This window comes from Trichomycterus rosablanca, chromosome 1, assembly GCF_030014385.1.
Source record: "Trichomycterus rosablanca isolate fTriRos1 chromosome 1, fTriRos1.hap1, whole genome shotgun sequence".
In the NCBI taxonomy this organism is placed as follows: domain Eukaryota; kingdom Metazoa; phylum Chordata; class Actinopteri; order Siluriformes; family Trichomycteridae; genus Trichomycterus; species Trichomycterus rosablanca.
In genome coordinates this window covers 23,415,942-23,479,686 of record NC_085988.1, presented here as the reverse complement: position 1 = coordinate 23,479,686, position 63,745 = coordinate 23,415,942, and the positions used below count along the sequence as shown (strand labels likewise).

Sequence of the window (63,745 nt, the reverse complement as noted above, 5' to 3'; positions counted from 1 at the left end):
ATACCTCAACGTGAAAATTCCCTGGAAGGAACTGCTGGAAGTGTGTCCATTTCTTTTTAACTCTAGTACAAAAATATCACCAGAAGACCATAACAGAGAGTAGATTTCAGGGTGAGTTTTAGCACATTTTCATAATAGCTATAATTATGACAACAATTGATTTTCTGCTTGCAATGTTCCACTGTCTCTGTTGCCTGGAAACATGATTTATTCATTTATAACCAGCAATAATTAGGCTGATAAAATGCACAGCGATTAAAATTAATTGAAATGTCCAAGATGGTAAGTAATTCAACAGATAAAATGTCAAACAATTCAATTAAAGACATTTTTATTCTACAGAATCAGATGCTTATAGTGCTTGTATTAGAAACAAACCCTTAAGATACACTACATGGCCAAAACAAGGTGGAACCTCATATACAGTGTATCACAAAAGTGAGTACACCCCTCACATTTCTGCAGATATTTAAGTATATCTTTTCATGGGACAACACTGACAAAATGACACTTTGACACAATGAAAAGTAGTCTGTGTGCAGCTTATATAACAGTGTAAATTTATTCTTCCCTCAAAATAACTCAATATACAGCCATTAATGTCTAAACCACCGGCAACAAAAGTGAGTACACCCCTTAGTGAAAGTTCCTGAAGTGTCAATATTTTGTGTGGCCACCATTATTTCCCAGAACTGCCTTAACTCTCCTGGGCATGGAGTTTACCAGAGCTTCACAGGTTGCCACTGGAATGCTTTTCCACTCCTCCATGACGACATCACAGAGCTGGCGGATATTCGAGACTTTGCGCTCCTCCACCTTCCGCTTGAGGATGCCCCAAAGATGTTCTATTGGGTTTAGGTCTGGAGACATGCTTGGCCAGTCCATCACCTTTACCCTCAGCCTCTTCAATAAAGCAGTGGTCATCTTAGAGGTGTGTTTGGGGTCATTATCATGCTGGAACACTGCCCTGCGACCCAGTTTCCGGAGGGAGGGGATCATGCTCTGCTCAGTATTTCACAGTACATATTGGAGTTCATGTGTCCCTCAATGAAATGTAACTCCCCAACACCTGCTGCACTCATGCAGCCCCAGACCATGGCATTCCCACCACCATGCTTGACTGTAGGCATGACACACTTATCTTTGTACTCCTCACCTGATTGCCGCCACACATGCTTGAGACCATCTGAACCAAACAAATGAATCTTGGTCTCATCAGACCATAGGACATGGTTCCAGTAATCCATGTCCTTTGTTGACATGTCTTCAGCAAACTGTTTGCGGGCTTTCTTGTGTAGAGACTTCAGAAGAGGCTTCCTTCTGGAGTGACAGCCATGCAGACCAATTTGATGTAGTGTGCGGCGTATGGTCTGAGCACTGACAGGCTGACCCCCCACCTTTTCAATCTCTGCAGCAATGCTGAAAGCACTCCTGCGCCTATCTTTCAAAGACAGCAGTTGGATGTGACGCTGAGCACGTGCACTCAGCTTCTTTGGACGACCAACGCGAGGTCTGTTCTGAGTGGACCCTGCTCTTTTAAAACGCTGGATGATCTTGGCCACTGTGCTGCAGCTCAGTTTCAGGGTGTTGGCAATCTTCTTGTAGCCTTGGCCATCTTCATGTAGCGCAACAATTCGTCTTTTAAGATCCTCAGAGAGTTCTTTGCCATGAGGTGCCATGTTGGAACTTTCAGTGACCATTATGAGAGAGTGTGAGAGCTGTACTACTAAATTGAACACACCTGCTCCCTATGCACACCTGAGACCTAGTAACACTAACAAATCACATGACATTTTGGAGGGAAAATGACAAGCAGTGCTCAATTTGGACATTTATGGGTGTAGTCTCTTAGCGGTGTACTCACTTTTGTTGCCGGTGGTTTAGACATTAATGGCTGTATATTGAGTTATTTTGAGGGAAGAATAAATTTACACTGTTATATAAGCTGCACACAGACTACTTTTCATTGTGTCAAAGTGTCATTTTGTCAGTGTTGTCCCATGAAAAGATATACTTAAATATCTGCAGAAATGTGAGGGGTGTACTCACTTTTGTGATACACTGTACATTCATATGTGCTCGTAGAACATCACATCCAAAACCATAAACATTATTATAAGGTTTTTCTACATTTGCTGCAATAATAGCATTTATTTTTTTCATCTTTTCTATATTGGTCAGTGTCCTGGTGTACCCAATGCCACCCAGGAACACGGTGCAGGAAAAACATCCAACCTGGACAAGGCACAGTCCTCAGACAGGAGGTAGGCAGAAATGTTCTCACAGACATGCATCTCACAGACAGTGACAGATAAAGATTGATCCCAGGTCCCCATTACCCATGGTGTGTTGCTGCAACCACATTACTAGCTGTGCTGCTATACTGTTGAAAGCCTTTGGAGCATTAGTAAATTAGTCAAATTGAGTACTCATAATTGGCAAAGAAAAGCCTTGTCTTCCAGTCTACATCCCAAATGATGTCAAAGGTACCAGATATATTTAAGTTGTGTGCTGGCTCAGCAATAAAAACCCAATCTACTAAACTTCTGATCACCATTTTGCCCTGACATTTCTAGATGTTTCTAGAGTTTGAAACTCAGTAGTACGTTATAGCCAAGAACAGTCTCTTTACTTTGCATCTAAGCATTGATGCTCCTAGACATTTGTTACACCATAACAAGGTGGGAACGTGAACGTGGGAGCTTTAGATAGAAAGAAACTGACCGAAATAGCTTGTTGAAAAGGTGGCTTCCTATGAGAAGGCCTTGCTAAAATATGCAAACCCACACTTAATAGCATGTGGATTAATTTAAAAGTAATTATAAAGAAAAATAAGCATGCAAATGTTTGTATGTTTTACCTACAAGTATCATTGTAAACCAAAACCATCTGCTGACCTACACAGACAGCATTTTGCAGGAACTTAATTTAAAATTTTAGAAAATTGTATAATAATGTAAATTAATGCTGTAAGAATGCAGCACAAGCTATCAGAATGGGGAACTTCTGAAGCCACCCTAAGGTTCATTTATTTGACAGTCAAGTGACCCCAATTAAACCAGGATTCAATTAAAACAGAGACCTGAATAATTAAATAAATTATATTTATTTAGCATTAGTGACTGCAGAATTTCTGGTCAGGAGAAACTGTGGAAACGTTCTTACTCTGCTTAATCGAGGCACAGTGATGTCAGTGATTCAGTTTTACTGCTTTTAATAAATACAGACATTAAATGTTTACCATTCAGTTATAACAAGGATGTAGCTTTTGCTCCTTTTCTTATTCATTTTAACTCCTCAGTATAAATTGTTCAAAAAAAGAATGTCTCTCTAAAATAATGACAGTGTTGTAGGGGAATTCACCTCAGAGCAAACTGAATAGGTGCTTTAGATATCAGTGGATACTTGATAGCAGGACATTTACATAAATTGATTTGAGGCCCATCACAATTTATTATTTATGATATATTACTGTAATGTTGGCTATATGTGTATAAGCACTACAAATCTAAGTCATGCTTTATAATTCTCTTATTTTATTATAACTGTATTATGATGTCTTTGTAAGTCATTGATTTATCATCAGTATTATTAGTGTATTAGTATATAATTGATTTATTCATCCATAATGTTGTTATAAGGTCAGAGCCTACCTGAAAGCAAAACATGAAGACAATCTGCAATCTTCTACTCATACCTCTTGTAAATTTAGAGCAGCCGATTCATCTACTAGTGTGTTTTACGTAGATAAAAGGAAACTACTGTTGAGTAAACTAATGCAAACACAGGGCTGACATCCAATTTAGGCTATTTAGGTTCCCAGGACCCTAGTGCTGTGGGGCACCCACATGATCTGCTATACTATAGTTTAAGCTGAAAGGCTTTTTTTTTTTTACTTCATTACGTAATATCACAAAATACAGTACCACAAAATGCAACATTTTGCAATTATTTTGAGTTTAAGCCCTTATTTATTTATCTGTAAACATTAATGTATTCTGGTAAGGGCCATGGAGGGTCCAGAGTCTAGTCCAGAAACACTGGGTGCAAGGTTAGTAGTCCAATGCACTGTTTTATTGGTGTTTTTATTTTCATTCATTTACACCAGAAATACTTTATAGTAGCTAATCCACATAAACACATAAACTAATGGTAGCATTAAGTATTCTTTTACCATCAGGATATAACGTACTTAAACCTCAAAGCAAGTTAGAAAGATGCAGTAGATCTCTATGGCCACAAGAGGGCAGAAGAGCCACAGTAATTTAAGTGGGGTCACTGACAATTCACATACACATTTAAACAATCATCCTTGCATACAGAAAAGTACTAAAAAAAACAAGAAAAAGATTTCCAATGTTTTCACTGTCTAACCTAATGTGATTACAAACAAATTTAGAACTTATTCCTGCAACACAATCAAAAAAGTTATAGGTGTTGATACTGTGTTACATCATTTTATGATATTAATTACACCTTTTATTTGTGTAAGTTGTGCAAGTGGAATTCTTCCCATTCTTGCTGTGTACAAGACTTGAGCTGCTCAATAGTCTATGGGTGCCGTTATCTGATTCTCCTCTTTATAATGTACCATATATTTTTTTTATAGGAAACAGATCTAGACTGCAGACAGAATTGAAGAATTGTCATGCTGAAATTTACTTCCCACTGACTTGCCGGGATTTTAATAATTTTAATACAATTTTATGTATAATAAACATACTAAATTAATTTAATTTAGTAATTTAAAGCAACCACTACACATATTAAAAGAGGTAGACAAACGCTAAAGTAAAAAAAAAAAAAAACACAGGAGCAAAATACTGGAAAAAAATTAGAACACAGGTTCCCATGACCCCGATGATGCGTGTCATCCAGACCACCAGCTCTGCCACTTTGCAGGACTAACTCTGTTAAACTCACTATTAAATAGTTTGACATTTCTTTTAATTATAAAGATATTATATGACTCTAGCTGAGTCATTATTGGATGTACAACTGTCTTACATTAAAGTGCTAGTAAATCTGTGATGTAAAAGTAAGGATATGTGTTACTGTTATTACAATGTCCTTATGCTTATGCACACATTATGCTATCATATTTTGTAATGGTCTATAGGCACATGGCACCAGGATGCACTATGGGAAGAAGGCAAGCTGGTGGAGGCAGTGTGATGCTTTGGGCAATGTTCTGCTGGGAAACCTTGGGTCCTGCCATCCATGTGGATGTTACTTTGACACGAACCACCTACCTAGCAATTCTTGCAGATCATGTACATCCTCTCATGGAAACGCTATTCCCTGATGGCTGTGGCCTCTTTCAGCAGGATAATGCACCCTGCCACAAAGCAAAAATGGTTCAGGAATGGTTTGAGGAGCACAACGAGTTTGAGGTGTTGACTTGGTCTCCAAATTCCCCAGATCTCAATCCACTCGAGTATCTGTGTGATGTGCTGGACAAACAAGTCCAATCCATGGAGGCCCCCACCTCACAACTTATGGGAGTTCAAGGATCTGCTGCTAACATCTTGGTGCCAGATACCACAGCACACATTCAAAGGTCTAGTGGAGTCCATGCCTCGATGGGTCAGGGCTGTTTTGGCAGCAAAAGGGGGACCGACACAGTATTAGGAAGGTGGTCATAATGTTATGCCTAATTGGTGTATATTGTGTATTCAACTATCACAGCATTGACAGGTCATTTTATGTAGAATGATTTAATATAACACAAGGATAACAACACAATAGCAGTTATACTTGTTTTAATAATCAATATTTAGCAGACACTTCTAGACTGAGAATCAGGTAATACATTATGTAAGAATAAGCACTAATAAGCGAATAATTTGCCAATATCTGCTGCATTCATCACTTAAATACACACTATAATGCATTAAATAAATAACCCATATTCTCAAGTGCTATCACTTAATATCAAATCCTTTAAGTTTAAGAAACAACCTGAGGAATTATTGTTCTTTTTTATTATTAATGATTAGTTACAGGGCTGTTGTGGGCCTGGTGTGTACCCAGAAACACTGTAGACAAAGAAAAAAGAATATGTCCTGGACAAGACACCATTCCATCAAGAAGTATGGCACAATTATGTATTTACTTATGTACTCACAACAAGTGGCAATTAAGTTGCTAATTTACCTTCTGCAATTTACATCCAGCCAATTGCAGCTTAGCAGTTAAGGTACTGGACAAGTAATCAGAGGGTCGCTGGTTCAAGCCCCACCACTGCCAGGTTGGTGCTGTTGGACCCTTGATTGCTCTCCCACAATTGTTCAGATTGTATACTGTCACACTACTGTAAGTTGCTTTGGATAAAGGTGTCTGCTAAATGCCAAAAATGTAAATGTAAACGTACCTTCTGCAATTTACCTTCGGTCAGTTGCAGCCTAGCGGTTAAGGTACTGGACAAGTAATCCGAGGGTCGCTGGTTCAAGCCCCACTGCCAGATTGCTGCTGTTGGACCTATGAGCAAGGCCCTTAACCCTCAATTGCTCAGACTGTGTACTGCCACACTACTGTAAGTCGCTTTGGATAAAGGTGTCTGCTAAATGCCGAAAATGTAACACACAGGGATAGAACCCAGGTCCTTAGGAATCTGGTGCTGTGCAGCATAAAAAAGTTATTTGCAAATGTTCTGGGTTAGGTTTTATACTGAATTACTCATTATACTATGTAAAAAGAAGGAATTAGTTGAAGGGAATTAGATCACTGGCTTATTAATACTTATTCAGAAGAATTAGCGTACACATCAGGCTTTTAATGATGACAAATTCATGTAGTGTTGATGGCAGCTGCGCACTGCTGCAGTATTATGATGAGCAAAGGGGTTCATACTGCAAAAACATCACACTGTAATTACAATGTACAAAACTTCAGTGTCACCTTCAACAATCGACACTTTCTTATATGTACACACACACACACACACACACACGTTCACACTCTGAAGCCTTTCTCCCGTGTCCTTTTTGCTTAACACAGGAGTCCTGAGTTTGGGACCAAAAAAAACAAACAGCAGTTTATTTTGTAAGTCAATGCATCATTTAGGAGGAAAACATCATGTGACTTCTTGTATCACGGTCCACTGTAATTAAAGTGTCTGTCGAGTGAGAAAATTCAATGCTAATTCCTGCTCACAGGATGCCACATTCCTAGTTTAAATGGGTCAGAAAGGGCTGAACCACACACACCCCATAGGGGTTTCACTTAACCGCTGTAGAGAGGCGTTTCATTTAAAAAACCCAGCAGATTTAAGGATTTATAAAGGAGAAATCCACCAAGAAATAAATCCAACTTCTTCGCCAAGCTTCCACTTCACTGCAGTCGACTTCCTCACCCGTATTAACGTAGTAGTTTATGCCACTGAGTGGAGCTGGTGACTTTCCTTCTCAAACGAGGCCGGTATAGGGTTCAGTGCTACCTGGTGTTCAGGAGTTCATCTCTGAGCCATGAGGGAAGTGGCTGTCCCATTCTGTACAGGAGCTTAGAAAGTTCAATGTTATGATCTCTGTAGAAATCTCTCAAAAAGAGCTGCGACTGAAAGAGAGACAATAATGTGATAGTAAATAAATAAATAAATAAATAAAAACAGCATATTTACAATTAAACTATTTTAGCAATCCAGTAGTGAAGCAGCTTAATGAAAGTTATATATTTATTTTGAGTAATTTTTCGAATCCATTTCCAGCCAAAGAAGCTGGTTCATCCTTGAACAAGAACCAAAAAATTCCACTTACTTGGCAAGCGTTAAATTTATAAAGTGGAAGGTGTTTAACAACCGTGTACAGTATTGTGTGTGTGTGTGTGTCCGCCCTGCGATGGACTGGTGCCCCGTCCAGGGTGTTACTGTGTGCTTTGTGCCCATTGAAAAGCTGGGACAGGCTCCAGCACCCCCCCTCCCCGACCCAAATTGATAAGCGGTTAAGACAGTGAGTGAGTGAGTGTTTAACAACCTTCTATTCGTCACCTAATGATGGATTTTTTTTTTATAAAATGCTGTTGTTCAGTTTAAAACTCAGCAAGTACGCAGAAATTCTGTGCTATCCGTGGGCAAATGTCATGACAAATCGAGATGCCACTGCACCAACATTGGAAACCACTAGAGTAGCCAATCCACCTACTAGTGGAAACGTGCCAAATTTCACACAGATCGTAATGCAGGCGAGAATCAAACCCAGGACTCTGAATGTGTGCTAAACCAACACTACCTGCAGCCCACAAAGTTTATTTGACTGAAAACAAAGAATTTGAAGTGGGAACTTTTTTCATTGTTAAAGTATTTAAACAATCAAGTTTACATCATAAAATATCATTTATTTAACTGATACAATATATGGCCAGAAGGATGTGGGCATGTAGACATTTGGAGTTAGCACCATATTTGCATCTATAAAGGCCTTCACTCTGCTGGGACGATTTTCTACAAGATTTTGGAGTGTGTCTGTGTAGATTTTTGCCCATTTAGTTAAAAGAGCATTTGTAAAGTAAGGAAGTGATGTTGGGTGATAAGGCTTGACTAGCAGCTGACATTCCAATTAAGACAAAAAATGTGTAGTAGGGCTGGGGTTTGGGGTCTGTGCAGGCTAGCTGTGAGTTCCTAAACAGTAAACTCCTCCTTTATCTTAACAGTTATGCTAAAGAGTTAAAAGAATGTAAGTACAATTGAATTTTTTTTCACTGGTTTTATGCAATAGATGTGGCTTATACACCCAAGCTCAACAGTTTGGTGAGGAAGGGGGGTGTCCAAATATTTTTGCAGAGTATGCAAATAGCATGAACCTGGTATTCACTCACCCAAACAAATCATTGAATTCAGGTGTTCCAATCACTTCCATGGCCACAGGTGTATAAAACCAAGCACCTAGGCATGCAGACTCCTTCTACAAACATTAGTGAAAGAATGGGTCGCGCTCAGGAGCTCAGTGAATTCCAGCGTGGTACCGTGATAGGATGCCACCTGTGCAACAAGTCCAGTCGTAAAATGTTCTCGCTACTAAATATTCCACAGTCGACTGTCAGTAGTATTATAACAAAGTGGAAGTGATTGGGAACGACAGCAACTCAGCCACAAACCGGAAGGCCACGTAAAATGACAGATAATCAAATGTCAGCGGATGCTGAGGCGCATAGTGCGCAGAGGGTTACAGTCAATCGCTACAGAGAGAGAGCGTAGAGTGCTTCATGGAATGGGAAAGCACACCGCCACTGGACTCTAGAGCCGTAGAGACTTGTTCTCTGGACTGACGAATCACGCTTCTCCGTCTGGCTTTCTGATGGATGAGTCTGGGTTTGTGGTTGCCAGGAGAACGGTACTTGTAAAGTTTGGTGGAGGGGGGATTATGGTGTGGGGTTGTTTTTCAGGAGTTGGGCTCAGCCCCTTAGTTCCAGTGAAAGGAACTCTTAATGCTTCAGGATACCAAGAGATTTTGGACAATTTCATGCTCCCAACTTTGTGGGAACAGTTTGGGGATGGCTTCTTCCTGTTCCAACATGACTGCGCACCAGTGCACAAAACAAGGTCCATAAAGACATGGATGAGCAAGTTTGGTGTGAAAGAACTTGACTGGCCTGCACAGAGTCCTGACCTCAACCCAATAGAACACCTTTGGGATGAATTAGAGCGGAGACTGCTAGAAAGGCCTTCTCGTCCAACATCAGTGTCTGACCTCACAAATGCGCTTCTGGAAGAATGGTCAAAAATTCCCATAAACACACTCCTAAACCTTGTGGAAAGCCTTCCCAGAAGAGTTGAAGCTGTTATAGCTGCAAAGGGTGGGCCGACATCATATTAAACCCTATAGATTAAGAATTTAATGTTACTCAAGTTCATATGCGTGTGAAGGCAGACAAGTGAATACTTTTGGCAATATAGTGTACATACATATGCATAAATACTAAACACTTAAAGTAAAAGTTTTAAATGCTTTACAAAATATAAGCTCAAAACAAAATTACTCTAAATACTCTTCACTAATTTGCTCCACAAAAGAAACATTCAGGAAAGAATAGAAAAAAAAGAATAAAAACCTCAGGAACATTCAGTACCTCCGATTTCATATCCGAGTATCTTTTTCCTTTACTCTTTCCCAAACAGTTCGTCTTTCCTCCCTCCAGGAGCTGGCACCAGAACCCTTTTTTAGGATCAAATCTGCAAAGATCACCACAGGTCGGTCACTTATTCAATTTTTAGCTCCTTTCTACAAATGTCAAAACCACATCCCTATATTTTAGTAGTATTAAGTACAGTAAGTACATCATTATTCAAGATTTAATATAATTACAACCCCTGCCATTTAGATTCCAGCCATGATGATAAGCATGCTACGAATTAAATTATAAAACTATATAACCTATAGACATGCTGTAATAATTATTATTGGAAAAAAGTAAAGTGAAATTCAACTTTGACATATAGTACATATACGTATAATGTGTATACACTGTTAATAACTTCCACCAAACCATAAATTCAACACCACAGAAAAACAAAAAAACACAGTGTAAACTTACGCCAGGATCTTATGGTAATTGACAGTGTTCACCAGTCCCAGAAACTTCTGTACTTTATCCATTACTGTTGCTGGTGCAGTCTTTAGCATCTGGCCATCCATAACCATAATCTACACAAAACATTATATCACATTTTTATCATATTACAATCACATTACATCTCACATTTGAAAAACTTACAACAGTTAAAGGGAGGTTTATCAGTGGCACCTTGGTGGAGATGGGCTTGAACCAGCAACCTTCTGATCACTCGTCCAGTAACTTAATGTACTATATTACCTACATTATATTTTTGCCCGTCAATCATCTCTCACTAATGCTGATCCCTGCTCCTGATTGGGGAGGACGAGGCTGCTCCACGCCCCCTCCGACACGTGCACAGCAATCGAACATCTTATCACCTACACTTGACGAGTGCAGTACAGTACAGCGCTGTGTACGGAGAGCCACACCCACTACCGCACTCCTTTTCCATCTCCGTGCAGGCGCCACCAACCAGCCAGCAAAGGTCGTAATCGCACTAGTCTGAGAGAGAGTCCCCATCCGGCTTAATCCCACCCCTTATCTGAACAACAGGCCAATCGTTGTTCATGTGGCCGCTCTGCCTCAGCCGGCAAGGCAGAGCCGAGATTCGATACGATGTATTCCAGATCTCAGCTCTGGTGAACAGCGTGTGTTTTACCGCTGCGCCACCTGAGCGGCACAAACCCATTTTTAAGAAAAGCTAAAAAAACTAAAAATTGTAATTTGTTGAATCACTTAAACTTTTATTTAACTCAAATAAAAAAATTAAAAAAATGCAACAGAGGCAAAATAAGACTAAGGGTTTACAGTAATACTGTTCTGTAGAGTTCCACAGTAGCAGTTTAACTGGTAACAGGTGAGGTTATCAAGACTGAGTATAAAAGGAGCACCAAAGGCTTAGTCTTGATAAGTTGAAAATGATAAGTTGTGGTTCACCAGTTTGTACCACTGAGAGAACTGTCAATCAGTTAAAGGAAAGTTTTTACATTTGAAAATAACTCTGTTCGTTGCCCCACATCGTCCGCCATGTTTGTTTGTTTTTTTTGTCAGAAAAGTCATTCCACATTGAATGCTGGGATTGCCTTCGCTGCTAAGGCAGCATCAGATGCTCACTTGTTCCTACAGGCAACATACCATTGAAATTTTAAGATATCTTACTAGACAGCATATTAAGGCATCTAGGGTTTTGAACAGACTACTTCTCGTGGGCACGCATAGAATGACGTTAAATGCTGTCTATGTAGAGAGCACACTAGGTTTTTGAACACAGCCTTAGTGTGCTTGACTGGCCTGCCTGCAGTCCAAATCTGCCTCTTTTTGAAAAGATCATGAATCATGAAGAGGAGAATCAGACAACGGCGACCACGGTATGGTGAGTGGCTAATGTACTGTATAGAGCAAGAATGGGCAAAAATTATTATCTACAATTCCGAATATATAATTCGTAGGAAACACAAACTTTTAATCCTTATTACACAAACATTTGCATGTAAACATCACATACCTGACTGGAATGGTATAGTGTCAGCCAACGTTCCAGATGAATTGTGTATAGTCCCGGTCCCAAACAGCGGCTCTGTAACACACGTAACTTCAGAGGAGCATCACGGGGTGCAGTGATAACGTCATGGAAAGAATATTTCAGAGCCACAGAGTCATCATGAGCTCTCTGGTGCTGAGGAAAAAAAACATACAATGATTTATTTCTGATTACTGTACTTTAAATTACAAAATGAAAATTTGTGACCAGGGCAGAATTCATGATTCAGGGCACATTCGTTACACACCATTCTAGAGAAAATGATCTGCTTAATTGAATACTTCTATCTAAAGCAAATCATCTAATAGGTAAACACTGAACAGCTCCGCATTCCAGGTCAGATAAAATAAATATTTCTTTAATTATTAGGATTTTAACGTCATGTTTTACACTTTGGTTACATTCATGACAGGAACGGTAGTTACTCATTACACGAGATTCATCAGTTCAAGTTTAATGTAAAACACAGTCATGGACAATTTTGTATCTCCAATTCACCTCACTTGCACGTCTTTGGACTGTGGGAGGAAACCGGAGCTCCTGGAGGAAACCCACGCAGACAAAGAGAGAACATGCCAACTCCACACAGAAAGAACCCGGACCGCTCCACCTGGGAATCAAACCCAGGACCTTCTTGCTGTGAGGTGACAGTGCTACCCACCGAGCCACTGTGCTCTCCCTATATAGAAATAATTATCCAAAATAAACCATATGCTTCTGTTCACTGTTCCAGCGTGACTGTTGGCACACTGTGTGGTCCATAAGGATAAGTTTTGCCAAGACTGGTGTGGAGAAACTTCAGTGGCCTGCAAAGACCCCTTTACCTCAACCACACTAAACACCTATGGGACTAATTACTAAGCCAGGCCTTGTCTTCCATTGTGGATCTGAGCTCACATTCCTATAGACACACTCCAAAACCTTGTGTAAAAACTTGTGGATTAACTGTCTGTATATATCTGGACCACACACCTTTAAAACCATTTATAAAGCTGTAGCATCATCTTCGTTACATGACTGAGTGCAGGACACTTTTACAGTTCAAAACTTTTTCTAAACTAAAATGACTTCATAAACGATCTACTCTGTCAGCTAACCCCGGCACAAAATAGCAGAGGCACGACTGCACGTTCTCCTGAGGCCTACGATTCACAAGCATTCTACTGTGTGAATCTCTTCTGTCTCTGCAGTGACAGCTTAAGCTTTGTGGTAAAGACTTTTCAGGCTCTGGCTAGGCTCAGTGTCTGCTTTTAAATAGACCCAATTGTCCACAATTCTCAGTAGAACCAGTCCAATCTTATTGCTGTTAAGATACCAGTACACTTCTGAGCTTTTCAGTTTATTCATAGCCTCTTTACTGTTGCTAATGACTCCACCAATAAGTAAATCAGTCCTGTATGTGACTCTTGGTGACGTCTACATATATTCTTTCCAGGCTTTTTTGGTAGAAGGATGTGGTAAGACAATATGATTTCTGCTGGAACCTTTTTTATGCTTCCACACTTTTGTTGTTAATGAGTGCACCAGAAATACTGCCCATATTTTGTGTAGTGCATCATATGGCTTTTCTTTATAGAAACTGAACTGAATTGTGGAGGGATTACATTTTACCTAGGTCAGAAGAGCAAAAGATGCCTGCTGATGGCATCACATGGCAGGTACTTGTCATACTTGGATGGCTTTAAGCCCTAATGTACTGAAAATACTTAAAGCCTGGAAGTACTGGATGTACTGGATGCATTTCTGGATAAGAGCGTCTGCTAAATGCCGAAAATGTAAATGTAAATGGATAAGAGATACAAGAATGACACCTGGTACCAAGCGTAGGCTCTCTCAGCAGGATTGATAAGCACTGTGATGATTTTAGCTTTAGGTAAAAGAGCTGCTGCTCTGCTCGGAGCTACTTCAAAATTGAAATAGTTAGCACTCTTTTCAAAGTAGAAATCTGAACATTTTACCCTCTAAGTTGATGTGTTAGAAGCAGGAAAAATGGACAAGCGTAAGGATTTGAGCGAGTTTGACAAGGGCAAAATTGTGATGGCTAGACGAATGAGTCAGAGCATCTCCAAAACTACAGCTCTTGTGGGGTGTTCCCGGTCTGCAGTGGTCAGTATCTATCAAAAGTGGTCCAAGGAAAAAACATATTCTTTCCAGGCTTTTTTGGTAGAAGTATGAGGTAAGAATATAATTCCCACTTCAACCGTTTTTATGTTTTTACACTTTTGTTAATAAGTGCACCAGAAATACTGCCCATATTTTGTGCAAGGCATCATAGGGCTCTCCTCTATAGAAACTGAGTTGAATTGTGGAGGGATTACATTTTACCTAGGTCAAAAGAGCAAAAGATGCCTGCTGATGGCATCACATGGCAGGTACTTGTCATACTTGGATGGCTTTAAGCCCTATTGCACTGAAAATACTTAAAGCCTGGAAGTACTGGATGTACTGGAAGCACTTCTGTAAGTCGCTCTGGATAAGAGCATCAGCTAAATGCCGAAAATGTAAATGTATAAGAAGTACAAGAATGATACCTGGTACCAGGCGTAGGCTCTCTCAGCAGGATTGATAAGCACTGTGATGATTTTAGCTTTAGGTAGAAGAGCTGCTGCTCTGCTCGGAGCTACTTCAGAGTCGAAGTAGTTAGCGCTCTTCTCAAAGTAGAAATCTGAACTGGTGTTGGATGGAAAAGGAAAAAACTCCATATACCTGTAACAAGAGCAAATAGAACATTCAGAAATGAGGTGCAAGTAGTAAAGAGTGGTTTTAAGGGCTGACATGGTCAAAACAATGAATAATTACAACCAGCTAATAGATCTAAGATATGATCTCAAATTACAAAGCAGCACTTATCATTAACCTCCACAAAGTAGACAACAATAACTGTATAATGAATACCACCACTACAACAAAAATAATAATGTGTTATTTTGTTATTATTATAATAATAATTATTATTTATTCTGAATCCTGGTCACCATACTGATAGTGCTTCACATAGTGTGTCTTTAGGCTTGTTAATGCCCTCATTGTTTATTAATGGCATTAAGGTTCACCAGGTTCTCCATCACAGGGCTTCAATTGCACCCCCACCATTCCCCAGACATAGCCAATCGTGTCTGTGACTCCCAACTTGCCCATATCACAGCTGAGATTTGAACCCGGATCTCAGAGGTGGTGGGTTGTGTAATTTGACTGCTGCGTAACCTGAATATGTTGCTTTAATAATTTAAGACTGGTTTTTCAAATAAATAAGGTAGATCATTCAGCAGGATCAATGCTTGTAAAGCTCCTGGTCCTGACAACATTCCTGGTCGTGTGCTGAGGGACTGTGCGGGGGAACTCACAGATGTCTTCACAGACATCTTTAACATCTCGCTGAGTCAGGCTGTTGTTCCCACATGCTTTAAAGCCACCACCATAATCCCTGTCCCGAAGAAGGCGTCACCCTCCTGTTTTAATGACTACCGTCTAGTTGCACTCGCCCCCATCCTCATGAAGTGTTTCGAACAGCTAGTCGTGCAACACATCAAATCTGTCCTTCCTCCCTCCCTGGACCCCTTCCAGTTTGCATATCGGTCCAATCAATCTACCGATGATGCTATTTCATTTGAGCAAATTTCCTGATTTATTCAATGAATTAATTCACTTATTTATTTTGCTTATAACTACCTTATTTAGATCTTGTACTCTATTTTGTATGCTTTTAAAGGTGGGTTGAAACCTACCTGGAGAAAACCAACACGGACACAGCAAACCACCTCACAGACAGACCAAGGACAAACAACAATGTATGAATAAAGCCTAGAGAATTTCTTACCAGTCTATTCCTCGGTGGTAGTTGTGCCCATTAAAGAACTGGATCTCCTCAAATGTCTCTTTGCTGGGATAGTTGCCTGTTAGGTCAGGGTGCATGCCCAGGAACAGGTACAGAGCTGTTGTTCCTGTCATGACAAAAAACGTATTAAAAATATTTGTAGAAAATAAGATGGTTTAATAAAAAAAATCTGATATGTCAATAGACTTATAGCAACCGCTATTTATTATTTAAAATATTATTTTCCAAATAAACAGCTAAATCTAGATAAACAGATTCGTTTAATGACTAAGAAAATAATATATAAGAGACTCTTGTAATGCCAAACCATTCATATAAACATTTGACAAATGTAAGCTAATGTATTTGTCTTTGATTCACTGGTCTTGATGCAATACACAAATACAGTTAGTGAAGGAATGGAAAGGAGCAGGGACTCTGCCCTGCCAGTTTGCCTTTACCAATATATACAGTGCCTTGCAAAAGTATTCAGCCCCCTTGAACTTTTCAACCTTTTGCCACATTTCAGGCTTCAAACATAACGATATGAAATTGTAATTTTTTGTGAAGAATCAACAACAAGTGGGACACAATCGTGAAGTGGAACGAAATTTATTGGATATTTTAAACTTTTTTTAGAAATAAAAAACTAAAAAGTGGGGCGTGCAATATTATTCAGCCCCTTTACTTTCAGTGCAGCAAACTCACTCCAGAAGTTCAGTGAGGATCTCTGAATGATCCAATGTTGACCTAAATGACTGATGGTGATAAATAGAATCCACCTGTGTGTAATCAAGTCTCCGTATAAATGCACCTGCTCTGTGACAGTCTCAGAGTTCTGTTTAAAGCGCAGAGAGCATCATGAAGACCAAGGAACACACCAGGCAGGTCCGAGATACTGTTGTGGAGAAGTTTAAAGCCGGATTTGGATACAAAAAGATTTCCCAAGCTTTAAACATCTCAAGGAGCACTGTGCAAGCGATCATATTGAAATGGAAGGAGTATCAGACCACTGCAAATCTACCAAGACCCGGCCGTCCCTCTAAACTTTCAGCTCAAACAAGGAGAAGACTGATCAGAGATGCAGCCAAGAGGCCCATGATCACTCTGAATGAACTGCAGAGATCTACAGCTGAGGTGGGAGACTCTGTCCATAGGACACAATCAGTCGTACACTGCACAAATCTGGCCTTTATAGAAGAGTGGCAAGAAGAAAGCCATTTCTCAAAGATATCTATAAAAAGTCACCTGGGAGACACACCAAACATGTGGAAGAAGGTGCTCTGGTCAGATGAAACCAAAATCGAACTTTTTGGCCACAATGCAAAACGTTATGTTTGGCGTAAAAGCAACACAGCTCATCACCCTGAACACACCATCCCCACTGTCAAACATGGTGGTGGCAGCATCATGGTTTGGGCCTGCTTTTCTTCAGCAGGGACAGGGAAGATGGTTAAAATTGATGGGAAGATGGATGGAGCCAAATACAGGACCATTCTGGAAGAAAACCTGTTGCAGTCTGCAAAAGACCTGAGACTGGGACGGAGATTTATCTTCCAACAAGACAATGATCCAAAACATAAAGCAAAATCTACAATGGAATGGTTCACAAATAAACGTATCCAGGTGTTAGAATGGCCAAGTCAAAGTCCAGACCTGAATCCCATCGAGAATCTGTGGAAAGAGCTGAAAACTGCTGTTCACAAACGCTCTCCATCCAACCTCACTGAGCTCGAGCTGTTTTGCAAGGAAGAATGGGCAAAAATTTCTGTCTCTCGATGTGCAAAACTGATAGAGACATACCCCAAGCGACTTGCAGCTGTAATCGCAGCAAAAGGTGGCGCTACAAAGTATTAACGCAAGGGGGCTGAATAATATTGCACGCCCCACTTTTCAGTTTTTTATTTCTAAAAAAAGTTTAAAATATCCAATAAATTTCGTTCCACTTCACGATTGTGTCCCACTTGTTGTTGATTCTTCACAAAAAAATTACAATTTCATATCGTTATGTTTGAAGCCTGAAATGTGGCAAAAGGTTGAAAAGTTCAAGAGGGCTGAATACTTTTGCAAGGCACTGTACATACATGCACACACAACCTCAAATCAGAAAAGAAGTGCATTTTACATATTAGGACAGTATGGAAAGTGCATGGCTGCAGAATTTGAGGGCACAAGTACTAGGACTGGCCTGTCCTCAGTCCTGTTTGTTTGTTTATTAGGATTTTAACGCCATGTTTTACACTTGTCATGTTACATTCATGACAGGACCGGTACTTACGCATTACACAAGATTCATCAGTTCACAAGGTTATATCGAACACAGTCATGGACAATTTAGTGTCTCCAAGTCACCTCACCTACATGTCTTTGGACTGTGGGAGGAAACCGGAGCACCCGGAGGAAACCCACATGGACACGGGAGAACATGCAAACTCCACACAGAAAGGACCCAGGCCGTCCCACCTGGGGATCGAACCTAGGACCTTCTTGCTGTGAGGTGACAGTGCCGCCCATCTGCAGTCCTGACCTGTCCCCTATAGAGAATGTGTGGAGAATTTTGAAAGGAAAATCTTGACAATAACAAGCCCATACTGTTGCACACCTTAAGACGTGTTTGCAGGAAGAATGGGATAAAATAACAAAACATGAAATATATTGGGTTCATACAGTCTGCAAGAAATAAAATGTAAATTGTAGGAAACTGCAGGTATTTTTTTTAATTGTATGTTCATACTGTACCAACTTTTTCATGATCTGTGGTTATACGAGGGTTCTTCAAAAGGTTTCCGCACTTTTTAAACTCTATTTATTTATTTTATTTATTTATTTTTTTAATTTATATTTTCCCCCTCTTTTTTCCCCAATTTTTATCACCAGTCTAGTCGTGTCCAATTAGCCTGATTGCATCCTCTATACTGCTTTGACCCTTCACCGCTGACTGAGGACGCCTCTTGATGGGCACTGTGTACAGAGGGCCACACCCCCATCAGCATTATTCCTCAGCCCTGTGCAGGCGCCATCAGTCAGCCAGCAGGGGCCGCAGTCGCACCAGTTATGAGGACCTATGATCCGACTTTCTTACCCCCTAACCCTGAACAACAGTCAATCGTTGTTCATGCAGCCGCCCAGCCCAGTCGGAAAGGCAGAGCTGAGATTCGATACGATGTATTCGAAACCCCAACTCTGGTGAGCTAGCGTACTTTACCGCTGCGCCACCTGAGTGGCCTTAAACCACTATCTATTTATTAAGAATTTCAAAAACAAATGACATAACTTTTCTACATAGTCACTTTCCGAATGCATTTTTCCCAGCGTCATACCAACTTTTTAATACCATCAGCAAAAAAAATGTTTTTGGTTGAGCGCGTAGCCACTGATGCATCACTGCTTTCACATCATCACATGAAAATCTTCTTCCCCTTAAAGCTCCTTTGAGCGTCCAAAAAGGTGGAAATCAGATGACGCTAAATACGGACTATAAGCTCTCTCTCAGTCTCTCAGACACGACCAATTACTACTCCTCCCTCCCTCACCGTTTTCAACCAAAATATAAAAGTGCGGAAACTTTTTGAAGATCCCTCGTATGAACTGAAAAGTCCAGTACATGGAGGCGCTTACCTGTTTTCTGTGGCCCAATTACTAGAAGTTTAGGGAAGCGATCACATGTTTTCTCTTTAGACCAGATATCCTTGTGTCTCTTATCCTCACAGGGGTTCTAAAAATTTAATTTGATATTGAGCATTTTAATGGAAAATACTATAAACAAAACAACAGTTAGTATTTTAATAAAAAAAAGTTGGAAGATTATCTTCATGATACATCCCTCAAAACAGAAACTCACAACTTGCATAACCATACATTTATTGGTCAAAATCAGAGTGAGCATAGTGGACAGTAACCATTACTTTTCTTTTCTTTATAAATGCGATTTACAGTTTGGTGTTATTAACTCTTAATGTACTCTTTATTAATAATTGCTACCCATAAAATGGTTTAATATACAGTTGTTATGCAACAATACATACAGACAAAAATGAGCCATCCATGTTTTTCTGAGAAGCACTTATGTATACAGTACATTTAAATCACAGGTCAGGATTAGGTTCAGTCTGATAAACCTACAGTGGATATACTGTATAATACTATATTATTATATAATAATAATACTTGATTAATTAATATAATTATTTTTCTTCAGGTGACACAGTGCTAAATTATTCTAGCCCACTACTGCAGGCACCCAGGTTTTAAACCCCCAGCAGTGCTATTGGCCGGTTGTGTGCGCTCTGTCTAGGGTGTGATTCCAGGGAAACCAGACTTACCGCAACCCTGACTAGGACAAAACATTGTTGTAGTTGCTGGTGCTGTTATTTAAACCATTAATTATGTTGTAAAACATTTAAACTTAATTAAATCTGGCTAAGGGTGAAATGTATGCAGACACACACGAACACAGAAAGACTCCACAGCTAATGGGACAAAGTTTTAACACATACGATCAGAGAAGAAAGAAGAATGAGTTTAAACTGCACACAAGCAGAACATTCAGAGATCAGAAGCTCAGCTCAGCACAGTGAGAACCAGAGAACAATGATCATGAAAAACAAACGCATGATTCTCTGATGAAGAGCTGCTGACCGCAGTGCCTGATACTGCACTGTACACTTACACTACCTTACTGTACACTTCTGTTCCTCTCTTACACACACACACACACACACACTTCCCCTTCTCCTCATTCAACAAGCCCTCTTTCAACTTCTCAGCCTTCACATGACCTCAAGTCCCACATACTATCATCACAATACAACTCAACAAAATACTCAACAAATCACACACACACAGCCAACTACAATTTATACAGCCTACACACACAATACACAACCTACACATCATACTCACATTATAGACAGACAGACAGACAGACAGACAGACAGACAGACAGACAGATAGATAGATACTTTATTAATCCCAAAGGAAATTAAGGCCTCAGTAGCAAGTTACATAAATCAAAAAGTCAAAAGTAATAGTACACACTACAGAGATTCACATTGTACAAACAAGTATCTGTATAACCACAACAACACTCAGACAACACACAACACCAAACAGGACCTGAGGATGCAGATGGAAATGTTATTTCGGTTAACACTACAAGGCTGGTATATATTAAAAATTATTACATAACCTACACACAATACACAACCTACACACACTGTGCACAACCTACACAATACACAACCTAAAATACTTAACAACTTACACACACACTGCAAACTAAAAACACAATTTATACATTCTACATACCCAACATACACACAATACACAACCTACACACACTGAACTTACACACACTGCAAACTAAAAACATAATTTATACAGCCTACCCACAATACACAGCCTACACAGTCACACAACCCACACACAACACAACCTACACACCCTAAAATACTCAAAAACTCTAGAAAATCAAACTAAAAACACAATTTATACAGCCTACACACACAACACAACCTACACACTCTAAATATGCTAAAGAACTTACACACACTAAATACACATTCTACACACTGCATCACCCACACATTCTAAATATAGTAAACACACACAACACAACCTACACATGCACTAAATACACTCTAAATATCCTAAAGAACTTGCACACACTCTACACATTTACACATACTCCACATAAACAACCTACACACAGACAGACACAATACAGTCTATATCTCTATATATTACACAACCTACACAAACTCCACATCCCACACACACTCTACACCACCTAAACACACACTGTACAACCCACACACTGTACACAATGTACATACACGAATGAGACACTCTCCACATCCTACACACTGTCCACATCCAACACATGCACTAAATACACATTCTAAATATCCTAAAGAACTTGCACCCACTCTACACATCTACATACACTCTACATGATAACAACCCAGCCTACAGACACAATACAGCCTACAGACACTCTACACATCTCTATACATTACACAACCTACACAAACTCCACATCTCACACACTCTACACCACCTAAACACACACTGTACAACCCACACACTGTACACAAAGTACATACACGAATGAGACACTCTCCACATCCTACACACTGTCCACATCCAACACAACCTACACACATTCTTCTCAAAGGTGATTCTGGGAACATTTCTGAAGAGCTGTGAACTCATGAAAATGTGTGAAGACTCAGCTCACCAAGGCTTTGATAATTGATAGACTCAAGTGAGTAACAGCAGAGAAAGTGGTGAAATGTAGATGAAAAGGAGCTAAATGCACTCCAGAGCTCATATCTAAAAATTCTTATGATTTCTACAATGCAAAGTCTGAGAAATAAAAACTGATGCTGGCTATAAACTTGAAAATGAACAGAATTTTGAGACTTTTTTCATCAAATGCAATGCCTGGGAGGGTTTATGTCAAATTCACATCCTAAAAGTATGTTTACAAATTTGGAAAAGTTTGTCTGAGGGGAGGAATGAACAGTCTAACCATTGGAAGATGCGCTTATCAGTGTGTTCTGAGTGCTGGTCCCAAGCCCAGATAATAAATAAAAGGGTTATTTCAGGTTCTGTTGCTCTGGCCATTCATGTAAACAACAGGTCATTTATAGTTAATAGTTAACTTACATATAGAAGCACTTTGTAGTTCTACAATTACTGACTTTAGTCCATCTATTTCTCTGCATACCTTTTTAGCCTGCTTTCACCCTGTTCTTTAATGGTCAGGACCACTACAGAGCAGGTGATATTTAGGTGGTGGATCATTCTCAGCACTGCAGTGACAATGACATGGTGGTGGTGTGTTAGTGTGTGTTGTGCTGGTATAAGTGGATCAGACACAGCAGTGCTGCTGGAATTTTTAAATACCGTGTCCACTCACTGTCCACTCTATTAGACACTCCAACCATGTTGGTCCACCTTGTAGATGTAAAGTAAGAGACGATCGCTCATCTATTGCTGCTGTTTGAGTTGGTCATCTTCTAGACCTTCATCAGTGGTCACAGGACGCTGCCCACAGGGCGCTGTTGGCTGGATATTTTTGGTTGGTGGACTATTCTCAGTCCAGCAGTGACAGTGACGTGTTTAAAAACTCCATCAGCATTGCTGTGTCTTATCCACTCATACCAGCACAACACACACTAACACACCACCACCATGTCAGTGTCACTGCAGTGCTGAGAATGATCCACCACCCAAGTAATACCTACTCTGTAGTGGTCCTGTGGGGATCCTGACCATTGAAGAACAGCATGAAAGGGGGCTAACAAAGCATGTAGAGAAACAGATGGACTACACTCAGTAATTGTAGAGCTAGAAAGTGCTTCTATATGGTAAGTGGAGCTGATAAAATGGACAGTGAGTGTAGAAACAAGGAGGTGGTTTTAATGTTATGGCTGATCGGTAAACTAAAGTAGGGAAATGTTTACTGTGGAAGAACTTCTGTAAATCGTTCTGGATAAGAGCGTCTGCTAAATGTCAAAAATGTAAAATCTAATGTTGAAAGTTGTACATTGCATATTATTTTGTCTGTATACTGTACTGTCTGTATATTGTAGAGAGACAGAAACAAATTCCGTGTGTGCAAACATACCTGGCAAATAAAGCTGATTCTGATTCATTCTCCATTAAAAAAATTGCTTTTCCACTAGCATGCTAATGCCAGCTTTATAAACGATGGACTTGGCCCATTATTGTAGTTGCAGACGAAGAACCTCAGATCACAAAGTAACTCTTCGGTCGTGAGTCAAAAACAATGGTGTTAAAATGAATATACTGACTAGTTCACCAGCAGTCAATTTAGTGCTGTTATCAGGAAGAAAGTTCTGACATTACCAGAAATTTTCATCAGTGTGAGCACTAGTGTTGAAACCACCAACAGCAAAACAGCACAGGGTGGCGCAGGTTACTTTTGGATCACATGATAATTTACTGACTTATCTGCAGCTCAATTTACACAGTGCTTACTCTAAAACTCAGGGCACTTGAACAACATGTTTAACACGTATGCCTCATTTAATGACAAGACAGGTATTATGTGTCTGTCTGCTTATTTTATCTTGTCTATATTTTGGGGCTATTTTATATTTTCATTTTTAGTTTTATGGCTGCAAGGTAGATTAAAACTGTTCTTGTGCTATGCCATGGCTTTTAATGGCAATATATTTAATGGCATATGTTTACTTCTCACCATGGCATCATAACCGTTCTGTTTTAATTTACAGTGGTACCTCGGTAGTCATTGTTAATTGGTTTCAGGAGGTGCAACGAGTACCAAAAACAATAAGTACCAAACAAATGTTTCCCATTAGGAATAATGTAAATAAATGTAATGCATTCAAAAACCAAAGACAATGCACACAAGGTCGCTTTACAGGAGAGAGGGAACAAAAATACTGTTCGAAGAGATAAGTCTTCAGCAGGGACTTAAAATAAAAAATAAGAGAGCAATCTCGCAGGGACTGAGGCAGAATGTTCTAGAGCTTAGGAGCAACAGCACTAAAAGATCTGCCACCCATTGAGAACAGATATCATTACTTTACATGAGAAATACAAAAGCACAAAATACACAAAATGACCACAGAAGCACAGGGCAAGGTTACGTGTGACCTTTTGTTTCGGCTGGAAAGGGTAGCAAGTCACAAGGTAACTAACACCGACAAGTTCTAGCTTGCGAGTCGTGTACCAAACAACGAGTACAGAACAGTTTTTGTGTCAAAACATGTCAAGTACCAAATTTTATGAGTTTCAAACAAAGCAGTGGAGTATATGATTCCACAGTATGACTGTATTATGAATATGTTAAATAAATAAATAAATGTCTTTAAAAAGAGATAAATTCAAAGAAACAATATATAGATGGATGGAATGGGTGTTTGGGTGGATGGATGGCTGGATGGATGGAATGGGTGTTTGGGTGGATGGATGGATGGATGGAATGGGTGTTTGGGTGGATGGATGGATGGATGGAATGGGTGTTTGGGTGGATGGATGGATGGATGGATGGAATGGGTGTTTGGGTGGATGGATAGATGGATGGAATGGGTGTTTGGGTGGATGGATAGATGGATGGAATGGGTGTTTGGGTGGATGGATGGATGGATGGATGGAATGGGTGTTTGGGTGGATGGATGGATGGATGGATGGATGGAATGGGTGTTTGGGTGGATGGATGGATGGATGGAATGGGTGTTTGGGTGGATGGATGGAATGGGTGTTTGGGTGGATGGATAGATGGATGGAATGGGTGTTTGGGTGGATGGATGGATGGATGGAATGGGTGTTTGGGTGGATGGATAGATGGATGGAATGGGTGTTTGGGTGGATGGATGGATGGATGGATGGATGGAATGGGTGTTTGGGTGGATGGACGGATGGATGGAATGGGTGTTTGGGTGGATGGATAGATGGATGGAATGGGTGTTTGGGTGGATGGATGGATGGATGGATGGAATGGGTGTTTGGGTGGATGGATGGATGGATGGAATGGGTGTTTGGGTGGATGGATAGATGGATGGAATGGGTGTTTGGGTGGATGGATGGATGGATGGAATGGGTGTTTGGGTGGATGGATAGATGGATGGAATGGGTGTTTGGGTGGATGGATGGATGGATGGAATGGGTGTTTGGGTGGATGGATAGATGGATGGAATGGGTGTTTGGGTGGATGGATGGATGGATGGATGGATGGAATGGGTGTTTGGGTGGATGGACGGATGGATGGAATGGGTGTTTGGGTGGATGGATAGATGGATGGAATGGGTGTTTGGGTGGATGGATGGATGGATGGATGGAATGGGTGTTTGGGTGGATGGATGGATGGATGGAATGGGTGTTTGGGTGGATGGATAGATGGATGGAATGGGTGTTTGGGTGGATGGATAGATGGATGGAATGGGTGTTTGGGTGGATGGACGGATGGGTGGATGAAATGGGTGTTTGGGTGGATGGATGGATGGATGAATAGATAGATACTTTGTTAATCCAAAATTAAAATAAGGATAAGGCATTATTAATTTCCCAAAAAAAATTAATATAAGGCATTACACGCACCTGCCAGAGTGGCTCTCTGTCATTAGGGAAAAGGCTGAAATATTTGTGTGCCAGCTGGAGAGGGGGCAGCGTCTGCAGCTTAAGGTGCGTCCACATTTGTATGAAACGCAGCAGCTTATTGAAGGTATAAAGCCCCAAACAGTCATTGCCGTAATTAGAAAGATGAGTCATAAAAATACTGATCTACAAGAATGAAAAGGAGAGAAAACAGAAAATATTATTAAAAAATATTTATTATATTTATAAAAGTATTTGGATTTTTAGCCAATGAACACATGAGCCAGAGTTTGAGAGCTTGCATTTAAAACTTAAATATACACCGATCAGCCATAACATTAAAACCACCTCCTTGTTTCTACACTTACTGTTCATTTTATCAGCTCCACTTACCATATAGAAGCACTTTGTAGTTCTACAATTACTGACTGTAGTCCATCTGTTTCTCTACATACTTTATTAGACTGCTTTCACCCTGTTCTTCAATAATCAGGACCCCAAAGGACCACTACAGAGCAGGTATTATTTGGGTGGTGGATCATTCTCAGCACTGCAGTGACACTGACATGGTGGTGGTGTGTTAGTGTGTGTTGTGCTGGTATGAGTGGATCAGACACAGCAGCGCTGCTGGAGTTTTTAAATACCCTGTCCACTCACTGTCCACTCTATTAGACACTCCTACCTAGTTGGTCCACCTTGTAGATGTAAAATCAGAGATGATCGCTCATCTATTGCTGCTGTTTGAGTTGGTCATCTTCTAGACCTTCATCAGTGGTCACAGGACACTGCCCATGGGGCGCTGTTGGCTGAATATTTTTGGTTGGTGGACTATTCTCTGTCCAGCACGGACAGTGAGGTGTTTAAAAACTCCATCAGCGCTGCTGTGTCTTATCCACTCATACCAGCACAACACACACTAACACACCACCACCATGTCAGTGTCACTGCAGTGCTGAGAATGATCCACCACCCAAATAATACCTACTGTGTAGTGGTCCTGGGAGAGTCCTGACCATTGAAGAACAGCATGAAAGGGGGCTAACAAAGCATGCAGAGAAACAGATGGACTACAGTCAGTGATTGTAGAACTACAAAGTGCTCCTACATGGTAAGTGGAGCTGATAAAATGGACAGTGAGTGTAGAAACAAGGAGGTGGTTTTAATGTTATGGTTGATCGGTGTATATTCGTCATCCTATTCAGTTTGTCAATTTGTTGTTGCAGAATTAACGACCAATGCTTGTAGTGATAGCGTGACTGCATCGTGTGTGAAAACCCACTAATTAGGTGTATTCTATCAGTCTATGTCTTCTACACATGGCTAAAAATTCATGTGACCCCACAGTGTAGGTTTAAATGTATCCACATCCAATTAACAAGAAAATGAACCAACTGAACAGATTAACACTAATCCCAATTGGCAACCCTAATATCTGCCATCATGGAATATGCTTCAAATGTAAATATATAAGGGCTAACTCATATGCTGTGAAAGTTGGGGGAGGTGAGGGATGAGTACTCACTGGGTTGAGTAGAACAGTAAGGAAGAGTTCCCCTCCATCGATCAGCTTGTCCAGCTCCTGAGGGCCCCCTGGGTAATCCTTATAGAAGATCGTGTGAGTGAATAAACCACACGTCTGTCTGGGCAGCACCTGACAGAGAAATAGCCAATAGGTTATCTTACACACATGCAAATCATGTTATTTCAAGCTCACCCACCCAACACACACACACACACACACACACACACACACACACACACACACACACACAGAACGTGCTATGAATGCTTTTTTTTTTAATAGCTACTTGAAACTAACACCTCAGGTCAACCTCCCTCCATAACAATCTTGCACTGAGGGAAATGATGAGCATCTCTCTGCTCTGAATAACTAGAGCGAGGCTTAATGCAATATTCATACTCTATCTCAGAGCATTCATAAACAGCGCGAGTGTATAAAAATCAATCAGATCGAGAACCCACATCTGAATATAAAATGCTCTAGGTAATCAGCTAACTGCTCTCTCGTCCTTCTCCCATCTCTGCCTCAAGGACAATCACACCGGGGGTCAGGCAAGATGATATGAAGCATGTAGGAAAACAGATGGACGGAATAACCCGAATGAGACATTTGGAATGAAGAACAGGTCATTTGAGACCAGGCTTAGATGAAACCCCTGATTTATTGTAGTTATTAGAAATGTACAGGTTAAAGGTTTAACAAGGAGGAAAATTTCAGCATTAATGCATATGAACTGGGAACTAATCTTCATCCAATGTATGACAAATTGAGAAATTAATACAAAAATATATGTTTTAATTGAACAAATCAATTACTTAAATTATTGTACTCTTGTGTTAATAACTATTAACTATAAAAACTGGTAATTTTTGCATCTCTATCCAAATTATCCCACAGCATCTTAACTGGGTTATAACCTGATTATCCCAAAACACACTCTATATACTGTATATCTATATCTATATCTATATATATCTATATATATATATATATATAGTGTTTATGCATTTTCTCCCTTTTTTAGCGCGTCCAATTGCCCAATTGCGTCATGCTTCCTCTCCACCAATGCTGATCCCTGCTTTGATTGAGGAGAACGAAGCTTACCCACGCCCCCTCCGACACGTGGGCAGCATGCCGTATGCATCTCATCACCTACACTTTGACGAGTGCAGTGCAGCTCAGTGTTGTGTACGGAAAGACACACCCTGACAGCACTCTTTTCTCATCTCTGTGCAGGCGCCATCAATCAGCCAGCAGAGGTCGTAATTGCACCAGTCATGAGAGAGTCCCACCCATATCTGAACAACAGGCCAACTGTTGTTCATGTGGCCGCTCAGCCTCAGCCGGCAGGCAGAGCTAAGATTCGATACGATGTATTCGAGATCCCAGCTCTGGTTCCAGCTTGTGTTTTTACCGCTGCACCACCTGAGCGGCCCCAAAACACACAATTTAATCTCTTAAATAAATTCTGCAAGGCCCTTAACCTTCAATTGCTTAGACAATATATCCTGTCACAGTTCTGTCAGTCGCTATGGATAAAAAAGCGTCTGCTAAATGCTGAAAATGTAAATGATGCCTCAGGTCATGTTCCTGTGGCATCATACAACCTCTGTTAGTCTTTGGTTGCTAAACTGCTACTCTAAACTATTCTTTGGTACGGGTTTTTGATACAACTTTTAAAATAACTGTTTAGCAGATGCATTCCTAAACCTTAAGGCTCCCTCCACCATGCTTCAGAGTTTAAGATAAAACTGTTGCAATTGTTTTCAGTTGTATTCCTCTAATAAAATAGCATTATTATAAAGTCTGGTCATTTTTTACAATAAAATGGATGCAAATGAGACACCAGAAAGAAAAGGCAGGCCAAATGTGGTAATTAAAAACACTCTGAAATATCTGTGTGACACTGAGCAGGGTTACCAAGGCAGTGATAGCCTGGAGTATTTGTGATGAACTGTTGATCAGAAAGTTATAGATTCAAGATCCGCCACAACGAAGTTGCTGCTGTTGGGCTCTGAGTAAATTCTACTTGATATGGGAATAATATAAGATAATAGTTAAGCCAATTCACTGCCGTGAAGATTGCGTCAAGGGAAATGAGCCGTTTCACGAGAAATTTCAATTCAATTTCATATTCAATATGGGGTCCTAGCCTAGTGTAACAGACTTTTCTGTGCTGTAGTATACTGACAATGTTTGATGTATGTGTTTACGTATTGAGTGCATTTTGTCCTTTTGGGGATTCAATAATCAATGGAAAAGTGTGTTTCTCTACACACATGATCATCTTTCTGTAGTCTATGCTGCACCTCAAAGAACAAGCCAGTAAAGTATTATTCTCCAGATAGTTTGCCTATGTACAGTTTATTTATTTCTTTATAATCTCAGCAAACTCTATAGATGCTCTAAAGATGTGTTATTTAATGACTACCATTAAATGTAGCACTTTTGTTTAAAAATTAAGCACATTTTCTGGTGAATTTAGTAGGGCCCTAATAACAGTACATGCTTTTCCATACACAATACCACTCTGTGTAATACCATCACTAGCAGGTGACAAGAAAAAGACACTGCAATATGTGTTGGAAGGGGCACACAATAGTCTACAGCCCTCACTGATTGGGAGAGGGGTGGTTTGAAGTTATAACAGGTGAACTGGATACAACTAGATTGGGAGTGTTGGGGAACCTGCATCTGGTGTCAAACTTGAAGTCTTCTTGCAAAGCAGTGTATTTTTAATTGTGTCTTTCTATTAGAACACTTTTGGTCATTTCTGCTTCTTTGTTTATCTTAGTGGAAACATGAGCTCTGAATGTAGAACGTTGTAGAAATGTGGTTCATTTCCACCTACTATGGCACTGCATATTGTGCTCTTGGTGTGACCTTTGCAGGATGTCAGGTATTTAGAAAAACAGCACAACTATTTTTTGTGAACAACCTGTATTAGTGTCACATTGATAAACAATATCTTTGTAGCCTTTTCTTTTTGAGTTAACATGAATTAAAAAGTTTAAAAGAAGTGTCAGGTTAACAGAACAACAGTGTGTGTGTGTGTGTGTGTGTGTGTGTGTGTGTGTGTGTGTGTGTGTGTGTGTGTGTGTGTCCTCACGCTGATGCCGCTGTGTATAAACCCCCGGCGGTAGCGAGCTGGTTTGAGGTGAGGATACTCCTCAGTGCTGGTCACACGGATGCCCCAAATTTTCTTCCATGCCTCATAAAGCTGCACGTGAACAGGATAGACGCCTGAGTGATGAGGGGCCACTGCGTAACCCAGGTGAGTGGGGATCGAGTGCTCCTGTACACATGAGATTTAAACAGAGGAATCAAACAAAAGAATCATTTAAAATGATTCAGAGATTTTCTTGAATGACTGATTCTGATTATATAGGATGGTTTTGTCAAAGTATTTGGAACAAAGCAAATTTTTTCTTCAAATCTCGATTACTGCTGACCAGTGGGGGATTTTATTTCATCGTAAGAGTGACATTCCAATTTTTCCCCCTTTTTTAATTGAACTGCTTTAGGAGTTATTACAGAATGATGAGTTAAATTCATCAACTAAGTAAAATTTGAAAAGGCCTTCTCTTAACATTTTACTCGATTTCACATTTTAACTACATTTACCCCAAGGTGGTTCTGACAGAAACCTCTTTACCCACTCGAGGTTGAAGACTGCAAGTTGAGACTGTTGTGCCTACAAAGCTGCTACTGCTAGATGTGACGGAAACCTGCCGTGTATGCACCAAAAATGTCAAGAACTCACTACGGACTTTATCACAGATAGGACTGAATAATAAAGAACTCCAATTGTTTACATTACTATAATTTATATTTATAATTTATATATATTTGCTAGTTATACATTTTAGTTTAATTTAATTTTGTGTTAGTATGATTTGTGTAAATGCTATTTATTCCAATTATTCTCCATGCCACCCAAGGAGTATGGAGGTCCCTGCTGAGTCTGGATCCTCTTGGTCCTGGTTTCTTACTGTAATTTTAAGGAAGTTTTTTCTTGCCACGGGGGCCCTCGGCTTGCTAAACAGGGGTCTGTTGGTCCTGGATTCTGTAAAGTTGCTTTGAGACAATGTCTATTGTAAAAAGCGCTATACAAATACACTTGACTTGACTTCACACAGTGCTTTTCAGTTCAGTGTATAATTTGACTTGCCTGCATAGAACCTTGACCTCAACCTCATCCAACATCTTCGGGGCTGAATAAAAAATATCACAAGTGAAGCCCCAACCTCACTAACACTTTTGTGGTTACAAAGAAATAAATCCCTGCTTGCTTTGTTTACATTTATACATGTATCTCACAGTAGTCTTCAGATTTTATTTATTTATAGCTGCCAGTCTTTACTCTCTACAAGATTTGCACTTGGTCAGTTTATCCCATTCTTTAGGGCATCAAATGCTATCAAGCTTTATCAGATTGGAGGTTGAGCCTCTGTGAACTGACATCTTCAGGCCTCTTTCAGATGTTTAATGGAGTTCAACTCTGGAGTTTGACTGGCCCGCTTGATGACATTCATAGACTTTCCCCAAAGCCACTTGTGTTGTTGTGGCTGTACACTCTGTGTCACTGTCATGTTAAAAGGTCAAACATTGCCTCAGACAGAGTTGTGTGCTCTGGAGGAGATTTTTATCTAACATGATTTTATCTGCCCTTTAATTACCAGTCTCCCTGTCCTTCACACTAAGATGCAGCCCACTGAATGATGCTGTAACCACCATGTTTCACCGCTGGGACAGTATTAGCCAGGTGAACTGTCATATGCTTCTTACTCAAAAGTGGCTTCTGTCTAGACACTCTCCTTATGAAGTAGCGCAGAGGTAGATGTCCAGATAACATGTCTGGCCATCTCTAAACAGGATTTTTAAGCTTTTCTGGCTTGTATTAGATGAGTAAGTATTGGATACTTTCTTACTTCCCTGACCAAAGCCAAGCCCTTTTTGTCTTGATGGCCAGTTTGACAGATAGCCAATTTTAGGGATGTTAAATGCTGTGCCAGGCTTCTTTCCTTTCAATTTTAAAGCAATTGTGGTCCTGGGAACACTCAAAGCTTTATACACTGAATTATAATCTTAGCCTGATCTATGCCTTGCAATAGTTTGATCACAGACACCCACAGACAGTTTCCTGGACTTCGTGACTTGTTTTATGTCCTGACAATGCAGTGTAAATTATATGTTTTTATTCCACCAAAGAGTGTGCCTTTAAACTTCTCCCAACCAATTCCAATGAAAACAAATGGACTCTAAGTTCTAGACACATCTTAAGGATAAACATAAGCAAACTAGATTTAATCCTGTATAAAACTATGTTACTCTGCATCAGTAGCTATGTTATAAATGAAGATTAAACTTTTTAAAGTGACTGAACTGGTCAAATTAATTAAAATAAATAAATAAGTAAGTAAGTAATAAAAAATCTATTGAGATGCTTTTTTATAGTCATCAATCTGATCAGATTAGGTAAATCAATAACTATTCATGCTGCTTGCTTCAGCTAAAAAATCAAACTGATCACAAGTCTCTACACCCAGTGAAAACTGCAGCTTTTATTCATTGCTTTGTACAGTCTTTTTCAAAATCTCTTTTTATTTTGTAAGTAAAATGAAGTTAAATAAGAAAAGCTTAAAGAATATTCAAGCTAAATTCTTTTTAAATATTCCACGATAAGCCATATACACCGATCAGCCATAATATTAAAACCACTCACTGTCCATTTTATCAGCTCCACTTACCATATAGAAGCACTTTGTAGTTCTACAATTACTGACTGTAGTCCACCTGTTTCTCTGCATGCTTTGTTAGCCCCCTTTCATGCTGTTCTTTAATGGTCAGGACTCTCCCAGGACCACTACAGAGTAGGTATTATTTGGGTGGTGGATCATTCTTAGTTCTTAGTGTGTGTTGTGCTGGTATGAGTGGATAAGACACAACAATGCTGATGGAGTTTATAAACACCTCACTGTCACTGCTGGACTGAGAATAGTCCACCAACCAAACATATCCAGCCAACAGTGCCCCGTGGGCAGCGTCCTGTGACCACTGATGAAGGTCTAGAAGATGACCAGCTCAAACAGCAGCAATAGATGAGCGATCGTCTCTGACTTTACATCTACAAGGTGGACCAACTAGGCAGGAGTGTCTAATAAGGTGGACAGTGAGTGGACATGGTATTTAAAAACAACAGCAGCGCTGCTGTGTCTGATCCACTCATACCAGCACAACACACACTAACACACCACCACCATGTCAGTGTCACTGCAGTGCTGAGAATGATCCACCACCCAAATAATACCTGCTCTGTGGTGGTCCTGTGGTGGTCCTGACCATTGAAGAACAGGGTGAAAGCAGGCTAAAAAAGGTATGTAGAGAAATAGATGGACTACAGTCAGTAATTGTAGAATTACAAAGTGCTTCTATATGGTAAGTGGAGCTGATAAAATGGACAGTGAGTGTAGAAACAAGGAGGTGGTTTTAATGTTATGGCTGATCGGTGAAAATTAGTAACAGGTAAAGGTATCATGAATGGGTATAAAAAGAGAATATACCCGACCCAGACTTTGCAAGCTAAGAAAGGTCATGGCTCATTACTTTGTGCCAAGCATGAGAGAATTGTTAATCACTTTAAGCAGAATATTTGTCAATGCAATACTGGAGGGAAAAAAAACTCTCACCATCTAATACATTTGCACATAATATTGTAATAATATTTAGAGAATTAAAAAAGTGCTATATAATAGTGCCCATGACAAAGGTGACTTGCATATTTGATATGAAGGTACCACTGATGCTGAGGTGTATATTAGGATTTAAGGAACATCTGCTGCCACCATGTATTTTCCTGTACATTTTATGCTTATTTTAGCTGGAAAATGTCATGCCTCATTTTGTACCCACTGTAGAGTGGCTGAGTAGGCACAGAGTGTGTGTGCTTGACTGACCTGCCTGCAGTCCATATATGTCTCCTATCAAAAATGTATGGTGGATCATAAAGAGGAGAATCAGACAATGATGACCACAGATTGTCGAGCAGCTGAAGTCTTTTATCAAGCAAAACAGGCAAAACTTGAAAACTTATTAATTCGTGCCCTCAGTTCTTAAATGGCTATTAATTAACAAATGGTAATTCATTGGAAGGGGGGCGAAACACAGAGGTAAACATGCCACAGTCCCAACATTTCTGAAAATAGAATTTAAATAAATGTAAAAATAAACAGAAAATATACTATCTACTATAATTTTAAACAAAAAAGCTTTGTTCCCTGTAAAGAATTTCTCTCTCTGTGTTTATGTATCCTACAAAGAGAAAAAAACACACAGCACCACACTGTGTGTTGTAATCACCAGAAGCTGGCTTTTTTTTTCAACAGTACATCCAGCCACAAAAGCCTCCAGCGGCCTGTAGCGGCGGTCCGACTTGAAGGGGTCATTACTGACTCGCACGCACCCACCACAACTCTGTCTATCTGACTATGTCTGGGTCACACGTGTGTGCATTTACCTCGGCGAAGCGTCTGTTGAGGAGCATCTGTTCTGCTAACACACTCTGGTTATGAAAGCGATGAGGCTGCATGTGACTCCACATGTGCGGAAACCACCAGAACTCTTTACCGTAGGATAGCAGCAGGTCGTCACCTTGATCCTCCTCATCAGTACCTGCACACACACACACACAAAGACACACACATTATTAATTAACTGACAATTTCTGGTGCTTGTGTGGTGCAGCGGTCTATATTGCTAGCCTGCCACCACTCAGATCTGAGTTTGTACCTCAGTAGTGCTATCGCCTGGCTTGGAATCTACACAGACATGATTGGTAAAACCTATCTGGCAGAATCCCTGCAAAGGATTGGTGCCTTGTCCAGGGTATTTCTGTCTTGTACCCCAGTGTTTCCCAGTGAAACTGGACAAACCTTGACTATTACCAAGATCAAGCAGTAGATGAAAATTAAATGAACATAAAAAATGAAAAGCTGGCCACTCAGGTGGTGCAGCGGTAAAAACACACGCTGGAACCAGAGCTGGGATCTCGAATACATCATATAGAATCTCAGCTCTGCCTGCCGGCTAAGGCTGAGCGGCCACATGAACAACGATTGGCCTGTTGTTCAGATATTGGCGGGACTAACCCGGATGGGGTCTCTCTCTCATGACTGGTGCAATTACGACTCCGCTGGCTGATTAATGGCGCCTGCACAGAGATGAGAAAAGTGTGCTCTCAGGGTGTGTCTCTCGGTACACAACGCTGAGCTGCACTGTACTCGTCAAAGTGTAGGTGATACGTTGCAAATGGCATGCTGCCCACATGTCCTCAATCAGAGCAGGGATCAGCTTACATAAAATAAAAATAAAAATGAAAAGCTGTGTATAATGGCAGCTCTGATTGACATGTCATGTCTGTTAGCTAATTGGCAAAAATGGTATCTGCTATGAATTAAAAACTGAATGTGAATAATAATAACAAACAAAACAAACAGACATAAAGTCATGAAGAGTTTGGAACAAGGAGTTCCAAAGCCTGGGGGCGGCAGCACAAAAATTTCTGCCAACCAATGAGGAAAGTCTAGAATAAGGAACAGTGAGAAATCTGCCATCAGAGGACCTAATGGTGCGAGGAGGTATATAGGGAATCAGGAGCTCCCTGAGATATTCCGGGACCAGGCCATGAAGGGCTTTTGTACTTGGTCACCAGTGCAGCTGTTTAGAATAAGGGTGATGTGGGCAGATTTTTTGCTGTACATGAGCACTCTTGCTGAAAAGTTTTAGAAGTACTACAGCATATTGATCGTTTGAGCCGGTAGACCAGAGTAAAGAAAATTACAATAATCAATACAAGAGAATCTAAAGTAATCACTGGTAGATGGGCAATGTTACAAAGATGGAAAAATAAAGATTTGGTTAGTGAGCTAAAGTGAGTCTCAAAGGTGAGTGAGGAATCAAACAAACTCCGAGGTCTCTCGCAGTGGGCTTCCTTTAAACACCATCAATGTCAATACTAATGTTCGACATTTTATTGATGAGGCTCTTACACCCAGCTAACATTAGCTCAGCTCAGTTTGTCTGTATTCAATTTTAGAAGGTTGTTTTTTATCCAGGATTTTTGTTCACGGATGCAGGCTGCCAGAGACTGGGGTGGAAAGTTGGCGGTATATATTGTACTGACACAAATTTGAATGTCATCAGCATAGCAGTGAAAACTAAGATTATGGCACTGGATAATTTGGCCACAATGTAACAAGAAAAAGTAAAAAATAAATAAATAAAAAAAAGAGGACCAAGAACAGATCCTTGAGGGACACCTTGGGTAACGGATGCAGTGGATGATCTCTGTTTACCAGCTGTAATGAACTGCTGTTGGTCTGCAAGATATGAACAAAACCAAGCTAAGATTGTTCCTGAGATACCAACTGAGGAGAGACGGGAGAGAATATAGTATCAAAAGTGGCACTAAGATCAAGGAGATAAAAAATGTTAACGGCACCACTATCTGCGGCAAGCAGTAGATCTTTTACAACTCTTTTTTTTCTATTTAGCATTTTACCCCATTTCAAACACATTCCCTGAAGTTGAAGTTGGGCCACTATTATTATTCCACCACTTTGACTAAAAAGGGGAGGTTGGAGATCAGCCTGTAATTTTCAAGACATGTTGAATCAAGGCCAGGTTTTCTAAGAAGAGGTGCAACTGTTTTGAGGGCAGTCAGGACAGAGCCGGACTACAAACAAGGATTTATTAAATACGAGCAAGAGGAGAAATGAGATTTGCACAAGCTTTTTGAAAGGTGGTCAGGGCAGGGTCGAGCTGACAATAGGAAGAAGTAGACTTATTTATTATTTTAGTAACAGAAGGGCCGTCAGTCAGGAAATAAGAGGAAGAGGATGGTCGGGAAACTGCAGGGAATACTGCTATATTTTACAATTGTTGTCCTAAAAAAACTCTTCAAAGGCTCAACACTGATAAAAAGTACTGGGAGTGGCTGATGAGTGGGTTGAAGGAGTTTATTGTTCTTTAAAGGGTTTGATCCTTGAGGTGCTAGTATTTATAATGGAAGAATAATAGGAGGAATCCCTGCTCTTTTGGATGTCCAGTTTGTAGAGTATTGAGTAAATAGTAAGACCTGATTTTCACCACTGCCTTTCATCCTAAGGAGGTCATTTATGAACCATGGAGAGTAATGGAAGCAGAGACCCTGGTTGCCAGTAGGATATTATAGTGGGATATCATGTTTATTCAGCATTCTAGGAGAAGAGGCACTGAATTTAAATGTAATGAGTTTGTGATCAAACATTCCAACAGGAGAACCAGATACAGCTACATCATTAATGCCAAATGGAACATAAATCCAAGGTATGACCATGTGAGTGGAAGGGAAATCAATATGCTGAGTAAGGTTGAAGATGCTCATTAGTGAGTGAGCATCCAAGTAAGATCATGGCAGAGCAAAGAGGTGAAGCCAGGGTGAGCAGATCGGGAAGATCAGACTGGAAATGCCTGGAAAAGACTGGCAGCCACTTGGGGGGGGGGGGGGGGGGGGGGGGGGGGGGGTACATTTTAGTAACAGTACTATGGTGGTTGAGCAGGGACATTTTAATGCCATATATTTCTAAGAGGAAACATCATGAGACTTTGATTACATTCATAACAGAAACAGTAGTTAGTGGTTACACAAGATTCATCAGTTTACAAGTTTAACGTCAAACACAGTCATGGACAATTTAGTATCTCCAATTCCCCCCGGAGCTCCTGGAAGAAACCCACGCAGACAAAGGAAGAACATGCTAACTCCAGACAGAAAGGACCCAAACTGCCCCACCTAAGGATCAAACCCAGGACCTTCTTGCTGTGAGGTGACAGTGCTACCCAGTGAGCCACCGTGCCACCCACCTTTTCCTTTCAAACATGGTTTAGACAAATATGTATATACTGAGGAAGTCAGTATGTTTAAGTGAAAGTAGGCTTCAGGCTTCAGTAAGCAGAAGGAAGTACATATTCTTCTAAGAAATTGAATTATTAATCCGATAACCTTTGTTGGTCACTTTAGTGCCATCTGTTATGCCATCCAACGCTTTTTAGTAGGCATTCTTTGAAGTGGATAGAGAAGTCCATGATTAATTCTGCAAGCAGACACAGCATTTTTCTGGAGGCTTCTGACATAGGACTAAAGAGTGAGAATCTCGGCCTCTGGAGCATAATGGACAAAAGGTCATTGCTTCGAGTTGAGACATTTAATCTCACCAGCAGCTAAACGAGCTGCATGAGACCAGTAACAATCACGAGCAGATATAAACTCTTGTACAAACAATGTCCAGAAAGCAGCATAACTCATGTTCCTTTATTTCTTTGGAACACCACAGCATTGCTTTGCTAATCCCAAGCCGCGTTAGCCAAACACCTAAAACCCCACATCAACCAGTCAGGCATAAGCAAAAGGAAGTGGCTGATCAACCTCCTACAATAACACAACTGGCAAACGCAACCTAGCGAATGGGTGGAAAACCACTCACAGCAGATTAGTCAAATGATGGGGACAGGAAAGGGAGAGGGTTAGAGCAGGTGGCGATGGAGTACCACATAGAGTAGACCACAGGGGAAAAAAGAGATATACATGAGTATATCCCAGAATTCAAAAACTGAAGGTCAGGCAAAAATAAAGACATATCCAAAGCCAGGATGAGGTCTGACAAAAGATGACAAAATAAAATGGAGAACATCGAGAAGTGGCAACCAGACGTGCACAACCTGCTATCAACTGGAAACGAGTCCAAAAAATTAACAAAAAACAAATGTAATTCAGGAGTAAAATAAACAATTACTTTAACACCATTTACATACTTGATAAACTGACAGTACGGTGTTATAGTGAGCATGTCTTTTCTGATTCTGGTACCGTTACCTCCTACAGATAAGCCTGACTTAGTTAGCTGCCAGCCATAAAGTGTCAAAAAAGCTGTCACTGAATGCACCTCATTAAGAATTTGTTCTGTTAGCGCCCAGATGGTGCAGTGGGATAATCCGTTAGCACACCAGCACCGAGATTCTGAGCGATTCTGAGCTTCTGGGTTCGAGTCTCGGCTCTGCTACCGTTGGCTGGATGCCCTGGATGCCCTTTAGCAGGCACAATTAGCTAATGACTGCAGAAGACAAAATTGGCTGGTGGGAAAGACCGGACTTGGGGGAGGGTTTATCAACTATGTGTAAAGACCCTTGCCCAGGGCACCTGTACAGAAATTGGAGGAGCGCAGGCGAAGCCGACCTGATGTATAAAACGGGAATAAAACGGGATCGGTGGACTGCACACACATCTAAGGGAGTGTGTGTCGGGTGAATATATACCCTCCTTGGATGCCATCGGGGTCCCCAGCAGCAAATTGGATATGCTAAACTAGGAGGAAAGATGCATTAGACTATGGGGTACAGCCCTGGTAGGTGCAACATAAGAGGGTTGTTATTCTGAAATGGTAACAACAGCAGCTTAGCTATGAAGCCATAAGCACAGAAGCTTACATAATAGTCCTGCTGAGCCAAATAGTCTTTCATCACCTGCAACATGACCAGTCCTTGGAAGCAGTGTTAGCACAGCATCTGGTTCTCTGGAGCTTTATATATTACGAATCCATGGCTAAGAAACCACACACAAGTCTAACCATGGAGTGGATCTTTAACACTATTAATTGACTCTGGAGCAATTGTAACATGCTTTCTAGAGCATATATGTCAGATTCCAGCCCTGAAGGACACCTAGTGAGTTTAAACACAGATGATTCAATGTGTGGCCTTTCAGAAACTAAGTTTCAAAGCTGCTTTAAAAAGAGAAATCACTCTTCACAATCACACAGTCTGCTGTAAGATTCTTGGTTGGATGGATGTCCAATGCTACTTTCCCAAATGCATGGTGCCAACAGTACAGTTTGGTGGGTGAAAAAATAATGTCCTGGGAATGTTTTTGATGTTTTGTATTGGGGTTCAGTCATGGGAATTTGAATGCTATATGAATTTGTGAATTTAACCTTGTGGTAGCAGTTTGAAGAATGCTAAGTCTGGTGTAAAGGAACTTGGCCAGTCCGCAATCTCAACACCATTCAATAAATCCAATGAACTGAAACATTGACTGCAAGACTGTGCTCATTTCCTAACATCAGTTCCCAACCTCATTTATGCTCCAGCGGCTAAATGGGGGGAAATCAGTGCATGTTACAAAACCTATGGAAAGCTTTTTCAAAAGAGTGGAGACTGGAGGAGGTGACATCTTAATACTAATGGTATTAAGATACTTTAATTTAGGTATTTAACAACCACATGTGGATATAAAGTTTGGGTGTGCTTAAATGTTTGGAGACAGATTATGTTACAGCAATTTTCTTTCAACTTTTTGGAAAGAAAAGAAGAATGGTAGTTGCACACACACACACACACACACACATATATATATATATACACCGATCTGGCATAACTTTATGACCACCTTCCTAATATTGTGTTGGTCCCCCTTTTGCTGCCAAAACAGCCCTGACCCATGGACTCCACTAGGTGTGCTGTGGTATCTGGCACCAAGATGTTAGCAGCAGATCCTTTAACACCTGTAAGTTGCGAGGTGGGGCCTCTATGGATCAGACTTGTTTGTCCAGCACACTTGTTTGTACCACTGTTCCTTCCTTGGACCACTTTTGATAGATACTGACCACTGCAGACCGGAAACACCCCACAAGAGCTGCAGTTTTGGAGATGCTCTGACCCAGTCGTCCAGCCATCACAATTTGGCCCTTGTCAAATTCGCTCAAATCCTTACGCTTGCCCATTTTTCCTGCTTCTAACACATCGACTTTGAGAATAAAATGTTCACTTGCTGCCTAATATATCCCACCTACTAACAGGCGCCGTGATGAAGAGATAATCAGTGTTATTGACTTCACCTGTCAGTGGTCATAATGTTACGCCTGGTCGGTGTATATATGTTACGTGATTACCATAATTCAATTTCCGTACTTACCTGCATGGTAAAATTTCCCTGAGAAGCCAAGATTAAAGGTAAAGTTTGGGATTGACTGCCGCAGCTCGTTCTGCGTCTCCACCAGTGCCTAGTGGAAGAAGAAACAGTGAATGGTGCTTTATATAGGACAAGTTGTGAAAACAGTTCTATAATACCATTTAGCTCAGAGGCCTTCTAATTCCTTGTTATTATAAATTAGTGATTATGACTGACTAATTGCCAACTTACATTTTACATTTTCATTTTCAGCATTTAGCAGACGCTTTTATCCAAAGCGACTTACAATTGTGACAGTATACTGTCTAAGCAATTGAGGGTTAAGGGCCTTGCTCAAGGGCCCAACAGTGGCAACCTGGCAGTGGAGGGGCTTGAACCGGCAATCTTCCAATTACTGGACCAGTATCTTAACCACTAGGCTACAACTGCCCTACAACTTATTTATAATTGGCGCATATATATGTACCTCTTAGTCTTAGCCACAAGACCCACAAGGTAAAGTCCTTACAGATCACAAGAGGTGTGTCATAGTTGCTTTTGTAACCTTATTCTGAAATTCTTTGTAATCCAAGAAAATAGAACCTACTAAAACACAGGCGTCACTGTCCAGGGTCAGGTGAGCTTCTCATTGTTGTGAACTAAGAGGCTAACATGCAATACGCTACTGTTCCAAAACCGGAACCTTAATGTTTAACTGAAATTGTTGCAACAAAAAAAGTAAAATCAAAACATAAAAAATGAATAAAATATAAACAAAAAAATCTAGAAGAAGATCTGTGGTCAGATAAAACAACGACAAGGTTATTTGGCTACAAAATATGTTTAGTTCTATAAAGTGTAAGCCATTAAAACCTAAGCTCATTTTTGTATGCAATTTATGCCTCAAGATTGTTTTGCTGTTAATAAAACACATGCATTGCAGAAAGCTGATACAGAAATAAACATAGAAGATTACTTCTAAATTCCTGAATCTCTGATTTTCTAGCAATCCAAAACCCATGAACAGAATTTGGAATGGCTACATTTGTCTGAAATAAAGCTTCTTAAAGTTCTGACATCAACAGTTTTAAAAGCATGTTGACTATCAAAAAGTCAAGTCTATGCCAGAAAACCAGAAAACTGGTTGAACTAATTTATATGATGGCTGATAAAACTAGCTATAAAAACTAGCAAATTAAAGTTGTTTGTTTGTTAGGAATTTAATGTCATGTTTTACACTGTTGGTTACATTCATGACAGGAACGGTAGTTACTCATTACACAAGGTTCATCACTTCTCATGGTTATATCAAACACAGTCATGGACAATTTAGTGTCTCCAATTCACCTTACTTGCATGTCTTTGGATTGTGGGAGGAAACCGGAGCACCCGGAGTAAACCCACGCAGACACAGGGAGAACATGCAAACTCCACACAGAAAGGAACCGGACCGCCCCATCTGGGAATCGAACCCAGGACCTTCTTTCTGTGAGGCGACAGTGCTACCCACTTAGCCACCTTGCCGGCAGATTAGAATAAAATAAATGAAATAGTAGGTGTAATGAATTTTAATGAATAGTAGTAATGAATTTTATAGGTAGGTGTTTTTTAAACACAGAAGATCCTAAGATTCTAAGTTTCTAAGATCTTTGCAGAAAAAAAAAAAATATTATCCTATTATTTAGTTAAAGAAAAGAAAAATCAATTATATCCTCCCTGCACCCTCTGTTGACTCTGAGTTAAACATATACATTCAGCAAAAGTCACCATCTGTTAAACAACTAGGCTAATTTAAAACATAAACCTGATAGATAAATGTAATTAAACAATATAACCACTTGTTATTACAGGTCACCCTCACCTCTACATCAGCCACCTTCATTCTGGTGCCTTCTTTTCCCACAAAGATATCATCAATATCAACCAGCACATATCTGTCCAGAGACAGTGAGAGTCTCTTTGCAGAAAGGAAGGTCACCGCGTCCACAAACACAAGCTTGTGGAGCCAGAAGGTCAGGCCATGACCAAACAGAACTCGCTGAATACCATCATGAAGGCCGAGGTCCTGGACCACAGAAGTGTGGAAAGCAGCCCGCAGTCCCACACTGTCGGCTGACTGAGTCTTTGCTAACAGTACCGGCTCGTAGGTGGAGTGGTTGGACTGGAACACAGTCCAGTTATCTCCGGGTAGTGGACCTTTTACCACCTAAAAAAGATCAGAAGAATTAAAGCAATGAAAATCTTTCTTAATAATTTTATAATCTCTTATATTTCTTTTTTGCTTTAGTTTAGAAAGATGTAATGACAGAGTGGAGAAATCAGAGATGACATTTAGTATAGATTTACCTAAGATACTGCAGAAAGAAAATCTGCTGTTGTAGGAAATTTGTTTTATTGCATCATGACCTCAGAAACAGTGAGAAATAATATATGAATAGGTGTATATATACAAGGCATAACATTATGACCACTGACAGGTGAAGTGAATAACACTGATTATCTCTTAATCACGGCACCTGTTAGTGGGTGGGATATATTAGGCAGCAAGTGAACATTTTATCTTCAAAGTTGATGTGTTCGAAGCAAGAATAATAGGCAAGCGTAAGGATTTGATGTGTGTGTGTGTGTGTGTGTATATATATATATATATATATATATATATATATATATATATATATATATATATACACATATATATATATATATATACAGTATATATATATATGTGTGTGTATATGTGTGTGTATATATACAGTATGTGTGTGTGTGTGTGTATATATATGTGTGTGTGTATATACAGTATATGTGTGTGTATATATGTGTGTGTGTGTGTGTAGTTTTTCTTTGTTTGCTGTAACTTTTTTTTAAATTACCCTAGAAGAGTTCTGTCAATATAATAAGACCAACAAGAATTCATTCACATTAAGGATTTACCTAAATAACCACTAAAGTTAAAACGGTCAGTTAAATTCATATGACAGTTGTTAAATTGAAGATGTGCCATGCAACATTGTGTTACATTGAAGATTATGTACATAGAAAATAGAAAAGCTACATTAGCATCATTTAAATCATAAAATACAAAATAATTATGCATTAAAATGGGAAATTAATTAATTCAAAATTGGGCACAGAGCAGGAATACTCTGGACAAGGCACCAATCCATTGCAGAGCTTACAGCAATCATGTCTGTGTAGATGCCCAGTCTGCTGACATACAGTGTATCACAAAAGTGAGTACACCCCTCACATTTCTGCAAATATTTCATTATATCTTTTCATGGGACAACACTATAGACATGAAACTTGGATATAACTTAGAGTAGTCAGTGTACAGCTCGTATAGCAGTGTAGATTTACTGTCTTCTGAAAATAACTCAACACACAGCCATTAATGTCTAAATAGCTGGCAACATAAGTGAGTACACCCCACAGTGAACATGTCCAAATTGTGCCCAAATGTGTTGTTGTCCCTCCCTGGTGTCATGTGTCAAGGTTCCAGGTGTAAATGGGGAGCAGGGCTGTTAAATTTGGTGTTTTGGGTACAATTCTCTCATACTGGCCACTGGATATTCAACATGGCACCTCATGGCAAAGAACTCTCTGAGGATGTGAGAAATAGAATTGTTGCTCTCCACAAAGATGGCCTGGGCTATAAGAAGATTGCTAACACCCTGAAACTGAGCTACAGCATGGTGGCCAAGGTCATACAGCGGTTTTCCAGGAAAGGTTCCACTCGGAACAGGCTTCGCCAGAGTCGACCAAAGAAGTTGAGTCCACGTGTTCGGCGTCATATCCAGAGGTTGGCTTTAAAAAATAGACACATGAGTGCTGCCAGCATTGCTGCAGAGGTTGAAGACGTGGAAGGTCAGCCTGTCAGTGCTCAGACCATACGCCGCACACTGCATCAACTCGGTCTGCATGGTCGTCATCCCAGAAGGAAGCTGACGCACAAGAAAGCCAGCAAACAGTTTGCTGAAGACAAGCAGTCCAAGAACATGGATTACTGGAATGCCCTGTGGTCTGACGAGACCAAGATAAACTTGTTTGGCTCAGATGGTGTCCAGCATGTGTGGCGGCGCCCTGGTGAGAAGTACCAAGACAACTGTATCTTGCCTACAGTCGAGCATGGTGGTGGTAGCATCATGGTCTTGGGCTGCATGAGTGTTGCTGGCACTGGGGAGCTGCAGTTCATTGAGGGAAACATGAATTCCAACATGTACTGTGACATTCTGAAACAGAGCATGATCCCCTCCCTTCGAAAACTGGGCCTCATGGCAGTTTTCCAACAGGATAACGACCCCAAACACAACCTCCAAGATGACAACTGCCTTGCTGAGGAAGCTGAAGGTAAAGGTGATGGACTAAACCCAATTGAGCACCTGTGGCGCATCCTCAAGTGGAAGGTGGAGGAGTTCAAGGTGTCTAACATCCACCAGCTCCGTGATGTCATCATGGAGGAGTGGAAGAGGATTCCAGTAGCAACCTGTGCAGCTCTGGTGAATTCCATGCCCAGGAGGGTTAAGGCAGTGCTGGATAATAATGGTGGTCACACAAAATATTGACACTTTGGGCACAATTTGGACATGTTCACTGTGGGGTGTACTCACTTATGTTGCCAGCCATTTAGACATTAATGGCTGTGTGTTGAGTTATTTTCAGAAGACAGTAAATCTACACTGCTACACAAGTTGTACACTGACTACTCTAAGTTATATCCAAGTTTTATTTCTATAGTGTTGTCCCATGAAAAGATATAATAAAATATTTACAGAAATGTGAGGGGTGTACTCACTTTTGTGATACACTGTATAAGCTAAGATTTAAACCCAGATCTCAGCAGTGATGCTAATACACAAGCCCTTCCTAATACTGTTAATGTAATAAACTTAGTGAGTATTTACTTAATGCTTGTTTGGTTTGCTACATAACCATTTGTGTGACTCTCTGAGAATGTCAGACTCTTAGTTTTAAAATATGAGCACAGCTAGGGTTAAGTCATTTTATTAAGGGAAAGTCATTGCCACTGTTAGACTGTGACATCTGCTGTCTGGTCTATCACAGCAGTAGTAACTGTGGTCAGGTATTCACAGAATTAATAGCATGTCTCTCCACTGACAGGTGAAAATAGAAAGCAGGTGAGTGCCCTGTTAGAGGGGGCACATGCAAATCTCAGCCTCTTCGGCCAGCACGGGCATTGTTCAAGCGACAAAGAGTATTGCAAGAGAGGTAACAGCATGATTAGATGGGTAACAAATGTGTGTGTGTGTGTGGGGGGGGGGAATAAATGTAGAAGCAGCAGTGTTTAAACAGAATTCCTGTAGTGCCTCCATCATAAAAAACAGATATGAGCTGAAACATAAATAGCTTGTTGAACATCAGATAAGACGATCAGACCTCGTTGGCACGAGTGATGCGCAGCAGCGGTGATTTGGGGTTAACAGTGCAGTCCTTCAGACCTAAATTTGAGTGCAGAAACAGAGGAAAACCCTTCAGCTGGGCACTTAGGAGACTGTTCTCATTCGCCTATACAGAGAGAGAGAGAGAGAGAGAGAGAGAGAGAGAGAATCAATGAGCTGACAGTGAAAATATTGTTATGAAGAATTTTTGACTTGAAAAACTAAACACACAAATGCTTAGCAATATTTAAAGAAAATTTATATTTTAAAAGTATTCATATCGCTCATATTAGTAACACTAGCTTCAATGTCATGTGTAACAGCCTTGTTTTAATTTGCAACATTTTAGCTGTTGTCTATTAGTATGCTAGAGACTGTTCACAGAACAAATTATAATGAAGTAGATAAAGAGAAATTGTATCATAGAGAAGTAAAGAATAGAAGCTGGTCAGTTTACCACTAGTAAAAATGCTCCTATCTCCCCCATACAAATTACAATAACAAGCATAACGATTAAAATAAAGAGTTAAATTATGGCGCTCAGGTGGCTCAGCGGTAAAAACACAAGCTGGAACCAGAGCTGGGATCTCGAATACATCGTATCGAATCTCAGCTCTGCCTGCCGGCTAAAGCTGAGCGGCCACATGAACAACGATTGGCCTGTTGTTTAGATGGGCAGGACTAAGCCAGATGGGGTCTCTCTCCCATGACTGGTGCAATTACGACTCTGCTGGCTGATTGATGGCGCCTGTACAGAGATGAGAAAAAGAGTGCTCTCAGGGTGTGTCTCTCCATACACAACGCTGAGCTGCACTGTACTCGTCAAAAGTGTAGGTGATGAGATGCATACGGCATGCTGTCCACGTGTCGGAGGGGGCATGGTTTAGCTTTATTCTCCTCAATCAGAGCAAGGATCGGCATTGGTGGAGAGGAAACATGACACAATCGGGCAATTGGACGCGCTAAAAAGGGAGAAAAGGGGAGAAAATGCATTAAAAAAAAAGAGCTAAATCATGGAAATATGTACATGAATTTTAGAGTTTATTAGTATCTGATATAGTAAGATGACCATACGTCCTCTTTTTTCCCAGTCATGTCCTCTTTTTTGGTGATTTTTAAATCACCAAAAATGGGATTCCATTTGCATGACCTGCAAAGTGGCCAATAAAGGTGCCAGTTCAGCACAAAACAAAACAAATCTGCAGCTAAAGGGAATACAGTTCATCAAGTAAAGATCGGTTAAAATAGAAGATGTTACTGCTGCAGAGGGAGTTTTTGCATTTATTTTACAGATGAACTTTTTAATTATTATTATTATTTTTTTTTTTTTTTTTTTTTTAAGTAAAACGCTGAATTCCCCTTCCTGGAACTAAACCTTCCACCCAGTGCAGGTGTCTGTTTGCCCCATGCTGCCATTTTACCACAAGTGTCCTCTTTGTTCAAAAAGAAAAAATATGGTCACCCTAGATATAGTCATACTAACACTGATCAACCATAACATTAAAACCACCTCCTTGTTTCTACACTCACTGTCCATTTTATCAGCTCCACTTACCATATAGAAGCACTTCTACAATTACTGACTGTAGTCCATCTGTTTCTCTGCATGCTTTGTTAGCCTCCTTTCATGCTGTTCTTAAAGGACCACTACAGAGCAGATATTATTTAGGTGGTGGATCATTCTAAGCACTGCAGTGACACTGACATGGTGGTGGTGTGTTAGTGTGTGTTGTGCTGGTATGATTGAATAAGACTCAGCAGTGCCGATGGAGTTTTTAAACACCTCACTGTCACTGCTGGACTGAGAATAATCCACCAGCCCAAAATATCTAGACAACAGCACCCTGTGGGCAGCGTCCTATGACCACTGATGAAGGTCTTGAAGATGACCAACTCAAACAGCGATCGTCTCTGACTTTACATCTACAAGGTGGACCAACTAGGTAGGAGTGTCTAATAGAGTGGACAGTGAGTGGACACAGTATTTAAAAACTCTGATCCACTCATACCAGCACAACACACACTAACACACCACCACCATGTCATTGCCACTGCAGTGCTGAGAATGATCCACCACCTAAATAATACCTGCTCTGTGGTGGTCCTGACCATTAAAGAACAGGGTGAAAGCAGGCTAAAAAAGTATGTAGAGAAACAGATGGACTACAGTCAGTAATTGTAGAACTACAATTATATGGTAAGTGGAGCTGATAAAATGGACAGTGAGTGCAGAAACAAGGAGGTGGTTTTAATGTTATGGCTAATCAGTGTATACTGTAATATGAATACAATGGCTTTAAATGTAATAGCTAAAATTAGCTTTCGATAAGTAGATCAAATGCACACGCTCAAAGACATCTTGGCATGTGCTTAAATGGAACAGATAAGACGTGTCATGGTCAATTTCACAAATCTCCCGTTCGCTGTTCAGTACAGCCAAATACTTACTAAAATGTGTCTTTTTCCAACTTGTTACTCAAATTGTTATGCTAATAACAGAACCTCAGAGCTGAGTTCAGGCCATTATAAAATAGGTTAATAAAATATTAAATTGCAGCAACTTTGCCAAGGTCAGGACACCCTATTAAACTTGGCCATACTGAATGGCTTACAGTCATAATTATTTGTATAACTCTTTTGACAATAGACATTGTCTCAAAGCAACTTTACACAATCCAGAGCCAACAACAAAAAACCCCTTTTGAGCAAGCCAAGGGCGACAGTGTCATGGAAAAAACTCCCTTAAATTACAAGGAAGAAACGTTAAGAGAAACCAGACTCTTCAAAAGTGAAACTGTTTGGCTTACATTCTAAGTGGTTTGTGTGTTGTTTACCAAACAAGGCAAGTAACACCAACGCCATTGTAAAGTGTATTGGGAGAATTATAATGTTACAGCGATGCTTTTCAGCTGCAAGGACTGTGGGTCTGGCCAGGACTGGTCAAAATGTACAGAAAGGTCAGAAAGCTTAAACTAAGAAGAAAGTTTATGCACACTTCGAATCACCCTGCCTAAACTGAAATTTGATGTTCTTCAGTGGCCAAATCAACGCTTTAATATTAACCTCATCAAATATTTATGTACATTTTAAAACTGCTGTGCACCACAATCCACACATAATTTGGCAGAACTGGAGGCAATTCAAGCCATTTCTATTAAAAATCTACATCATGTTGTGTATAATGAATTAAGACCTATCCAATAAGAAAAATAGACATTATTATGCACCCATTAACAATTGGGACAGGGGTACAACTTTATCTTAACCTTTCTAAGCCAGTTCTAATGGCAGCAAACAGGGACAGTGGTTGCCTAGTGGGCAGGGCTTTGCAAGGCCCTTAACCCTCTCTGTCTCAGCCGTAATATGGCTGACCTTAAGCTCTGACCCCAGCTTACAAACAAGCTGGGATATGCAAAGAAAGAATTTCATTGTATTGTACACATGTATATGTATATATGACAAATAAAGACATTCGTATTCTTCTTAATTTATAGAAATAACAGGTCAGCTATGTGTTGAGGGTCACAAATGGCCAACTGTCAAATAGGTCACAAATGGCCAACTGTCAAGTCAAATTCATACAAATCTCAGGTCACATTTACTGAAAAAAAAAAAAAAAAGGATTACAGCAGGGGTGTCCAAACTTTTCATGTTGGGGGCAAGATGGAGTAAAAAAATACGCGAACACAGGCCACAGACTCTTTTGTAATAAAACGAATAGAAATACAATAGACCTGCCTAATTACTAACAACTGCACTTTTTTTATTTGAGTGACTAGTTGAGTTGTGTAAACTAAGATTTTGCCAATTTTACTCACCAGTTAATAATCCTAATAGGAAGATGATCATACTTCTTTAAATTAAACATACACACTTCCCTCTGAACTCAGTAAAAAAAAAAAATTCATTTTCCCAGAGGGCTTGAACATGTTTTGCATTTGCTTCTAATTTTCATTTCTTTAGACCCGCCATGTTTATCCAAAAAGTTGTAAACAATAATAGAGGTGTGTTGTTAATGTTTTGTGTTGGGGGAAAGAAGATGGGGAGTGTTTTAGATTTGTTTTATGAGTTCAAATACCCAGAGTTCAAACAGTTCAAGCAGTTTTTAAACCTGCTTAATAGCGGGTTAACTTTAATTTTATTTTTAAAATAACTTGCGAGCAATTTTGGGCTGTAGGTTGGACACTTCTGGATTTTTTTTTTCTATTTTGCATTTTACCCCATTTTTCTCCCAATTTAGCTAGTCAATCTGCTGCCGGGGTCCCCTAGTGATGCGCAAGAAGGGGTGACTTGACTAACACACTCTCAAATGTGTGCGCAGTCTACTAATCCCTAAACCAGGGTCCTTTCACAGCCCCACCCCTCTGTTAAATCTGGTCATTTCCCACCCTATAAGACTGGAGGCCTATTTGTCTGCTGCAAGCATTTACCAATTATGCCTGCTAGAGGGCACCCTGCCAACCGGTAGCAGAGCCAAGACTCGAATCTGGGAGTTCAGAATCTCGGAGTTGGTGTGCTAGCGACTTGTCACGCTGCACCACCTGAGCACCCGGATGAATACTTTTTTAAACAAGTTAAATATAAAGACATAAATACTGTAGATAATATGACCTTGAAAAAGCCGATAATTCCCACACCGTACTCCACACAGTATTTATCCAGCAGCTCCCTGTTCCAAGCGTCCATGTTGACGTACTTGAGGATGTTCTCATAGACGATGAGAACAAAGCGTCCCCGGTCACGCTCCGTAAGCGTAGGCATGTCTCCTTTACCAGGAGAAATCTCAGTGCGGTACCGGAATCTGGCAGATTCCAGCATGGCCACGATGTCCTGGCCCAGCTGGGAATACTGACTTTCAACGAACACCAGAACCACTGGATCGGTCCGGGTCCCGTCAGCCGACGCGCCTCTGCCCGCTTCGTCCTGCAGCGGGAGGAGCCTGGATGGTACGACATCATCATCGCAGTCCTCTGAGCTGCCTCCGGCTGACGGTTCGAACTCTCTTTTGACGCTGTACAGAAAGTAGGCGGAGATGAAGACGCTGAGGGTGCACAAGAGGAAGAGGAGGAGGAAGCTGGTCTGCAGAGTGAGCTGGCGAAGGAGACGTCGCACCAGGGCAGCACCCAGCATCATGGGGATGACCCCCACCAAAATGTCCAGTAGAAATCAATTCACACTTGTTTATTTTTTCAGTTACATAATTTTAAGTTTGCAGTTTATGTCTGTGTATGGAAAAAGTTGGGAATAAAGGAGAAAAGTGTTTAACGATGGCTTGTCCTCCATGTCAAACGCCACTATGTCACCATGTCTGTTCTTAGCCACTTCAGTTGAGCCAAATTTACTAGTAAGCAGCTCCCAGGGTGTGTGATAGTTTGCTAATTAGATTTATGTACGGTTCTTTATTAAATCTCTTTCTCCCAATTGGCTTTTTTAAATGAACTTGGCAGGCTGAAGTGTGAGAGTAAACAGCTCCAGTGTAGTTCCTCATTCCAGAAACAGATGTATCTGCAAATAGAGAAAACATGGCACATTTATTAAAATATAATTACATTTAGATCAGTTTAAAAATGTATTTGACAAAAAACAAGTTTAAAAGAAGTTTTGTTTGTTTGTTTATTAGGATTGTAACGTCATGTTTTACACTTTGGTTACATTCATGACAGGAACGGTAGTTACTCATTACACAAGGTTCATCAGTTCACAAGGTTATATCAAACACAGTCATGGACAATTTAGTGTCTCCAATTCACCTCACTTGCATGTCTTAGGACTGTGGGAGGAAACCGGAGCACCCGGAGGAAAGACACAGGGGGGAAACATGCAAACCCCACACAGAAAGAACCCGGACCGCCCCACCTGGGGATCAAACCCAGGACCTTCTTGCTGTGAGGTGACAGTGCTACCCACTTAGCCACCGTGCCGCCCTAAACCAGTAAATTACCACTAGCTTATATTTGACATACTTAGTAAAGTTTGACAAATATGGCAGCATGCCGTTTTAGAGATAGTGTCTTCAACTATTTTACAAAAACATGCAAAACATTATTACCTCTCATTTAGTCCTATTCATGTCATTACAATTTTCTTAATAATGCTACACACTCTATAAATCACATTGTGGGTGGTGTAACTGTGCTTAAGCCAAAATGTAAAGCCCAGCTATTTTCCTATTTCTATACTCATCACTATCCTTTTTAACTGTTTATTATTTTTCACCATTATAACCAATGTCTTAGCCGCTCAGGTGGCGCAACGGTACAAAAAAAACCCCGCTGGAACCAGAGCTGGGATCTCGAATACATCGTATCGAATCTCAGCTCTGCCTGTCGGCTAAGGCTGAGCGGCCACATGAACAACGATTGGCCTGTTGTTCAGATATGGGCGGGACTAAGCCGGATGGGAAAAGAGCGCTCTCAGGGTGTGTCTCTCGGTACACAACGCTGAGCTGCACTGCAGTCGTCAAAGTGTAGGTGGTAAGATGCATACGGGATGCTGCCCACGTGTCGGAGGGGGCGTGGGATAGCTTCGTTCTCCTCAATTAGAGCAGGGATCGGCATTGGTGGAGAGGAAGCATGACGCAATCGGGAAAATTGGACGTGCTGAAAAGGGAGAAAAAGGGGAATGGCAGTAAAAAAAGATCTTTAATTTTAGCTTATCCATTTCTTGCAAGAGTTATCAGTGTTTTTACAAACAAAACCATCAGTAAATCAGAGCCTGAGTAAAAGTGTCTATTCAATGCATGATATAAGCAAACACAAGAGAACATAGTTTCCATGAAGCATCACCTGATCTACCCAGAACGTCAGAGCCAGTGTGAGATTTGTAATACAAAAGAGCCAATAAATAAATAAATAAATAACATACAAGTGACTGAGCTTTGTGCCCACAAGAGATAAATGCTGGCTTGTTGTTTGTCATTAAGCATTGTTTTCTTAGTCAGTCAAAACTATAATCATTCCGTAATGTCTTCTCTGCAGCAAACTATTTAATAATACACATGCTAGAACATCATCAAGTTGAAACGAGCCCTGCAAATAGTGTGGCGTGGTTAACTATTGTAATTTGAGATTGAAAGACGTTTAGGTTGATGGGGGTTTTCCTTAACAATAGTGCAGTTACACATGAGCAACAATGGAAATGATTCAGCTACAGTAATTACAGTTTTTCTGTGACTTCTGCAATTATCAGTGTGACAAGAAAATTGAATTTTAAGAAAAGAAAATGAGGGTAAAAAGTGCACCTTTCAACAGCAGAGACGAGTTCATGTTGTGATAACACAAAGTATGACTGACGTGCTGAAAACTAGCTAACCTGAAACAATGCGCAGTCACATTTCAAGCCTTTCGATGGAATTCAGCATGTTCTTTATCAATTATGGTGTATGTATTTGTTTTGATTATTTGTCTTATGTAAAGCGTCTTTGAGTATCTTGAAAAGCGCTATATAAATAAAATGTATTATTATTATAATTACTTTTATTGTTCTGGTATACATTGTTACGCAGCCACTAACAATTGGGACAGGGGTACAGCTGTGACAACTGAAAGCTAAGAAGATTTCAGGAACAAACTGTGGCTATTCGGCAGTACAAAGACTCCTATTCTTTTGTGAAAGCGCTGTACATGTCTTTTTACACCGTACTTTTGTTCTCACACTGAGCCGCAGTTCAGTACCTGTTCACTGTGATGCTGTTTTTAACCATTAAAACATGAAGACTTGTTAATATAAAACCATGTGACGTGTTTTATATTTTGCTGGGATGCTATAAACATGTTGGTTGTCTTGGCAAATAATCTAGTATATTAAGCAATTAAATCCTTAAAAACTGTGTAATAGGATTCAAGTCAGAAGTTTGGACAGGTCATGTACGCACCTTTACTTGAGTTAATTTAGTTATTTGGGAGCACTGAAGTGTTGAAATTTTCTTTCAGATCGTCCAAGTACATTGCTCTAACATTTTCGTTGACATGAGAAGTAATCCCATATTATGATCCATCCACCTTCATACCTTAATGTGTGTATGGTTTCTTGAAGTAATGTCCAAACCCATCCTTTTACCTCTTTTAAATGTCTAACTCAATTATTGCCAATAAGTTCTATTTTCTTTTATCTGACCAAAGTCTGCAAGTTTAAATTACATTATCAGTAACAATAAGCACTGAATTTTAAAAAAAATGTGCATCTTTAAAATGAATGGTTGTAAGGCAATTATGGCAGAAACCCAGAAACGACCAGGCCACATTATTAAAATGTAAAAAGAAGAAAAAAAAGAGATGATAGAAGTAAACATCTGTGATGTAAAGTTGTGTGATATTAAAAAACTAGTCAATAAGATAAAAATAAGCCACTGTAATTAGGTTGCTTCAGGATCTGGCTGAGCTGGTTCTACATGAAAACACACACACAGGGCGGCACAGAGGCTAAGCGGGTAGCACTGTCGCCTCACAGCAAAAAGGTTCTGGGTTCGATCCCCAGCTGGGGCGGTGTGGGTCCCTTCTGTGCGGAGTTTGCATGTTCTCCCCATGTCCGTGTGCGTTTCCTCCTGGTGCTCCGGTTTCCTCCCACAGTCCAAAGACATGCAAGTGAGGTGAATTGGAGACACTAAATTATCCATGACTGTGTTCGATATAACCTTGTGAAATGATGAATCTTGTGTAATGAGTAACTACCGTTCCTGTCATGAATGTAACCAAAGTGTAAAACATGATGTTAAAATCCTAATAAACAAACAAACAATATAGTAAGATGTGAGTTAGTAAGAACTGAGCATGAGGTTGCATTACCATGCATGTGTTTTCAAAACTAAAACACACAAACTTTACACACACACTGTTAAGTAAGACGTGGAGCATTGAGCATGAGGGTGTATCAAGCACATTAATAATAACAACAACAACAACAACAACAACAATTAATAATAATAATTATTATTATTAATAATAATAAATACTAATACTACTACTACTAATAATAATAATTAATAATAATACTACTACTACTACTAATAATAATAATAATTATTATTATTATTATTAATAATAATAATAATAATAATACTAATGCTACTACTACTACTAATAATAATAATAATAATTCTTCTTCCTTCTTGGCCTGTCTTCGTAGACGAAGATTTATGAGGGGGGGGGGGGGGGGGGGGGGGGGGGGGGAATGACCACATCTACCGCAGGCATGCTGATGGATGACTAGGCCTATCCGAGACAGGTAGGTTCTGCCACAGTGTCTGCAGACAAAGATCCGGGTGGGGTCAGGGGCGCTGATAGTCCTATTCTTTCGTTTGCTCCTTTTCTCTTCCAGGCCAGCTCTTCGGGCATCCTCAAAAGACTGGACGGCTGTATGAACTGTCCTCCGCCAGTTATCCCGGTCTGCGGCTAAGAGGGACCAGTGGGAGGGGCTGATGTTAGAGGCGATAAGGGAGGACTTGAGGAGGTCCTTATAACGCTTCTTTGGGGCCCCTTCTTTGGGGCACACTACTACTACTACTACTACTACTACTAATAATAATAATAATAATAATAAATATGTCAAAAATGACATGCATGTCTGTAATAGATCAGGGCAGAAGGACGGGGGGGGGTTGTCTGGCTTTGAAGTGGAAGGGTCGTAAGGTCTCATGAGAAATTTGCATTTATTTGACAGGGCTTTATGATTGGATATGTGAAAGAAGCAGTATAATTGCTTTCTCTTGTGCAGGGATGTGCAGCAAATGCATGAATGCATTCTAGAGTGGTGATCATATTATTAAAAAATAACAAAGAGGCCGAAAAATTATTCCATAAAAATATGTGAAATAGCTTTAGTGTTATTATACACTTATGGATGACTAATAAGAAAAGCAGTGGGCTTTAACTAGTGGTGGGAGGTTTGCTGAGGGATGCGCAATTTGGTCAAAATATCATAAGATACATGAAGGTTAAATGTATGACTCAACAGTAATACAGTGGTTGAAGTATCAGTGAACCTTAAACTGTGATTCTGAAGTATTAACTTATATATTGGAGGCTTAATTCTGGGTATATAAATTGGTACATATGTCAAATCTGGTAACAGTAAAAACTATTCAAAAAGGTGCAACATTAGCTTTAACCAACTAAAGATTGACCCATGCTTGAATGGTATGGAAATAATATTACTAACACATGAACACCCTCTCAGAGAGCAGCTTCTCCCCCACATCTGGACCTTTTGCACAATTTGTTGTATTGTGAATTTCATTTTGTAAATGATATAATGGGCATTTACCCATCAGTCTACGATTAGTCACCTATAATGACAAAGCGAGAACATGTTTTAGAAATCTTAAACATAGAAGTCTCTTATTCACAAAAGTATTTAGCCCCTTAGCCAAGACACTGCAAATTGTGGTCAGGTGCATCCTGTTTAATTCTCCTTAAGATGTCTAGACATCTCAGGTGACGAGGCGGTTAAAAACACTAGCACACCAGAGCCAAAATTTTACTCATCGGTTTGAAACTCAGCTCTGCTACCGGCAGGCTGGGCACCTACACGAAGAACAATTGGCTTGTTGTTCAAGGGGGATGCTGGAAGGGATTCATCATATTTATGAGGGATAATGAGGATCAGGGTGTGGCTCTCCGTACACAAAGCTGATCCGCATATTAACTCGCCTTGTGCAGGTGAAAAGATGCAGTCGGTACTGCACATGTGTCAGAGGGGGTGTGTGTTAGTCATGGCTCCCCTCAGTCAGAGTGAAGGTCAAAAATCAGTAGAGAGGAAGCGTAACACAATCAGGTAATTGGATATGTCAAGATTGGGAGGAAAATTGGGGGGAAAATGCAGAAAAAAGATGTCTAGAACTGAGTTGGGTTCCACCTGTTGATATTTCAACTGATTGATCATAGTTTGGAAAGACATACCTGGATCTAAAAAACTACTTAAAACTACATGGATCTACCTTACACTGCTTTGTCAGGACATAAACCAAGCCGTGAAGTGCAAAGAACTGCCTGTGGATATCCATGTTCAAACTGTGGTAGTGCATAGATCATGGAAAGGATATAAAACAATGTCTAAGGCTTTGAATGATTTTAAATATAACCTTTCTAAAGTTTAAAATAGGGATCCAGGTAAGAAAGCCTAGTCAGGGTGGGAATAAAGAAAATCACTATAAAAGAGCTCACATCTGTTAGAGGGACAATTAACTTTGCTACACTCCATAAATCAGACCATTATGGCAAAGTGGCAAGACAGAAACCACTGTTAAGTAAAATGCATATGGCACTCACTTAGACTAATGAGGGAAAAGATTCTATAGGCTGATGAGATTAAAATTAAAGTGTATGGGTAAAACAGCAGTTACAACACCTGGCGAAAAACAGGCACTGCACTTCACCAAGGTAATACCATCACAACTGTGAAATATGGTATCAGCATCATGCTATGGAGTGCTTCTGTAAATGGACCCAAAGATGGCAATTCACAAAAGCTTGCACTGCAAGATGATCTGCCATGAAAAATGTGATAAGCTGCCCAAATTCAAATGTGTTAAGATTTTTAAGGGTTAAACAACAATGTAACAATGATGAATACAATAATACAGTGGTTTAGTTCTTTTTCTAAATTAATAAAAGTCTAGTGTGTAAAATACTAGTGGTGGGTGCTCGGATGCCGCAGCAGTTGAAACACGCTAGCACACCAGACTGACATTTCGAACTCATCGGTTCGAAACTTAGCTCTGCCATCCAGCAAACTGGGCACCTACATGAACAATGATTGGCTGTAGTTCATACAGGGTGGGAACCGAACAGGACCTTATAACCCTATAACTGATGCAATTTCGACCTCTGCTGGCTGATTGTTGGCGTCTGCACTGAGACGAGGGTTAACTCGCCTCATGCAGGTGAGAAGATGCAGTCGTCTACTGCACACGTGTCGGAGGGGGCGTGTGTCAGTCTCGGCTCTCCTCAACCAGGGCGGAGATCAACAACAGTAGAGAGGAAGTGTAATGCAATCGGGTAATTGGATACAACTAGACTGAGAGGAAAATTGGGTGGAAATGCAAATAAAAAATACTAGTGGTAGTGAGAAGTTAATAATTCATTGTTTTTTTTTTTCCCCAAAACAACTGACACAACCTGATGTACCTATAAGAATATAATTAAGCATAAAGGTCAGATCTAATTTCAAAACAAATGAAAAAAAATGCCTTTTCATTTCCAGATTAAGTCCATCTTACATTTAAAAGAAGAAAAAATTACAAAATGCCTACTGACAATGTAATTACTTCTGAGACTAGGCCTGTATCCAGAAATACGACCCACAGCATGCCAAAGGAGAACTCCATTATGCTCACTGACAAGAGTTTCTATTCAGCAGCTGTAGGTACCCGCTGTTTTATCCATCACGCTGTCTGTCTTCGTTTCCATTATACCACATGACTAATGTTTAATCATCTGACAAGTTCATTATAGAAATTCTGGTGATCCAGACACAAAAAAAAAGATTATAATTTTTCAAACTCCGCACTGGTGAAGTTAAAATATTGATGCCTGCACTGACAAACACTTCAATTAATCAGTGTCAGATTAGATAGTGATGCTGAAGTTAGTGCAGAAAGCAGAAGGGTAGCGTTAGCATAATGAGGCTCACTGATGAATCTTACTTAATGTTTAGAACACCCGAGTGTTGGAAATATTCAACTAAGAGTAGGGCTGGCTCGATACCACTTTTTTATGACTGATACCGATACTGCAAATTGAGTATCTGCCGATACCGATACCAATCCGATACCGTCATTTCTCCTCTCAAACAACTAAGCAGTAATAATACATGTCTCAATGCACCATGGTTAAACTAGCTATCTAAATAACAATGCTCAGACTGTGAAACACATATTCTACAGGAATAAATACAGAACCTACAACATCACTTTTACACATTTACACACAGAACATTTAGCAGCATTTTTGGCGTGTTTAACTAAAGTGTCTACAATTGGAAGGTGTGGATGTCAATCAAACGCAATGGACCAATTAGAACTGACGCACAGTTGAGTTTTCTTTTTTTCGTTAAAGTTCTGTCACATTTTTAGATTATTAAAAACCAAAGCGCACTTATTAAAAACGCTGCTGGATTTTGAAGAGGAAAACGGGAAACGGTGCAGTTTGTTTTATTTTTATAACACTAATTGATTAATCGTTGAGGATGTGAGAGATCTCCAAGCCGGGACAAGATAGGTTCTTTATCTCAGGTGAGTGATTTATCATTTATGTGAAAAAGTGATTTTTATTGTGTTTAAACAGTGTTTGTAGATGTGGGCAGTAGTAGATGATTTTTTTTTATGTAGAAAAAGTAGATCAGTGTGTTTTCATGTCTGAATGGCTGTTGCAGATGAGTTGTAGATCAGTGCCACATGTTAATGATGTCATCAAGCGTGAGTGGCAATAAACAACACTTGTCATGTAATGTGAATTACATATACAGTCATGTGAAAAAATTAGGACACCCCATTCAATAGGCAGCTCTTTATTAAGAAATGTTCACATATCAATGTCCAATCTTGTTTTTGTTTATTTCTAAAAAAGAAAGTGATTTAATTGCAATTAAACAACAAAAATTAACATTGTTCTACTCATGAAACAAAAGATATGAACAAAAATGCATATTATAATGGAGGAAAAAGTTAGGACACCCTACCCTCTAATAACTAGTGTTGCCCCCTTCGGCTGAAATAACTTCAGTGAGACGCTTCTTGTAGCCATCTACCAATCTCTGACATCGATCTGAAGAAAGTTTGCCCCACTCCTCAACGCAGAATTCTTTTAGCTGTGAGATGTTTGAGGGGTTTCTTGCATGTACAGCCCGTTTTAAGTCACTCCACAGCATCTCAATGGGATTAAGATCCGGACTTTGACTTGGCCATTCCAGGACTCTCCACTTCTTAGTTTTCAGCCAGTCCTTGGTGGATTTACTGGTATGTTTTGGGTCATTGTCATGTTGCAGGGTCCAGTTCCGCTTCAGCTTTAATTTTTTTACAGATGGTTTCACGTGATCCTCAAGCATTCTCTGATACACAGTAGAATTCATGGTGGATTCTATGATGGTGTTATGGCCAGGTCCTGCTGCAGCAAAGCATCCCCAAACCATGACACTTCCACCTCCATGCTTCACAGTTGGTATGAGGTTCTTTTCTTGGAATGCGGTATTTGGTTTACGCCAAACATGTCTTCTGTTCTGGTGTCCAAATAATTAAATTTTAGACTCATCTGTCCAAAAAACATTATTCCAGAAGTCATGGTCTTTGTCTGCGTTCTCTCTGGCAAACTTCAGTCTGGCCTTAATGTTTTTCTTAGAGAGCAAAGGTTTCCTCCTTGCACACCTCCCATGAAAATTAAACTTGTGTAGTCTCTTTCTGATAGTTGAGTCATGCACTTTCACATCGACAGTAGCAAGAGCTAGCTGTAGGTCCTGTGATGAAATTTTAGGATTTTTCATGACTTCTTTTAACATCTTACAGTCTGCTCTGGGGGTGAACTTGCTTAGACGGCCAGACCTGGGCATGGTCGCAGTTGTTTTGAATGTCCTCCACTTGTAAACAATTTTCCGGATGGTGGAATGGCTGATGTCAAATGATTCTGAGATCTTTTTAAATCCCTTACCAGACTCATAAGCAGCCACAATCTTCTTTCTGAGGGCCTCAGACAGCTCTTTGGATCTCACCATGGTGCTCACTCTCACTTCAACAGTCAGGGACACACCAAACTAATTTTCTGAGGTTTAAATAGGGCAAGCCTCATTCAAAATGCTGGGTAACGATGTTCTGATCATGTGCACCTGATGTGATACACCTGTGTGTGATCTTAACTATTTTAAGTAAGACAATATGTAGGGGTGTCCTAATTTATTCCTCACCAGAAATTGCATTCTTTTTAAATAACATTTTACAGAAAGTTGTAAAAAGGCCTTTCTTAATTTTTAATTGTTTAGTCATATTACTTGGATCCCTCAGTATTGTTAAAATTGATATTAAATATCCACATGTCCAAATATGTTAAAAAATATACAGGCTTTCATAGGGTGTCCTAATTTTTTCACATGACTGTATATTGTCTGGCCCTTTAAGAATGTTAAGTGTACAATGCTAGGGTATAGGGAGCGAGTGTGTAGGGAAGAGATTAGAAAATGATAGTCTCCGGCATTGCTATGTTGTTCTGTGTTTGTGCTAAGCGTGTGTGACATTAAAGTAGCATTCTTGTGAAACCCCACTCTAATGTTTGGACACTGAATTATTTTACAACACTCTGTTGGAACGCATCTTTGTGTGTTATTTGCTTTACACACAAAACAATGGCCTTATTTACATAAGGTGTTATTTACATTAAGCAAGAGTATCGGATCGGATTACACGTTTTTTTCCTTCCGATATCCAATCCAGTGATTTGGGCCAATATCGGGCCGATACCGATAAAGAGGATCGGATCGGTGCCGGCCCTAACTTAGAGTTTGGTCCGTGATGACAAACAGTGGGGAGGCTAAAAGTCTGAGACCATGCCTCTATTTCACATTTTTCTTGCAAATTTGATACAAAGATTTTAATTATGAATAGGGCCCTACTAAATTAATGGGAAAATGTGCTTCATTTCACAGACCTCGTTTTGTAAAAATTACAGATTTCACAGATATTTAAAGAAAAGTGCTACATTACACACCAGTTATTAAACAACACTCATAAATTGAATGATGGCATAAATGGAAGCTACAATACACACCACAGCCTACATCAATAGCTTACTCTCAAAGACGGAAGTTCTAGTCTGTTTGTTTGTTTTTTTTGTTTTGCATTGTTCCCCCATTTTCCTCCCAATCTAGTCATATCTAATTACCTGATAGCATAATGCTTTCTCTTTACTGATGTTGATCTCCATCCTGGTTGAGGAGAGCCGTGACTAACACGCCCCCTCCGACATGTGTGCAGTAACCGTCAACTAGTCCCAACTACTTGGTTGGGAGTTTTCCAAACTCAATTACACGAGTAGTAGGAACGAAACGATACATTCTACCCACAATGCGATGCGATTTACCATACTGGGTTCACGATTTGATTTTTACCCGATTGTTTAAACTGAAACTGAAGACAAATTATGACAAAGTTTCCTTTTATTATTTCTCTTAAAAAAAGAAAAGAAAATACTGTATTTGTGCTTATCTTTTATTGATCTAAATAATGAATGCCCTTTTATTTCTGAGGTAGGTACAAACTATGCAAAACAATTTTGAATTAAGCCCAACTTGGCTGAAAAACCCCGAATTTGGCAACCAGGCGCATAGCGCCAGTGACGTCAACCGGGCGAGGTGTATAGCGCCAGTGCCCTCTGCTGTTTAAAGTGAAAATCGATTCATTTTACATGTCAAATCAATTTGAATCGTGGAATTTTTGAATCAGTTATTAACTGTATTGTGGTGCATCATTACATCCTTAACGAGTAGTGTTTTAAGCTGCTTTAGACTTCGACATCTTGGACATTTTGTCTAACCGATTGCTAATGTAACCGAGTGTCTTTAGAGTTTGCTGAGTTTATAAAGAAAGAAATAAACTGTACATAGACAAAATATCAGGAGCATAACTGCTTGTTCCTTTAAGGTGCTGCACAGATAGATGATAATGTGTGTAGAGAAGCACACATCAAACATCATCAGCACACTACACCACAGAAAAGTCTGTTACACTAACGTAATTACAGTAGGGTTGTTGCTAGGACCGCCGCGTATTGCGCCTCAGATTTCAATAATGTTAAACCTTAAATTTAAATATCACAGCAAATTGGATATTTCACAGGTAACGGCTCATTAGGCAGGGCCTTACTTATAAATT

The 63,745-nt window shown here is 40.1% G+C and overlaps 1 protein-coding gene across 1 annotated transcript; it reads right to left on the bottom strand.

Annotated features, from left to right (window-relative positions):
* Positions 1-5,753: 5,753 nt before the first annotated feature.
* Positions 5,754-52,069, bottom strand: ndst1a (N-deacetylase/N-sulfotransferase (heparan glucosaminyl) 1a). The gene is made up of 15 exons (XM_062990489.1): positions 51,508-52,069; positions 46,895-47,023; positions 43,359-43,703; positions 41,522-41,609; positions 35,033-35,187; positions 30,626-30,811; positions 27,517-27,645; positions 25,998-26,180; positions 19,524-19,620; positions 15,909-16,032; positions 14,623-14,797; positions 12,056-12,226; positions 10,528-10,637; positions 10,063-10,165; positions 5,754-7,554 (listed from the first exon to the last, which is right to left on the bottom strand). Exons 1-15 carry the CDS (start codon positions 52,027-52,029, stop codon positions 7,435-7,437), a joined length of 2,637 nt encoding a protein of 878 aa, XP_062846559.1. The 5' UTR covers positions 52,030-52,069; the 3' UTR covers positions 5,754-7,434.
* Between the last annotated feature and the right edge of the window lie 11,676 nt (positions 52,070-63,745).

Bases quoted from the DNA above. Each gene is read 5' to 3' on its own strand.
- ndst1a (XM_062990489.1), bottom strand. From the start codon at position 52,029: ATGATGCTGGGTGCTGCCCTGGTGCGACGTCTCCTTCGCCAGCTCACT. The intron at 43,704-46,894 runs GTCTGATCGTCT...GATCTTTTTTAG, and splicing joins GCATCACTCGTGCCAACGAG to GTGGTAAAAGGTCCACTACC. The intron at 41,610-43,358 runs GTGAGGGTGACC...TTCTTCCACTAG, and splicing joins TGAAGGTGGCTGATGTAGAG to GCACTGGTGGAGACGCAGAA.